General features: G+C 31.6%; 3 protein-coding genes, 2 long non-coding RNA genes, 1 other non-coding gene and 2 pseudogenes across 11 annotated transcripts; 1 reads left to right on the top strand and 7 right to left on the bottom strand.

Annotated features, from left to right (window-relative positions):
- Positions 1-4822: 4822 nt before the first annotated feature.
- On the bottom strand, positions 4823-5888 carry LOC124834594 (receptor-like kinase TMK4 pseudogene; annotated as a pseudogene).
- Positions 5889-20855: 14967 nt separating this feature from the next.
- On the top strand, positions 20856-24383 carry LOC124834417 (uncharacterized). The gene has a single exon (XM_047309134.2). It carries the CDS (start codon positions 20856-20858, stop codon positions 24180-24182), a length of 3327 nt encoding a protein of 1108 aa, XP_047165090.2. The 3' UTR covers positions 24183-24383.
- A 7752-nt stretch (positions 24384-32135) lies between these two features.
- LOC124834673 (kinetochore protein SPC24 homolog) lies at positions 32136-36667 on the bottom strand. 4 transcript variants are annotated; one of them, XM_088108602.1, is made up of 6 exons: positions 36356-36667; positions 35501-35705; positions 34903-35044; positions 34717-34818; positions 32541-32614; positions 32136-32425 (listed from the first exon to the last, which is right to left on the bottom strand). In XM_088108602.1, exons 2-6 carry the CDS (start codon positions 35676-35678, stop codon positions 32319-32321), a joined length of 603 nt encoding a protein of 200 aa, XP_087964728.1. In that variant the 5' UTR covers positions 35679-35705; positions 36356-36667; the 3' UTR covers positions 32136-32318. The 4 variants fall into 4 exon arrangements, with proteins under 4 accessions (XP_087964728.1, XP_087964729.1, XP_087964726.1 ...); XM_088108603.1 differs by having other exon boundaries at positions 35501-35682; positions 36356-36666; XM_088108600.1 differs by having other exon boundaries at positions 35501-35692; positions 36356-36665.
- Positions 36668-39531: 2864 nt separating this feature from the next.
- LOC148202178 (uncharacterized) lies at positions 39532-42142 on the bottom strand. Of its 2 annotated transcripts, XR_015785127.1 has the most exons (3): positions 41763-42064; positions 40414-41112; positions 39532-39641 (listed from the first exon to the last, which is right to left on the bottom strand). It is a non-coding gene; the product is annotated as an uncharacterized LOC148202178 (long non-coding RNA). The 2 variants fall into 2 exon arrangements; XR_015785126.1 differs by lacking the exon at positions 39532-39641 and having other exon boundaries at positions 40207-41112; positions 41763-42142.
- A 7519-nt stretch (positions 42143-49661) lies between these two features.
- On the bottom strand, positions 49662-50570 carry LOC124845006 (uncharacterized). The gene is made up of 2 exons (XM_047322023.2): positions 50015-50570; positions 49662-49885 (listed from the first exon to the last, which is right to left on the bottom strand). Exons 1-2 carry the CDS (start codon positions 50442-50444, stop codon positions 49824-49826), a joined length of 492 nt encoding a protein of 163 aa, XP_047177979.1. The 5' UTR covers positions 50445-50570; the 3' UTR covers positions 49662-49823.
- Positions 50571-51529: 959 nt separating this feature from the next.
- On the bottom strand, positions 51530-59126 carry LOC148202177 (uncharacterized; annotated as a pseudogene). The gene is made up of 2 exons (XR_015784969.1): positions 58653-59126; positions 51530-51754 (listed from the first exon to the last, which is right to left on the bottom strand). The product of XR_015784969.1 is annotated as an uncharacterized LOC148202177 (transcript).
- Positions 59127-60231: 1105 nt separating this feature from the next.
- LOC148202175 (uncharacterized) lies at positions 60232-62603 on the bottom strand. The gene is made up of 4 exons (XR_015784827.1): positions 62067-62603; positions 61660-61769; positions 61386-61565; positions 60232-60721 (listed from the first exon to the last, which is right to left on the bottom strand). It is a non-coding gene; the product is annotated as an uncharacterized LOC148202175 (long non-coding RNA).
- On the bottom strand, positions 62278-62582 carry LOC148202176 (signal recognition particle RNA). Its single transcript, XR_015785361.1, has one exon.
- Positions 62604-72089: the final 9486 nt, after the last annotated feature.

Here is a 72089-nt window from a genome sequence, read left to right as displayed (position 1 = left end):
AATGAAGCAAAAGATGTAGGCTATACTGAGCTTGATCCAAGGGATGACCTCTTAGGAACTGATGTTGCTACAAAGTGTTAACAGTTGAAAATACCGTTATTTGTGATGTAATTTTAATACTGAATACACCCTTTTTCACTTAGAAACTTCCTTGGACTCCTGCTTTTTCATTAAGTTGTGTGAATAAGAGAGTTGAGGTTGAATTTTGTGATTTTATGACTAATTTCCCTTGTTTTAATAGGTAATGAGAGAATGCGGAAAACAAAGATGAAGTGCTAAGGAGTTAGAGCTCAGAAAGACTTGGAAAAGCACCAAAAGGAGGAACCGCACAAAGCTTGGGTGCCCTATCTGGAGGCTTGAGCCTCGAAAAATCGATGTCCACCGCTCGGGCGTCGGAACCCGAAGTCTGGGCGACCAATTGAAGGCTCAAGCCCTACATGAGGATCATCCACCGCCCGGGCGCCCTAAATGGGGAGTCCGAGCGTCGTGCGTCGCAGATCCGGCGCAATTTTTGCTCTGTTTCGACTCTTTTGGACCGGGCCCTGTTTCTACTCTTTTCTGACTTTATTTAAAGGACCCAGACGCTCTAGGTTTTGTATCTCTGGCTGGAACAACACAACAGCACACTCTTCTACTCTCTAAAGGCGGATCTGGAGGCAGGAGCTTCCTCTTCTACTCTTAGGGTTTCACTATCTCATACTTTTCCATTATTCATCTAGTTTCTCCATGTTTATGGGAAACTAAACTCTATTTGTTGTTGGGGGATGATGTAACCTTGTGAACTCTCATGTATTTGAATTGATTCTTAATTTATATGTTTTTTCATTAATTGTTAGGGAATTCATCTGTTTCAATGCTTGCTCTATTTAACTCATTTAGTAGCATGATTTATGAATTGCATGAGTGTCGGGAGGTTCCTTACAATTCAGGTTCTTGTTGAATTCTCCCAAGGGTGATATTTCTCAGGGATGAGGGTATGAGTACTTGGTCGTCTTAAGCTCTTCATCTTCAGACTTAATTTTCAAGGAACGCTAGGAATTGCACAAACTAAGAATTAAGGTAGACTTATTGCGCCGAGGGATCGGGTTCTAAGTAATTTAGTGAGTGACGTTAACATTAATGTAAAAAGAAGAATTCTTATATACATGAGAGTAAACTTGGTGAAATCAAACCCTAAAAACATATTCATCTCATATTAAACAACATCCGCTCATCTTTGTGTTACTCTACTATTGATCAATTTGCATTCATATTTAATTTTATGTCTTTGGATTTGAAACCAACAATCTCGTTTTATTTAAGTCTTAATTAATTAAGTTATCACACAACTGTCTAGTGCCGAGAGTCTTCAGGGATACGATACTTGGTCTTACCATTTTATATTACTTGTGCAATTTGGTACACTTGCCAATCCATCAACAGAAAGGTACAATGTACAATATTTAATGAGGTTGATATCTGACAACTTTCGATAGAGATGCTTTGAAGTTTCATTTCCTCAAATTAAAAATGTTTCAAAATTTTGCTGATGCTGGATTTCATATTTCGTATGTATTATGTAAAGTTATCATGTGTAACATCCCAAAAATACAGTCTAAAACTATATAATAGAATACTCACATTGAATAATATTACAGATCAGTCTTACATTAATAGAGAAGTACGCTTGTGGCCGAACGGCCTTACAGAAAGACTAAAAACTTAAACTGTACAAGATAAGAAATTCTGATGGAACGGTTTACAAAAGTCCACACCGGACGGTCATACAAAAGCAAAGGGAAAAGGTGATCGACGATCACCTTACTATCAAACTAAACTACTGACCGAACAGTTCTACTGTTCGGTCTTAACTTCTACCTCGACTAAGTTTTCTTCTTCCAGTGCTTCTTCCAGTAGCTCGTCTCCTTTTGCTCACATCCACATGGATGATCATTGCAACAGAAAGACAAACGAACGTACAAAACAGACAAGACAGAAAGACATAGGGTAAGCTTATGTAATTTAATTCATATATAAAGGTATATTTCACACAATCAACCAAACAAGATAATTCATCACTCGTTCATGCAAAGCCTAATACTAGACTCTGACTGTCCAGACTGTATGAACTCTGTGTAGCTACGACGTTTGTGCACCTGGGTGATGTAGTAACTGGGATACCCTCAACAGCTGCCACCCGAGGTTAGTCCCATCTGTCCAAATTAACCATAAGAACTAGGACCTCCTACCGTTCCCACACATGACTTACCCTTCTCTACGTGAGAACGAGTAATCACGGAACATCAGGATGAACCTCCAGCTTAGCATGCCCACATTCATACTTTACCAAATTCCAATATCCAATCATGAGATATTTCTCCTCGAAATACTCGTTCAAAATCAAATACATTTCATATACATCATTTTCCATCATCTTCCATTTTTTAACTTCAATTTTAACTAAGATCACTTAAGATACAAAATACTGAACGTAAAATTTTAACCTTTAACGAGACCGAACACTTGGACTGAGACCGAGAGGTTTCCCGTTCCAGAATAGATCAAAACCGAGAGAGAATTACCATCAAAATTTGAAAGAGACCGAGTTCAATAATATTTCTCAAGATTTAAAAGGATCGAACATTATTTACAAGGTGAATCAATTTGATGAACTGACCCATGAGCGTTTAAACTGAACAACTTAAAGCCTAGACCGAGTACTAAGACTCTAGGCTGAGACCAATGGAGACAAACACTACAAGACATTCAAATAACAGTACTTAGAAGACTCATATGAAGAAATCAAACGCTTATAAATACTTAGCTTACTTATAAATTTATTCTCACGAAAACCGAATGCCAGTCAAAGACCGAGCACGGTAAAGGGTGAACCCATTGAGTTTGGACGAATGCTATTTTCATCCAGATAAATTATAGAAAAGAGAATGAGCGCTTGGTGTAAGACCTATCACTAAATAGTATGAACACTTGGTGAAAGACCTAGCTCTAAATCGTACGCGCTTGGAATATAAGATATTATTTAATTAATATTCAAGAACGAACGAACATACTACTTCTTATAGACATACTTAAATTTATAGCAAGTTGCCAAGGAAAGAATATCCTTGGTGGAACTCCTGTATACAAATTGTACTAGACGAAGATGCTCGTCCTCAACATAAACTTCTTCCAAATGAAAGAGTTCAGTCTTAAACGAGTCCCCAAGAAAAACCGAACGGTCAAAGACCATTCAGTAACAAACATACATTATCATAGGGAATTTCATACTTAGAATTATTTATCTTCAAATCTCATACATCCATATCATATTGAATTTCCATACTTCATACAATCAGAACATAGCAACAATCATATTTCATATTAATTCAGCAAACTCAACCAACATGCATGCAATACAAGCAACATACAAATTAAATTAAATAAGCTTCCCTTACCTCTGATGTGAGTGAACGTTCACAAATAGGACCACTGATTCACCTCTAAGAATCCTTCTACCCTCAACGCTCAACAATTTCCAAACTAAAACCAAGTAAAATCAATATACTATCAGAAGCTCTTATTTCAGAATAGTTATTAACATAGGAAACTATAACTTGGTTTGCATGTCCAAGAAAACGCACGGCTAAGTGAAAAGAAGAACTTACCAGTTCAGAACCCAAAACCTATCGGTTCAAACTGAAGCTCTTGACACCGGAGGAGTAGAAACGGTGCCTGAATGGTGATCGGAGGAAGCAAAGGTGAGAATTTCTTAGAGAGAAGATGAAGGAGATGTAGTGAGAAGGAGGAGAAAATGAGATTTTTCAGAATCTGAGGAAGAAGGGTGCATGCAGTGAGTGGCGTGGATTTCTGAAAATCAAAGTTTTCCTTCCAACGTCAAAACGAGCGTTCGCTCATATGCTAACACCTATCTTCCACCAGCTGAGTGTCGAGCCCCTCTCTTGACACGTAAAATCCACTAAAGTGAATCCTGAGTGGATTTTTAATAGCTCTGACATCATGCATTTTATTTCAAGCTCAAATTTGCAGTTAATTTTGAGATGCCAAAAGACAGTGAAATATTTAAAACACATAAGTTCAACCAAAGTATGTTAGTTTAAACAGCAAATGTGTTGCAGATAGTTATCCTTAGAACATCGTGTAGATAAGCAATTTTCCAAATTTTTGTCTTGTCTATAACGTATATGGATAATACAAATCTCAAAATGTATAATTTATATTTATAAAATAAAATTAGGACTAGTTAGACCATTCGGGATGATGACCGTGCTAATTCTTTTCACTATAGCTTTTTAATTCTTAATTAACCTAATCCTCTTTAACTTTTTTGTTATTATTATTTGATTTTAGATTTCCCGTAGTTTTACAAGTGATAATTCTTGTAGGGAATCAGGTTTGAAGCTAGAGGTTTCTGATATTCCCATTTAAAATCTCGTGACAACCAATTTTAATTAGTTATAAACTTCTGTTTTATTGTGTACTATTGCAACACCTTATATTAATATTTTGAGGACTTGCAGGGTAGTGCATCAACTCAAGAGTTCATGCAATAGTTGCCAAATTTTGATCAGGAATTAACAGAGAAATTAAAAGCTGCAGAGAATGTTGGAGAAGTGAGTAACTAGACAATATTTTGGAATCTTGATTAGGATAAAAATAGCCACATTAATGGCTTCACCAACATGATCTATTCAAAATTATTTAAACAAAGTGTAAATTACATTATCTTTAAGATAAAATAAAGCTTTGTTAACCTTTTTTTCTCATATCCACATGATTTCAGCGAATAATGAATCCATTAAACAAATATAAAATTGAAGACATATCAATGGTCGGAGAGGATTTCCGAGATGGACATATCATAATGTCCTTCATAGATCACGTCACAACCTTCTTCTTCATGTTGTTCATGGGTGCAGGCGGGCTTCCATTGCTCCACCAGAGGAACCAAGACATTCACTGCATGCCGCATATCAGGCCTTTTATGGGGTTTAGGAGCAGTGCAATGAGCTGCGAGGTCAACCATTTACATATGCTCTCCATGCTTTCACCGTCAAGGTTTAGACTTTCATGAGTTACCAGTGAGATATTTTCCATGTTATCTATAATCCTACAGAACCATGAAACCAAGTGAGACATTTCTTCCAGCAAACTATTGTCCAATGTCTTTCTACCGCTAATTAGTTCAATCAAAACTACTCCAAATGCATACACTTCCGCTTTCCTCGTCACTCTTCCAGTAGTAGCTGACAACATTACATTAATTAATAAAACCAAATAAAGACAAACATGTACAAAAGCTTTCTATATACCTTTATACTCAGGTTCTAGATATCCAAGTGTTCCCGCCACTCGTGTCCACACAGAATCATTTCCTCCTGGTGCAATAATTTTAACCAAACCAAGATTTGTAACCTTCGCTCTCATGTCATCTCCCCAAAGTATGTTTGAGGGTTTTAAGTATCTATGAATGAAGCTTTGCTGAGCTAGGCGGTGCAAATATTCCACTCCTCGTGCTACGTCCAAAGCTATTGTTACACTTTGTTTCCAAGTCAAAGGAGCACTACCATTTTCACACAAAGAGAACAAATGTTGAGTTAATGTCCCTTGAGGCATATACTCGTACATCAAAAGCTTTTCGTCGCCTTCAATAGAATGTCCTAAAAAACCCACCAAGTGTTTATGCCTGACTTTACTCAGAACTGCAATTTCTGCTTCCAATTCACTCATTCCCTGACTTCCCCTTCTACAGGAATCACATTTCATTCTCTACACAACAATTTTAGTTCCATGATCCAATTCCCCTCTATAAACCACTCCAAATCCCCCCTACCCAAAATGTTTTCTTCACTGAAATTTTTCGTTACTTGTCGAAGAAATTGAATTGACATGGTAACACATTAACCCTCAATTCTCGGAACAACTTTCTTTTCGTTTTCTAGATTCTTAACCTTTCCCAATGTACAATTCCAGTTTTTAGTATGACACACGCAAAAGACAAGCACAACCACCGCGACAAAAAACACACCAATAACCACAAACCCTACAATCCAAGCAGGAGAGAATGAAAAACCACCTGATGCTATATTTGGACTTCCGATTGATACATCACCAGAACCGCTGGACGAAGTAGTTCCACTACCACCACCACCTCCAGAATACCCCTTTAGTATTGAATATCATCTTGGTTGGGAACTTTAAAACATAAGAAAAGATAGATTGTTATTAGACACGTCCAGATACTCAAGTTGAGTCAAACTCATCAAGCCTCTTGGTATTGATCTCCAAATGATTGTCATTGAGATACAAGTTTCTCAAATGAGTTAAATTGGTAAATGCAGGTGAAAATAAAATATTAAAGAAAATGAAAATAGATAAAATGTTTATTTAATCGGAGCCTGCAAATTTTTTTTTGTTTGTTTACATTTATGGTTTTGACAAAGAAATTCAAAAATAAAATTAATCTTTTAAACTTTATAAGAATTAGTGATTTGGTTACTAAATATAATATTATTTTAAAATTTTATTATTTGTTCTAATAATTGTTATAATTTAGATTGAAATAATACTAAATTGCAAAATTAAAACTATATAAGTAGCTAAAAATATAAGTTAATTTTTATTTATTTATTTTTATATTTGTATATTATTTCAGTTACAATATAATTACTAACTTAATGTATACTATATTTCATTCAATAGCCGAATTCCCCCATCTGATTTGCAGCTTCGAAATTGAATTCGATCTCCGGTTATCCAAATTGTAGGTGGATTTTTGAGTTTTTCTTTTATGTGACTAAAGGGAGAAAAAATTGAAAAAGAATACGAAGAAATAAGAAAAAATAGATTTAATTTTTAGGGAAAAGTAAATTAAAATAATTAATTAAAAATGTAGAGATTAAATTTTAATTGATTTGAGAGAGGGAAAAATAAGAAATTTGGTTTTGTAATATTCTAAATTAATCTTTGTATTTTTTGTTTGTTGAAAAAAAAAATATGTATATATAAATTGAATTTTTTAGAATTTTGCATAAAAATACTACTATAATGGTTTTAAAAAAATTATTATTGGTGGTGTAAAAAATTAGAAATGAAGTTAATTAAGTTATGAACTTTTGTTATTATGTGTAGGATGATAAATAATTTTTTGAATGTTGAGAAAAAATTAAGAGACTCATCAAATCTTTGTTATGTATGTGTTATCATTTTATGAATAATTACTTTTTAATTTTGGTTTGATAACTTATTTTGTGTATGTCAGTGTACATTATTTTTACGGAGTAGAGCATCAATATAGAATAATAAAAATATATATCCTTTGGATTGATAAAAATAAATATGAAAGAAATAAAAATGTTTAATACCTTTTTTGGTCCCTAGAAAGGAGACCAATGTTCAATGTGGTCCCACCTTTTTTTAGAAGTTCAATGTGATCCCATCTTTTGTAAAAAGTGTGCAATCAAGTCCTTTTTGGAAACGGCGTTAAGTTTTTAACGGAGCAGCTGACAGGGTGGACTGAAGTTAGCTACGTGGCTTTGTGTGGGTAATACGTGGCAGTGAGAGGGTGATACGTGGCTGTGAGAGGGTAAATCAGAAAATTAGGGTTTGAGTTGCAGAGAAATTGGGATTTATTGTCGTGTTTCTTTAGAAGGATTGTGTAATATTTACCTTCAATCGACTACGCTAAGTGACTGATGTACGTGATCATTGATAAAGAACATGTCTATGGCATTTATGTATATGTGTATGTATATTGTAATTGCTGGTTTGAGAAGCTCTAGCATGATATGGAAACATGGAAACCTGGTTTCACGTGTGGATCTCTGAACTGCTTCTGTTCTGCATCATTAGCGAGAGATTTGATAGAATGCAGCATGATGTTCAAATTGCCGAGCAGCTTCTCATCAAATTTTCTTCGAGGAAAGAAGTCTACATATTGAGGTGAAGGCATCTGTGCATTTCTTTGTGCATATATACCCATCTGTGACACTTTCTTTCTCAAGCAACCATCTTGTTTCTCTCGTTAACATAACAACAACGACAACAACATGGGAGGTCTCGAAGATATCAAGAACGAGGCAGTGGATCTGGAGCGGATTCCTGTGGATGAAGTGTTCCGCGAACTGAATTGTACGGAAGGTCTGACGAATGAAGAAGGCGACAATAAATCCCAATTTCCCTGCAACTCAAACCCTAATTTCTGATTTACCCTCTCACAGCCACGTATCACCCTCTCTCTGCCACGTATTACCCACACAAAGCCACGTAGCTAACTTCAGTCCACCCTGTCAGCTGCTCCGTTAAAAACTTCACGCCGTTTCCAAAAAGGACTTGATTGCACAATTTTTACAAAAGATGGGATCACATTGAACTTCTAAAAAAAGGTAGGACCACATTGAACATTGGCCCCCTTTCTAGGGACCAAAAGAGGTATTAAACCAAATAAAAAAAATCACTTATTTGAATGAGTGAAAACGCTGATTTTTTTAGAAAAGCAATCTATAACTTTTTTCGAATAAAATATGATAAAATATGTAGTTTTTTGCCATAGTAGATTTGTAATAATAAAATATACATCCAAAGTTTAGTTGTTAGTTTTGTAATAATATAATTAATATTTACTTTATGGATTAAAAAAATATTTAATATTTAAAAAAATGATTTTTCACCTCAAAATCATTATTTTATGAATTAAAAATTTATTTAGAGAAAATATACTTTACACACTGTTACACTAATTTCACACATTATTTCTCATTCTATTATTATAAAAATTATAAAATTATGTCATATAAAAATTATGTCAAATAAATAAGTGTGTCAATCTACTGGTTTATTTAATATTTTAACAAATAAAGTTCTACAAAATTTTCTTATTATACTGAATAGTTTCATATTATTTAAAAGTTGAAGTAAAACATGCAATTTAAATTTCCTTTATCTTTTAGAATGAAAATCTTAAGGGAAGAACCGATGATTGTTATAATTATTTTACGGAGTAATAATATATATATATATATATATATATATATATATATATATATATATATATATATATCCCTTGGATTGATAAAAATAAATATGAAAGAAATAAAAAAAATTAACTTATTTCAATGAGTGAAAACAATAAATACATGGCTGATATTTTAGAAAAGCAATCTATAACTTTTCTCAAATAAAATGTGATAAAATATATAGTTTTTGCTATAGTAGATTTATAGCTCCAAAGTTTAGTTGTTAGTTTTGTAATAATAAAATTAATATTTATTTTATGGATTAAAAGCATTTAAATTTAAAAAAAAATCATCTCAAAATCATTATTTTATGAATTAAAAGTTTATTTAGAGAAAATATATTTGACACACTACTAAATTTATTTTACATATTATTTCTTATTTTATTATTATAAAATTATGTCAAACACTTATTTTACATAATATTTTTAATTTTATTATTATAAAATTATGTTCTTTATAAGTGTGTCCGTCCACCATTGTCTGTATATGTAATATTTTAACAAATAAAATTCTATATTAAACCTAATTTATTTTACTACATTTTTTATTAAAAGATCGAGAGAATGCAATTTAAATTTCCTATCCTTAAGAGTGAAAAGCTTAAGGCCGTGTGCGTTTAAGAGATGGATTTGGGGAAGAGACAGTAGAAATTCATTGTTATTTTTTTTGAGTGGATTTGTAAACCAATGAAAGTGGATTTGTAAGTAAAGTTTGTGAAAATAGTTCTAAAAGTAATATAAATGATAATTGTTAATGTTATATATAATTGTAAAAATGTTTATAAGGAGAAAAAGAATTAAAATTAATTTTTAAAATGTAAAAAAAATGGTAATTTAGTAAATTGAAATAATAATAATATATATTGTTATTATTAATAATATTATAATAATAATATTATTATTAATATTATTATTTATATTTTTATTTTTATTATTGTTATTACTATTATTATTATTATTATTAATATTATTATTATTATTACTACTATTGTTACTACTACTACTATTATTAATATTATTATTATTATTATTATTATTATTATTATTATTGTTGTTGTTGTTGTTATTATTATAAAAGACGAGAAAGAGCAAATAAAAAAAGAGAAACACCATTGAAACTTTGTTTCACACTTGAGAATTATCAATTGTAAAGGTAGACATCATAATTTCTCATCATCCTTGCAAATAATACCTCTTATGGGATGATGGAAGAAAACATCAATTCCACATTCACTCGCCCTTCATTCTTCATTAATCAATCGAAACGGACACGACTTTTAATTTTAATTCGTCTTCGCAAGTTTAAGTGAATAGTAGTTTTTTAGAAGTGAACAGACCTTAAAAGACATGACCTTAAAAGACATTGATAATGTTAATTTTTACATTATCTAAGTATCAATTTAGTAGCAAAATTAACTCTTTTCTAGCTTGTAGCTTGCTTAATCATCTTTTTTGTCTCAGTTTTATGAATAATTGTGTTTTGGGATACTTTGATATAATTTCATCTTTAATCTCTTTATTTTGTTGCTAAATTGTACTTGGAAGAACCTCCATCAATGTAGAGAACTGAATCAACAACAGAAGCAAGTAGAGTTGCACAATAATGAGAAAAAGAAGCAGAACAACAAGGTCAAGCCCGGGCACCCCTAGCTCAAGGGCGCTTGAGCTCTAGTGTACCACGACTAACGTGCGCCTGGGCGCCCCTCCTTCTGGGCGCTTGAGCTCCAACTTTGCTGACATGGCATATTTGCCCTATTTTTCTCTATTGGAGCACTTGGAGGCGAGCTAGGAGCTATGGGAACAATCCTTCTTCTTCCTTGGGTCTCTCCCTTCTTCCATTTCACCATTTGTAAGCTTAAGCTCTCCATGACAATGGAGAGCTAATTTCATTATTGTTGGGAATTGATGTAACCACGAATCTCTTATGTATATTACAGTTGATTTGAATGATTATATGTCTCTTTTATTGATTGTTAGTGTTTAATTCCTTCTCTTAATGCTTGTTGTGAAATTGTTATCCATGGGATGATTTTAGGGTTTGCTTGATATTGGGAAATATTGTATGAATTTAGAACTGGATTAAACACCTAAAGAAAATTGTATTTAGGGATAGAACTAGGACCTTTGATTGTCTTGAATCTCTATTCTTAATGCATAAATAATTGTTAGGTTTTCCAAGGGATTGGAGTCTAATAAGGAAGTGTAGGTTCTCTCTACCAAGGGATTGAGTTGGAGTAAATTAGTAGATTGACATTGGCATATTAATGAAGAGGAGTGATTTTCCATGTATAAGAGTGAAGTAGGTGAAATCATACCCCCAACAATACCATTTCTAATATTTTCATTCCTAAGTGTTTGAGTTACCAAAGTTCACTTTTATCATTCTTGTCTTATATTTACTTTAATTGCACTAAAACCCAAATTATGGAATCATTCTTTAGTCTAAATTAGTTAGAAATTATACGATTGTTTGGTGACACGAGTATCTAGGGAAACGATATTCGGTCTTACTGATTTATTACTTGAAACGATTTGGTACACTTGCCAAAGTCTCAATAGGCGTTGAAATGAATTTTGAGATACGTAAGAGGAGCATTATCACTTGGTTTGTTTTACACTAAGACATATAATTATCATCTTAGTGGGTACTCAGACAATGATGGGTGCAGACACACGGATGACCGAAAGAGCACGATAAGCTATGTTTTCCTTATCGAGAACATGACATTCAACTGACTTTTTAAGAAATAAACTATAGTGACATTGTTAACCTGTGAGGCTGAGTATGTTGCAACATCCTGGAGTATATATCATTTAGTGTGGCTTAGAAATCTTCTAAGCAAACTGGAGATGAAACAAGAACGAGGGACCTTGATCCAGATTCACAACAAGTCAGCCATCGAGTTAGTAAAGAATCCGATCAACCATGAGAGAAGCAAACATATTGATGTGCGATTTCATTTCATCCGAGAACAAGAAAAAGAGGGAAGCGTGGAGTTAGAGTACGTAGAAAGTTGAGCATAAGCTATATATATGTTCACAAAACTATTGCCAACTATTTTGTTCGAAAATAACAAAAAAATGATTGGAATGAAGGACAAGAAAAACATTTAAGCTTATGAGGGTGTTTGTGACCATGGTCCCAATTAATTAGTGAGGGTGAGGTTTATCATGTGGGTCACCAAAGTTATTGGGACCACACTGTTTCTCTATCATGATGGTAGCCACGCCTTTTGTACCTTGCAAGACTTTGGTACATCCTTGATGTGATAGTGATACATATTGTTGTGATGCCATGTCAGAGATAAGGGATGTTTTGCTGTTATAAATACCACCATTGTCAAGAGAGTATGTGTGTCGAGAAGAGAGAAAAATAATGTCTATTCTAGCACGGTGAAGAAGTGAAAATAAAGAGGATGTGTTGTGTTGTGAGGTGTATCTGTGTTGTTTTTTATGATATTGAGAGTTTGAGAGTTAGTGTTGTGTTTATGTATTTTTGGTTTTTCAAAAACTTGTTATGTTTTCTATAATAGAGTTATCTTTGATACCAACAAGAGCTAGATTATCCAAGGTTATCGCTTCCTCACCACCATCACATTGTGTCTCCGATTGAAATTCCGACTCGCTGGCAATTATTATCTCCTTCCTATTTTATTTATTTTTAATGTTGGTTGTCTTATGTATGGTGTGTATTCAATGAAAGTGATGGATGAGGTGAACAACACCCAAGAATCGTGTTTTTTGTTTTTTTATGTATGGGTGGATGGAGGTAATGAATTCTTGTTAGAAAATGGTGATTGAAAGAGACGTAGTGATATGGTTCTAGAGAGGTATGATGAGTCCAAAAATGTGACATGAAGATTGAGGGTGTAGTGAATGGGTGAAAGTGATTGGTTGAAATCGAGTGAAGATGAAGACGAGAGAAAGATGACGGAGAAACTAAAATGTGGACAAAAGTAATTGAACTGCACTAAACTGTTAAAAAATGTATTAAGCCAAAAAATAGCTTGTCTGAACTGAATTGAAAATTAGTTTAGATAAACTGAATTAAGCAATTTTTTGTTCTAACAAACTGAACTGAACTATTTATGTAAAATTATTGAAAAAAAAGGAAAAGTTAACTAAGTAAATAGGAAAGATTTGTCTTTACTCAAAAACATAGGTTCTCTTATAAACAACAAAATTAAAAAGTTGAAACAAGTTGGTCGGGCCTAAGATTGAGACAGGTCAAATCGGGCAAAATGTCAAAATAGGTTGAGATCAAAATTTGGTCCCAGGACCGTCATAGTTGAAACTCAATCGAGTAAGCCTTGACCTAAAATTGGTCGAATTAGGCCAAGAAGTCACAGACGATACGTAGTCATGTCAGTTTCAACTTAAATTCGGTCAAGTCAGTCCCAGTAAAAAAATCAACCGAATTAGATTGGAATAACCATGGTCGAAACTCGGTTAACTCGGTCCTAACCTAGTTGAAAATTAGTGAAATTCAGTTGTGACGACCACGAATGGTTTAGACAATCTGGACTGAAAGTCGATGAAATTCAGTCGATTTAGCCCCAACCAAAAATTGGTAAAAAATTTCATTCTAAAAAACTTTTTTAAAAAAACCTTTTTTAAATCATTTTTTTTCAAAATATATTATAAAAAATTTATTTTTATCTCTTTTTATTCAATACCTATTTTTTTACAAATTCCGAAAATAAATCTTATTTACTTACGAAATCAGGTGTTAAGACATATAAATAGATTTATTATTCGTTTATAGAATTTGTATTATCAGAGAGATTAAACCATCCAAGTGTTTTATATAAATTTCACTTTTCAAGAAAACCATATGTATGTAAAACTTTGACCGATCTCATGTATCCAAGTGATTTTACATGTTTAGGTGTCCCAATTACAAGAACAAAATTCTTTCACTTTGTAAGCTAATATAATAAAGATCCTCTCTTTCAAGAATCACAGAATTTTAAACATGAGTTCATCATAAATCATTACTCTTGTCATATACTGGTGCTTAGTCAATAAACAAGCTACTTTTGTCTAATTTAGACTTAAATATATAAATATATTATCAATTTTATTTTGAATATCCTGTAAAAATAAATTATACAAAGGTTTTAAATTTTGAATTATAGTCATTTGTCTTAAAAAATTGAATTGAATTTTTATGTTAGAGAAGTGCCAAATGATCATTTTATTAATTTAAACCTCGATCTTCGTATGGAATCCTCTGTCTGTTTTCCTTATTGCTGCTTAACCGAACTTCCTTTCAACATCAACATCTTCTTTTTCTTCCACCAACCCCGTCCAATTTCCAGCCGAAATTCCATATTTACACCTAACCTTCTATTCAACAATAGTAATATGAAAGCATCCTTAATAACAAAAAACTAAAAGAAAACCTCGTTTATAGAAAAAAAAACACAAAACAAAAGATTATATCCTAAATGTAGAGATTAAGTATGTCTTGAAATGTGCATTTGAGTAAGATGATACATCATACTTTTCAACATTTTCAGACTTCCATTTAGAGAAAGTGTGAGACAGTCATGATTTTATTTTATACTTTTCTTTGTAAAGTCGTCTAATTGAGAGAATGAAATAGCTTTGAATTAGGCACTTATAACCATTATATGTGGTGCGGGCGTTGTGCTTTTGTATGAGTTGAAGTATGATCTTTTGATAGGTACATGTCCAATTTAGGAATTATCAATTATTAAGATTAATTATCGGTTATGATAATATTAGTGAATAAAAAATTCATTGAAAAATAATACTAATGAAACCTAAATTTAATTGATATTAGAAGAGAAATGATCAAAATAAAAACACTTTACAGAAAGTTTTTCAAGAAATCTTCCATATTCTTTCTATTTTAGATGCATCTTTTGTGCTTAATCAATAAATTCTCTTGAACCAAGTTGCATGTACAAGTTCTCTAGGAAAGGGTTCTTTTTGTTTTTACTCTTAAATTCACTCATCAAGTAGTATTTTTTTTAGATCTTTTCTCGTTTTCTAAATTGTTTTTCGCCCTTAGGTTTATAACATGTTCATATAGTAAGTTTTTACACTGGTTATATATTTTCTTCATAGCTTTTTTTTTTTTTCAAAACAAAAACAGTTATCATTGAGTGTTGCATATTGCTTGTGCTGTAGATATGAAATTTAATTAATTTTTAAGAATAATCAAGCAATCTATGTGAGATTAATGGGATGTAAGTTAAGGGATAGTTGAACCTCTGAAAAATATCTTATAGTCTTCTTTTTTTCTTCTTTCCTTCGTCTCTTTTATAGTGTTCTTGTCCTTTTATTAAGCACTTTATTATAAAAGAATTATCAAGACTGTTTCTAAAATTTATCATTAAAAGATCTCTTAAATTAATCCATCCTCTTGTTTGATCTCTTTATTATTATCTTTTTGACACGATCTTGACCATTTTAATTATTAGCTTTTTAATAATAACCTAATTAAATGATTAAATTAAACAAGTAAAAAATTCAAATGATAAAGATGAATACAATAAATAATATATAAAAAGATATATTCACAAATTGATTGTCTTAAACGTCTAACATGAATTTATTTAAAATTCATTTGTCTTGAATCCCTCTAAAATGTCAACAGACTGGAATTTGAATTTGAATCTTTTGATAAGTTTTTGGCATAATCATTCTAATATGTCTTCAAAATCAAAATACTTGATGAACATTGATTTGAATGTTTTAAAATATATCAAAAAAATTATTAATATATTTTTAATGCTCAAAGAAAAAGAAAAAAACAGAAGAAAAGCTGGATTCAAGAAATATTCTCTCACATTCTCCCATCGCGGCTAATTGTTGGTATAATTAATTAGCTTGATTGATAATGTATAAAGAGTTGTATTACATTAATTATAATTTTATGTTTAAAATCCTGTAAACATGAAGAAAACTTTTAAATTAAAAGCTCATAAGAATTCTTAGTTGATTTAATGGTTCATCGTATGATATACGATCCCCTGTCGTTGTTTGTTTTCTGACGTTAATTGTCGTGTTATGTCTGTTTTTATTCTGCAATTCTAATCTCCAACTATTTATATTCTCCTTCTACAATGTTTTAATCTTGTTTGCTTGACTTCAGAGTTTTGGCTTGTTTGACCTCGAAAACCTAAAGTTTCCGCACTATAACATTATTTAACTGGACAATTCTAACCATATAACAGTCACTATAATCTTATAGAAATATTGAGATAGAAAATTTATGCATGATATGCGAGTACGGATGAAGTACATAACTAAAACATGACACATGAATCAGTTCTTTACATGTCTTTACATATGCAGCCCAAAAAAAAAATTTTTTTTAACTTTTTCTTCTATATAAAATATTAGGTGAACAATTTTAATAACTTTATTTTTATTTAATTAAATTAATTAAAATAATAAGATTTATAAATTTATTTTATAAAATAAGTAATATTCACTCACAATTTTATAATAAATTTAATAAAAATAAAAATGACTTTGAATTGGATTAAAAATAATGTGAGAAACATAAATGAGAAACATATGTTTATTTTTAGATGATTGGAGAAAAATTGCCAATTAACAAGTTTACTATGGAAAATATTGACTAATCTCAATTCAAGGGATGATTTTATTAGATATGTTATCATTATAATAATTATTTTTTTATCTAAATCCTCCATCATTCAAACCCCAATTAAATTAAGGTATGATGTACTTTTTAGTTATTATTCTCTTCCGAATCTAGGAAAGAATTCTGAAAAATATTTTTTCTTTTTGAAAAATACATTAGCGGAATAATCAACCTGATATTAGAAGACTCAGGTAATTCTTTTAATATGTTTTCTTTTATAAATCATCATATAATTTTCCTTTCTCTTTCTCTTGTGTAAACCAGACGTTAGGTATACATATGAATTATTCTCCCATAAGAAATTATGTTTAACAAGTTCGTTATGTTATAATGTTTATTCTTTTAATATATTTTGAAAAGGAATATAAATAATTAATTGTTAGTGAATTAAAGTATTGAAAGAGAAAATGAAGTAAGTTCCCCCTTTGAACACGTCAAAATGCACAAACTATTGAAATATTGGAGGTGGTTGACCCAGTCGCCTACGTAAAAATGAAAAACTACATCTCTTTTATATAATATTATATTTTCTTATTTTGTTTTTCTAAATATCCTCACTTTTAATTTCCCTATTTCTTTTTTTAAAAAAACAATTTTATACATCTCTTTTTCTATACTAACCTCTTCTATTATTTGAATACGAAATTTTACCATTCCAAAAAAAAAGATTGGATTTGATTATAAATTCATCAAAATTTAAATATTTTATTTAATTAAGACTATTGAAATATATTAAATTTTAATTAGTTTATTTATATAAAATATTTTAATTATTACTGTAAGAAACATTATTAGTGAATATTACTAATATATATAGAATATTATTATTAATTGTACTATATGAAATATACCGATCGGAGTTAATGGTCATTCATGAGCAATTATCAGGTATTAATAGGTCAGATTACCTTATGCTCTACAAATATACGGTAATTATTGATTATTGGGTTTGATTCCCTACAATTATACTGCACTGATAACTAATCAATGGACGTGGTTGTCACAAGCCTTAACGGATGTCCAGGTATAATCATTTTCTTCTATCCTAATAAAATATAGATCTTTTTATGAAACATATCTGACTTGAACGTCGAAGTGTCTTCTGCAGGTCAACCACCAGTCGGGAAGGATTACTGAGTTGGTCGATCGAAGCATAGCAAAGAAGGACGACCGACCCCAGACAAATGTAACCGAAACACTAATATATATATATATATATATATATATATATATATATATATATATATATATATATATATATATTAGGTTGATGAAAATAATACATCTTGAAAAGTCTCATATCATATAAAATAAGCAAATGAGTAAATATTAGTGATTATATAATAGACTCTAAGTTAATAGTTTTAGTCATCCCAAGTCAAGAACACTTTAAGTTTGTATTTAACTTTATGTATACTTTTCACTAGTGCAAAATAAATATAATATATCAGTTCTAGATGATATATTAGATCGGTTCTACAACTGATCTAATGAGCCGATCTAATGAGCCGATATAATAAAATACTACATCGGTTTTGGAACAACTGATCTAATACCTTTAATTAAAAATACATTTTCGAATGTGGTTTCTACATACTTGTTGCATTGTTGGCAAATCTACTACTGCAATGGTTTGTAGTGGCTAACAATGATGGTCACATCTACTCCAATGATGGCTGGAGATGACAAGATGCTGGTTTGTTGCATTTTGGCTCCAGGCTCGTTGTTGGCGAGGTGGCTTTCAAATGATGTTGTAGTGGCTCATTGCAGATCTGGTTCACAAGTTGCGCTTTTTGATGAGGTAGTGATGACGCATGGGGCTCCAACGATGTTCAATGATTGCTTCATAGACCTAAACAAAAATATCAAGGGTTATCAATTCTATGATCCCAAATTAAAGATATCTTTTGAGACAGGAATCACCACATTTTTTGAGGATATTGAGTTTGGAGGGAAGAATAAGGTTAGAGGAAGAATTGGTGAAAGTGATTCAATTCATACATCTTTTAAATTATTCTTATATGATTATAGGTTTTCATTATTAATTTTATTTTCATTATTCAAATTTAAAAGATTAATTAATTAAAATTCAATAATAATTATTAGGTATAATTGAATACATTATAGTTTTATGTACTTCATCAACAATAGATAACTAAAAATACACATCTGATGTGGATACAACTAGGTAGAAGAAGATTGAGTTGACATAGGGTGGGGGTGCAACTGTTGCACTCAGGGAATATGAATAAGGTAAAATTAGGGTTTGGAAAATAAATTAAAAATTTGTGGTAAAAGTAAAAAAAGTTTTAACCTTTGAGGAGGTATAGGAGCATGTCGTGGTGGTGGAGGGAGCAACGCTCATTCACTTATTAGCGAGCCCAAAAAATTCATCCAGCCTAGCCTACCATGGGTTGGTAGATTAAACGGATTGGTTCACTTCATTACAATTTTTTGGGTGTTGCTCCCTCCACCACCCCAAGTACTTCTGCACCTCCTCACTATTTTCTTTTATTCCAAAAATACTATACATCTCTCAACTATTTTCTTTTTCAAAAATACCCTACACCTCCCCACTATCCTCAACAATTTTTCTCTTTCTCTCTCTGCATTAATGGAGCATTATCTTTCTCTCTCTACATTAATGGAGCATTTATATGGCTTAGATTTAAACTTGTGATATATTGCAAAATATAAAATTGAGAGGAAACTTCAATATTAGTGTTTCTACCACTTCCATTTTATAAACTTAAAGGTTATATGCAAATACAAAATAATAAACATAATAATATTAATAGTAAATAATATATTATTATTATTATTATATACTAACTTTATAATGACGAAAGAACTAAATAAATACCAAATCTTTAACAAATAACTTTTCTTTTATATTTTAAGTATTTAATAATATTTTTATATTATTTATCTAATAAAGTAAATACTTAATTCAAGTTATTTGAGTCAAACATGTCGGTAAGTTAAAACATAATATAATGTTAAAAGTTATAGATATTAAATGTAAAAAAACACACACACATATATAAACATTTTTCTAAAAATTTAGACAAATTTTTACCATTTATTAAGTGATTTGAAGAAAAAAAAATATATTGAACAGTGAAAATAAGATTGAATCAAGCTTATCACAAGTTTAAATATGAACCTTGTGAATGCTCCATTAATGTAGAGAGAGAAAGAGAATGATTATTGAATATAGTGGAGAGATGTAGGGTAATTTTGGAATAAAAGAAAATAGTGTGGAGGTGTAGAGTATTTTTGAAATAAAAGAAAATAGTGGGGAGGTGCAGGAGCACTTTGGGGTGGTGGAGGGAGCAACACCCCAATTTTTTTTCTTCAATCCCCAAAAAATTTATCATTTTTTTCTAATTGAAATCTAAATAAAATTCATTAAACTCCAAATATAATAAAAAATAACAAAAATGCAATACAATCCAAATACATTTAGATATAAAAACATATTTAGAGTTTTCATTTTTTTAATATAATTTAATATTTAAAATTTATGGGTGTGTTAGTAAGTCAACCTGAGTTGACTAAGTTAAACCCTTGGTGAGTTAGATTTTTAGTTAACCTGATTCATTTTTATTATGAACCAAAATTAAAAAAAAAAAATTACCTCAATCTAACTCCATTTTGTGATAGACTGAATTAGATCGCGAATTTTAACCCGTAAAAAGTAGAGTAATATCAACCAAAGGATAACCCTTTATCATTATTGACTAAAAATATCCTTAGCGATAAAATTAGTCCTATTGGCAGAGAAAATTTTAATTAATGTTTGGAGAAATACTATTTCCGTTTTTCGATTTTATATTACATGCTTGTTAACTTGTATCACCCGCCAATAATAGCCAAAGCCACGCATTATTCTGTCCTTGTTTAAAACTTATTGAAATTCATTCATAATTGATACATCCTGTTAATAATCCTTATAATATACTTTTTCTTTGGACAAAAAATAGTCATTCTTTAATTTTATGAGTGTATCAATCACGTAAATCATAGAAATTAAAAGAATAATAATGGTAAGTTAAGAACTTTCACTCTGGTGCAATGCTTATGTAATACATAATATAGTCAACAATGAGTGAGTTTCAGTGTCTATAAATGGAGTATGTGTTTTCAAACTTCAAACACCAAATCTATACCATCTGGTTCTAATACTCATCTTCAATGAGAATCCATCAAATCTTCTTCAATATCTTCATACCCTTTTGCCTGATATGCTTGAATTTCAACACCCACATAGTAACATGCCACTGTCTACACCATGACCAATTCTTGTTACTCCAATTAAAGCAAAATCTTGTATTCAACCCAAACACTTCCAACAAATTGGTTCACTGGAACCAAAGTAGTGATTGCTGTCAATGGAATGGAGTAACATGCAGCATGGGCCATGTAACTGGTCTTGACTTGAGTGGGGAGTCTATTTCTGGAAAACTACATAATTCCACTCTATTTCACTTGCAATATTTGCTGCAATTGAATCTAGCTTACAATGATTTCAACTCTTCTATTCCTTTCAAGTTTGACAAGCTCAAGAATTTGAGGTCTTTGAATTTGTCAAATGCTGGATTTCATGGACAGATTCCTTCCCAGATTTCTCAACTGACAAATTTGACGACACTTGACTTGTCTACATCACTTGTCTCGCAACGTTTTTTCAAACTGCAGAAGCCAAATATCAGCATGTTCTTGCAGAATCTTACCAAACTCTCAGAACTATATCTTGATGGTGTAAGGGTATCTGCTGTGGGAAAGGAGTGGTGTCATGCTTTGTCTTCTCTTCAAATGCTTAAAGTGTTGAGCATGTCATCATGTGGTATCACAGGGCCAATTGATTCTTCATTGGCAACTCTTAAGGGACTCACTGTCATTAGACTGAATCAAAACAGTGTCTCAAGCTCTGTGCCAGAATTTTTTGCAAATTTCTCCAATTTGAATGTTTTGGAGCTTAGCAGTTGCAGGTTGAGTGGCCATTTTCCAAAGGGTATCTTACAAATACAAACTCTTAATGTTCTTGATATATCAAATAACAAGGATCTTCATGGAGCTTTGCCAAACTTCCAAGAAGATGCAGTTCTTCTTCACACCATGAATCTCAGTAATACAAATTTCTCAGGGAAATTACCAAGTTCTATTTCCAATCTAAAGCAGCTGTCTGTGTTAGATCTATCTAACTGCCAATTCATTGAAACACTGCCAATTTCAATGTCAGAACTCACTCAACTTGTTTACTTGGACTTGTCTTTTAACAAGTTTACCGGTTCACTCCCCTCTTTCACGATGGTGAAGAATCTCAGATATTTATCTCTCTCTCACAATAGATTGAATGGAACCATTTCAACTCATTTTGAGGGACTTGAAAATCTCCTCGTCATCAATTTAGGAGATAATTCTCTCAAGGGAAAAATTCCTGTGTCACTTTTTACACTTCCATCTTTACAAGAACTCACCCTTTCTCATAATGGATTTAACGGTCCATTGGATGAATTCTCAAATGTTTCTTCCTCTAAATTACAGTTGATTGACTTGAGCAGCAACAGCTTGCAGGGCCCTTTTCCTGTATCTCTGTTTCATCTTGAAGGACTTCGTTTCCTACAACTTTCTGCAAATGAATTCAGTGGCACCATAGCACTTGATAGGATCCAGAGACTACAAACTTTACATACTTTAGGTCTTTCACACAACAACTTGTCAGTTGATATAACTTTAATTGATGAACATGACATTTCATCCTTTCCTAACATGAAATATTTATTGTTGGGATCTTGCAATCTGAGAAAAATTCCAGGATTCTTGAGAAATCACCCTCAATTGCATGCTTTAGACCTATCCAACAACCAGATTCATGGAATAATACCTAACTGGATTTGGAGATTTGACTCTCTGGTTTATCTAAATCTTTCCAACAATTTTCTCACAACTATGGAAGGACCCTTCGATGATCTGCATTCCAAGCTATACATTCTTGATCTTCATTCCAATCAACTTCTTGGATCAATTCCTACTTTCACAGAATATGCTGTCCATTTGGACTACTCAAGCAATAATTTCAGCACTTCCCCACTTGACTTGGAAAACTACATCCCTTTTGTTCACTTTCTCTCCCTTTCAAACAACAACTTTCAAGGTAAAATCCATGAAGCCTTTTGTAATTTTTCATATCTCCGCTTGCTTGATCTTTCCTACAACAGCTTCAACGGCTTCATTCCCAAGTGTTTGATGACAAGGAACAGTACCCTCAGAGTACTAAATCTTGCACGAAACAAACTCCAGGGTTTTCTTTCTGATACCATTTCAAGTTCATGTAATCTAAGGTTCCTTAACCTCAATGAAAATCTCTTGGGTGGTGCTATCCCAAATTCTCTAGCCAACTGTCAGAGTTTACAAGTCTTAAATCTTGGAAACAATCTCTTCAGCGACAGATTTCCATGCTTCTTAAGGAACATTTCCACCCTACGAGTGCTAATCTTGAGGTCAAATAAACTCAATGGTTCCATTTCATGCCCACATAGCACTACCAATTGGGAGATGCTTCATATAGTGGATCTATCCTACAATAACTTCACAGGTACACTACCAGGAGCATTATTGAGAAGCTGGACAAAAATGATTGGTAATCAAACAGAATCCCAGGAAGAGCAGGGGACATTATATTTTGACATGTTTGATAATCATGACAACATGCGTTACAATAATTTGTTCTCTGTTATCAGCCAGTTTCTGGTAATAAAATTATACAAACTGTTGTCAACTGAACCTTACACTGTGGCTGACCACATATTTGCTTACTATGTTACTTCTAACCAATTTGGTGGTCGCTATTTGGATTCAGTTACAATTGTGTCAAGAGCACAACAAATGCAGTGGACCAAAATTCCTTCAGCCTTGACTTCCTTGGATCTCTCATGGAACCATTTTCAAGGTCCAATACCTCAAGAACTTTCTTGTTTGACAGCACTGTATGCTCTTAACTTGTCCCATAATGGTTTCTCAAGCAATATTCCCTCATCAATTGGAAATTTGAGGAATCTTGAATCCATGGACTTGTCAAATAACAGACTGGGTGGAGAAATCCCAGTTGAGCTTCTGAACTTGAATTTTCTAGCATGCTTGAATCTCTCGTTTAATCATTTGAGGGGTAGAATCCCAAGTGGTGGTCAAATGTACACATTTGAAGCGAGTTCTTTTAAGGGCAATGAAGGATTATGTGGGCCACCCCTGAAAGATTGCAGCAATGGTAGAGTGGGAGATCCACTTCCAACACCAGTATATGAAATGCATGGATCAATTGAGATAAATTTCTTGAGTGTGGAGTTGGGATTCATTTTTGGCTTTGGAATCTTCATCCTTCCCCTTATGTTGTTGAAGAGTTGGAGGCTTTTGTATTGGCAAACAGTGGATAATTTCCTTCAAAGGGTTGTGCCTCAACTTGATTTTGTCTATGATCACTACGAAGGAAAAAGGTACAAGTCTCTAAGATGGATGGGGTAGCTGGTCTCATGATGCTGAATCAAACATATGCTGCATTTTCTTTCTCGTTTGTGTTTTCATGTTTTCTGCTTGTTTTAGTCTGTGCAATGATGTTTTATTAAGACCATGTTTGAAAGAGTTTTTGTTTTCCTTAAATTTAGCTACTTTGGAAAACTAATGTTTTTAAAATAAATACGATTGTTTAACCTTCCATAAATCTTCTGTTAGGATTAGCCTTAATATATGATTCTAATAATCATTATTCTAATAAAAAGTAGATTTTAAATTTAATTTATCATTACAATAAGATTATAAAATAAGATTTAAATTCACTTATGCATAATGAAATCGTCTTATTTTAGTATATAATATATATAAAACTTTGACAACATTAATTAACTTTTTTAATTTTCTTTTGAGCTTTATACTTCTTATGTAAAAGCTTGTTCCCAATTATTAAATATCTCATGTCCAAAATTAATGAATGAAAATGTGTAAGTAGTTTACTATTCTAAGCGTAACAAGAGATTCCAAAAGGAGTGTTATGTTGTGGAGAAAAAACTCATTCTTATGCTTTGAATGGACAAAAATTGCTTCAGCCATATATTGTATAACATATCACCACTAAAAATACCTTTTCACATCAAGATTTTAAATCGGTTATATAATAATAAAATCGGTGACACTTTTTGCAAGTTACGAAACTTATAAATCGGTTGTTAATAATCTATTTAATATAAATACTAAATTGAAAAAAGTCAATGTAAATTAAATATTTTTAGATATCGTTATACTGAAAACCGCGTGATTAAAATTGTGTATACATTTGGGTAGGGTTCCCATCCCAACTTTTAAAATTTTTTATACATTAGGAATTAAACTAGAAGAGTTTTTATATTTCGTTATATCATTTTAATTTTAATAAATAATAAAATAAAATTAAATGTAATTGAGACTTTTGTCTTATTTTCTATTCTTTCGTTAGAGATGTCAAAACGGGTAACTACGCTCAACTCGGCCTAACTCACTACGGGCTGGTTATTTTGTGAGTCAATTCAACCCAACTTACTTATTAACAAACTGAACAAGTTTGAACTCAGCCTGACCAACCACAGGTTGGTAGGTTAAACAAGTTGGCTCAGTAGCTCATTTAATTAATATAATTTTTTTAATTCAAATCTAAATAAATTTCACTTTAAAATGATGTTAAACTCCAATTCAAAATAAAAAAAGATCTTATGAGAATATTTTTAAGATTTAAAGAATTAATGTTATAAATTGAATATTAATTTTTTGGAACATGATTCAATAAAAGATCTTCAATGAGAATATTTAATAAGTCAAAGAGATGAAATTAGAGTTTATTTAAAGTAGGATTCAAATTAAATACAACTTCAAAATTATCATTTTCAAAAGAGAAACATAAAATGAGATTTCAATCTACTTGGTTTAATATGTTTTCCTTTTTTACTAAAGTATTTCCTAACTAGTGATGAAGCTGATTATTTGTAGTGCTATGAATTTAATTCAAAATCAGTTGGTTGTCATGGATTATATGTGTTTACTAGACAAAGATTTAGATCATGGAAATGCAAGAAAGAATTGTCCATATATCAATCACATTGGAGATAGTCCTTCCTCACTCATAACACTGCAATGAAAGAGTGTAAAGACTAGTTGAATTAATTTATGCACATCAATAACATTATAAATATTCAAATTTGAGAGCAAGTTTGCAAGAATCGTTTATGGCTCAAAACCTCTGTTGGAAAAATTGTTAGCTGGCATTTCTAGCCTGTGCATATAAAGACCACGAGGAAACACCAAAGTCAAGTAATAGAGGTAACTTTCTTGAGATGATTCTAGCATCATATGTGACAAAGTTGTGTTAGAAAATGTTCCATTTAAGGAAAAATAAACTTTTCACATTAAAAAAGAAATCTTACATTTTTTTTTCTAGAAAAGTTAGAAGTCATATTTGGTAACAAATTGAAGATTCTACATTCCGCAAAATTGTTAAGCACATGATACATCTAGAAAAGAACAAATGGTTAATTTTTTTATATTTTTAGATAATATATGGTGTTAGTAATACAAAGAGAGAATGGAAGCATTGCATGTATTATTCCTTATGATAATTTAAATGATGTTCTACATTGATATAATTTTTATGTCCGTAAAAAATATGACGTACAACATAAATATATTTAAAATCGAAATATCAATGTAATAGTGTTCACAAAAGAATATCACATCTTTCAAAAAAAATTGTCCATCATCATCTCTTATTAAAAGCACCATAAGCATCACCCTATTGAGAAAAAGTTAATTCATCAACAATAAGTTTTTGGAGAAGCAAATAAGATGAATTATATACCTTCATCACACTACAAATTAAATGAAAGTGTGAGATCCAATGAATATAACCAAGTCATTACAAAGTGCATGTTTGGTCTTTACCAATTTCAAGTTTACATATTTTTAACAATTGAGTTACTTAACTATGTGTAACTCATCATAATGTTTACTAAAGGAAAACACAATATTTACAATAAAAATAAACTAGAATAATTTCTTTTAAAGAAACAAACAAAAAAATGGTCATTCTCGACATAAAAAGATTATGTAATTGTAAAACATCATTTCAAAGTTGTTTCAATAATTGAATAATTGATATACATATAGTCATTCTCAACGTACAATGATATAAAACAATACACAAGATCAACATAAAGATTATCATTAAGAAATAAGACATACAATCCATTTCATTCTCCTTCATATTACCACCATTACAGAAGATGTGGTAATTGTCATATTCTTAATATGCACAATATCCAAAAATCATTCTTTTATAATTTTGACATTATTTACAAATTTACAAATCTCAAAACAATAGTCATTTATTCTTTTCTAGATCTATTATGTGCTTCACCAACAATTATGCAAAATTTAGAATCTCTAATTTTATGTCGAATATGACTACTACTTACTTTTCTAGAAATATATAAGACTTCTTTTTTAATGTGATGAGAAGTATATTTTGCATTATATGAAAAATTTTCTAATACAACTCGTGTCACTTTTATTAGAATCGCACAACATAGTAATCGCATTTGGAGAATATCAAAAGGGAGTGAATTGATTTCTTTAATAAAGAGTATATGCAAAGAAAGATTTGCACAAGTAATTTTATATTGATTATGACCAAAAGACCATATATTTCGTTGTTAATCTTTCTAAAGAGAAATTAATCAATCACTAAAATAACTACAACTTACAATCACAAATATTAAAGTTTAGGTTTAGAAAACACCTCTCTTGAATACACAAGAGATGAAAGACACCTCCCTTGAAATCCACAAGGAATGAACATGTCATTTGAATTACACAAAGGAAAAACAAGTTTTTCTAGCAATAGCAGCAACACTTAATCACCCAAGAACCCACTTGGTGAAAGTTATCACTCTACCCACACTAGGTTTTTCAAAGCCTTTTTCACAAACACACAGAGTTTCTCTAGCAGTCACAACTCCAAACCTCTGAGTAAAAATTTGTTTTAAAAACTATGTTTAGCCAAAATATAAAAACTCTTACTTTTAAAAATTAGGTCAAAAAACTAAAGAATTTGGTCGTAACTATCGTTGATAATCAATTATCACTCAATTATCTAAAGTGATAATTGATTATCGCAGAAACTTTTCAATCAATGTAATAGTCGATTACCAGAAGGTAATAATCAATTATCACTAAAACTTTTCTAAAAATTGTTTTCTCTATGTGATAATCAATTTCTAGAAGTGATAATCAATTATCATAGAAACTTTTCCAAAACATCTTAATTAATTTGAGTAATTAATTATCACTATAGTTAATCGATTATCATAGAGGATTTTTGAAACATTTAAAACTTTTTTGAGTGATTTTGTGCATGCTGGTTTGTAACTCTCTAAACTAAGTCCTTCAAACATTTTGTTCATAATAAGACTTATTACAAAAGGTCTAATTTTCAAACATTCTAAACTACAAGTCTACTAATATATTTTGCATGTTTGAGTTCTTGGACATGCTTTTTCATCATCAAAATATTTTGATTTTCATCATCTTCTCTTTTGCCAACAACTTTATCATTATATGATAATAGAAGTTTAATAATCTCAAGAAAGTTACTTCCATTATTTGACTTTAGTATTTTCTCATGGCCTCTAAATGCACTTTGAAATGTTAACCAATGAATTATATCAATAAAGGTTTTTAACCGTAAATGATTCTTGTAAACTTTTTATAAACTTTGAATATCTATAATGTTATTGATGTGCATAGATTGTTTCAACTAGTCTTTGCAACCTTTCATTGCATAGTTATGTTATGAGTAAAGACTATCTCTTATGTGACTAAGAAATGAACAATTATTTATTGCATTAACCTTTTTTTATAATTTAAATCCTTGTCTAGTAAACATGTAGATAAGATGACCAACTAGTTTTTAAGTAAATAGATAACATGACAAACAATAAGCTTCATCACTAGTTGGATGTTTCTCCTTAGAAGATAAACAATTTAAACCAAGTACATTGATATCTTCTTAGATGTTTCTCCTTAGAAGATAGTTTTGAAGTTGTATTTGTTATGGACCAATTTTAAACAACCTTTTCCAACTTTATCTCTTTGACTCATTAAATATTCTAATATTTGAGGATGTTTTTTCAGAAAAATTAAATAAAATTCATCGTTAGTAATTATTTGAATCATTAAAATGGGTTCTTCTAACTTTGTAATTGGATCACTAGTATCATGTTTTATAATATTGGACAAGATATTGAATTGTGTTGTTTTCATTTTCACAATTCACCTTCCTTTTATCCCTTAAAAAAGAATTTATTTTTACCGAAAAATATAGTGGGTCCTTCGAGGTGACATAGAGAGATTGGATCGTTGATATGTGAATGAAACCATAGGAAGATCCACCTACAGAAGAATATCCAATGCTATATTCAGTAAAAGTATAAGAAAATATGGATATAGAAGAATATATGAGGCTGAGAGTGAGTACTCGAGAATGTGTCGTATTTACATACATATGTAAATCATTACGGTAATTAATTGTTAATATCATTGGTTAGCATATTATACTCTAATTAATGTATTACTTCTATATATGTATTGGGCACCAAATATTCTTACTGGGAAGAGAGTGTAAGTCCCTTGAAGTGATGTGGAGAGATTTGATTGTTGATATGTGAATAAAACCAAAGAAACTGCAAAAGATTCATAAACGCTTAAGTCGAGCATAAGAAAATAAATGAGTATAAAACATATATGAGATTGAGAGTGAGTACTTATTGGAAGAATGATTTGTATTTACATGTGAATGGTTAATATACTTAATTGGTAATATCATTTATTAACACCATTTAACTTAAAATTTCTATATATCTATATCAATTATAAGATTTAATGAAATTTGTGACGTGCTTATAATTGTATTTACTAATGTAATATTTTGTGACACACTATAATTGTATTTATTAGAAAAAAAATTACATATTGCAAGATATTATGAAAATAATTATATTAATTTAATATAATTTTCTAGCTTGGATGAAAGTACTATTTCCCATCTTATAACAATAAATACTTATGCATGTAATTAATTGCTAAAATGATATAATTTCATCTATACGAATTATAGATTATTGGCTTAATTTCACCCCAATGTCCATCTTTTCTTAAAAAAGAAAAAAAAAACTTCAGTGATGGAAGGCTAAATAGTGTTTTGTTAGTATAAAACAGGAATCTAGTTGTAATATTTGACACTGTGAATTGTGATATATATATATATATATATATATATATATATATATATATATATATATTAAAATATATATATATATTTTTTAATATTAAAATTATATTTGAAACTTTCAAAGAGCTGACAATGTAAATTATTTACGTTAGCTAAGCATGCAAATTATTAATTAACCTCGTATAAAATAATAAAAGTTTGTTCTAGACGATACTTATAAATTTTAGGTTTAATCTCACCAAAAATTTCTATTTTCATCTGAAATTTTAAATAAGTTCATTCTATTTTTATCTGAAATCTTAAATAGGTTTATTTTCTTTTTGGTGTATCAATTGGTTCTTATTATTGTAAATTTGAGTCAGTTAAGATATGCTGTCATTGGGAAAAAAATTGGGAAAATCGTGTTCTTTGTTAGACAAAAATTACTCTCAAACAGCTAGGCCTTTCCACGGTCGGGAGAAGACCCCACAAGGTCTCCAATGGTGTCGCCGGCGCCGGTGCCGGGGGATTACGCAGTTTCGTCATTTTCTCCCTCCTCATCTTCCAAGGTTTCCACACAGTTTCCTGCTAGTAAACGTGCACAAAATTTAAATTTAGGTAATGTTTATCACAGTTCACATATGATTGAATTTGAAGACTCTCCACATTCGTGCCACGTTGGTTCTTTTTCCGCTTCTATTTCGCCGAGTAACTGTTCGACGAAATGTCCCAACCATGCACTTCCTCACTACACCGTTACCTTCGCTGCTCTCTCCCCTTTTGACCCCTTCCTTCCCCCACCCTCATTCTACTTCTCCTGGTCGACCGGTTGGGTGCTCCGATTCGCAGTTCTAAAAATGGTGTAAAATGGTTTATCTACAATCTCCATTACTCTATCTCTTTCAATGAAACTTGATTGGACTCGTTGGTTACTTTTAAAAGCTATTTGACTTACAGAAGAACAGATAACCCTTTGAAAGTCTCCAGATTTCGTACCATTTGCTTTTTCTCACTAGAAGCTACATGTTGGCTTGAGATATTATCATTCTGGATCAGAATGGGGTAAAAATCAGAAATTGAATCCAAGCGAAAAGCCAAACAGGGTGGGGCTTTTCTGGGACTTGGACAATAAACCACCCAATGCAATCCAACCTTTTGATGTTGCCAATAAGCTGAGAATAGCTGCATCTTCCATTGGGATTGTTCGTTACATGGTGGCTTATTCAAACAACCCTAATAATAACAACCCTAACAAAGAACGCAATGCCTCCCAAATTTTTTCCCCAATTAAAGGTCTTTAAAATTTTTTTAAAACAAAGCTCAATTTTAATAATTTTAATGCCACGTCATTCAACTGAGCATGTCATTAAACCTAAATTTTAAGGCATCCTTGCAGTTAAAGATAAAATCATTTATGTCGCAAGTTTAGGTCTTCTCTCTCCGGCAATATTTTAGACAATTGGAAGTATAAACATTTAAAATGAAACTTTAGAACATCATATCCATTGCATTTTATTAAAAACCAGAATTTATAAAACCAGAATATGTATATACATACATATACATATCTATATCCATATATCTATCTATAAAAAGTTCAGCAGATAAAAGTAGAAAAATATAGTATCAACTAGGCCACAAAATCTGCTAACTAGAGTGAAAACTGAAGCAGCTGGAAAAAGCAGAGTCTTTTCATACATGCTTCAGTGTACCGCATACTAGTTGATATGCAAGTAGCGAACTACTTAGCATGTGTTAATAAATGCAGGGTCTATTACATATGTGCCGACCCATACACCAAATCATATTAAACCATCTTATCTAAAATGAAACTGATCCATACAGAATAGATCTAATTGGTCAACCGATTAAGCTAAACATATTAGTAATCCAGTTTAACAAAATTAGACTATGATTAAGTCAATCCTAATCAAATATTTATAAAAAACCTATACAAGTCAAAAGTATGGTTATTAAAACTTTTGTGACATATCTTATAGTATTAATTGGTAAATCATTCTGATAACGAATTAATTTAAATATCAAAGTACCTAGCAAGTACACTGAATCAGTTACAGCACACAGGCAACAAGAAAAAAGATTAAAAAGTGAAAGAGATTACTTGAAGTGAACATTTGACCCCATGCACCCAAAACACAGACATGTTTTTGAGACGAAGAACCAACAGATGAAAATGAGTATTACAAGTTATATTACCTTTCTCTGAGTAGTTAATATCAACATGGCAAATTCATAATAAATTAAGACAGAACTCTTACACCAATGAGTGAATTGTAGGACTGCTAAGATTCCACTCAAAATAGAGAAAATAATACATCGTTGCAAGTATCAACCTATGTGGTTGACATGCATCACTCACTAATTATTTTCCAAACACCATTACATATATCAAAAGCAGTCATCTTAGAGGTATCATATTCAAACTTCTCAACTGCGTCTTTATGCTTATCCACAATATCTGCCAATGAGGATTAAGGAGCAACCAATTTTAAGAAAAGAATCAACAGATAATATCAGAATACCAGAAAAAACAGATGAAAGGGCAGAGAATAGTAAATTCCTCAAAAGGATACAGCCTGAGATTTTGGACTGTTCACCCAGGTCAGGCACAATATTTGTCACAGAAGCATACATTGACAGTATCATCCTGAAAATGAAAAGAAGAAATGTTAAGTCCCTAATTTGTCATGTTTTTCATTTTTTGGTTTTAATCCATTTTCAGTTTTCTTATAAAAAATAGAGATTTTAGGAAAATGTTCTAATTTTGTGTTTTTAAGTAGCTTTTCTAGTTTAGTTTTTCATAGTAATTTCCTAAGTAGAATAGTTGAAGTCTCTAGCTTTACTTTTCTGTTTTCATGTGCAGCATAATTTTCCAGGTTAAGTTTTGGTGCTTAAATTGATTTTTACCTTAGTACATTTAACTTGAGAGAACTCCTTGTTTTAGGTGCTGTGAAGGAAAAGGAAGACAAGTAAAGGCAGCCTAGTGACCAGTTGAGGAAATAAATGAGAAGTCAATCAATGAGTGGAAGGCAGAGGCTGGTTGCAAGCTGTGAAAGACAAGCAGTTGCACCTGCTGTGAGAGGTTACTCAAGGTTTTAGAGCTGGAAAAGACAAAGAAACCCACACCTGTCGCTTTGAGATGAAGAGACAGCTGGACAGAGGAGCTGAACCTTGTCCAAGACTGGCTGTGACGTTGAAGCAACCTATGACAGCCAGTTGGAAGTTGACTAGACATTTGCTGCACAACATGTTGACCTGCCTTAGCCAGTCCAATTTAGAAGAAGCTGGAAAAGTTGACCTGCTGTTTAGGTTTCCTAGGACTAGAGTTAGAAACCTGTTTTGTTCATTTGTTTTCCAGTTTTAGCTCTTTGCTTCAGCCTATATAAAGGCTTGACTGGTCATTAGAAACCTGTGTAAATAGTGCTTCCTTAGTAGCGTTGTTGTAGTAGTAGCTTAGGTTAGTTTCTCAAAAACCTTTTTCTCTGGTTCTGTACATTCCAAGTGATATTCTCAAGGGCTGTTTCAGGTTCCACTAATGCAATTCTGTTTTTCGTTTGATTTTACTTTCCTGAGATGCTTTCTATTTCATCTTATGATTCCTGTTCTTCTTTTGCTGCTTCTCTATTGATTCTAGTTTCAAACTCATGCATTACGTTAGTTAATTTATTCCTTCTTTATCAGAAATTCAAGTTCAATTAATGAACACTTGGTTCTCATTCTCGCATTTTATCTAGACTCAATTTTTGGATTAAAGATTGAGTTTTAAGGAGTACAAAGTGAGCACTTACACACAAGAAATCAGAATTGACCCTTGACTAGCAAGAATGAAGCGTAGTAGGCAGTTTTCATTTTTTTGCTTAGTTCTCCTTTGCTGCTTTATACATATATTGCTGCTTTGAACTTCTTTTTGCTGATTTCATCTTTGATTGCTTTGTTTTGAGTCATATTGAGTCATTTGCTGTTTCTAGAGATTAGGAAAGGTGCAGTACTGCCATTTTGAGTTTTATTCTCTTTTTTGAACTTTCTTTGCTGTTTTGAACCAATTCTTTTCTTTTTTTGCTGCTTTTGTAGGTTAACCTATAATGCTTTACTGTTTTGAGATTAGTAGTAGTTGTTTTTATTAGTTTCATTTGTTGTTTTGAGATTTTGTTTACTAACTAGTTTTAACTAAACAAACCTGTTTTTGTTTATCTTTGCTGATTTGAATTCACTAACATGTTTCTTTTCTGTTTTGAGTTTTCCTTTTCTGATTTAGATAGTTCTTTGCTGTTTTGAGTGTGTTGAAGTATCATTTTCAGTTTTCTAAAACTTTTGCTGTTACAGCAGTTTTATATACACTCTGTACACTGTTTTTAGTTTCATGCACCATATCCATCCCATTCTTTAGACTAATAGTTGTTGTATCCATATTGTTTTACAGTTCCATATTGTAAATATCCCCCAATTTTGTGACAATCACCATGGTTAAGGTCTCACAAACTAGCTACTAAAATCAGAGTTCCTAGCATTGACACTCAGGTTTCCTCTGTACTACATTGAAAGGGGAATTTGATTTTTGACTAGAGGTCTATGCGACTATGGGCTCTATCAAGAACACATTTATATTCCCCTTTATGTAGAATATGCTAAAATCAAACACCATCACAAGCAATCGAGAGATTACAACATGAAAGAAAACATGAATAACAAATCAATCATATGTACGAGGCATCTTTACTATCTTCGATTCAAGTTTTGTAATTTACTTACTGTGCCCTTAGCTTAGTCTTCTCAATTTTCTGCAAGGTCTTCTTTTGCTCTTGGACAGAAATCCACTGCTGTTCTAGATCATTAAACTCATCGCCAATGGCTGTGCTGATGAGAAACAGATGGTAAGACACATTATGCTATAAAGCTACGCAATTCTAAAGACAAAAAGCACAATTAGAGACATATCTAAACTCTTCTTTCAACAAACGTTCTTTTTCAAGTTCTTCCTCCAGTTCTCTCTGCAGAAGGTCCAGTTCCGCGTCAGCAACAGTCTCAGATCTAGCTTCCTCTATTTTCTGTTTGCAAGCATCTACTTTTTTCTCACAATCTGATTCATACAAAAACACATTTAAAAGCACAATACAATGAAGAAGATTCACTCGTAGCAGAAAACATTGATAAGAACTACTCCATGTAAGTAATATAATTTCTAGCAAAATTCTAACACCACAATCTCGGCTGCAAAGTTATGGTTTTAACGAGTCAGCGACCACAATTGTGGCTACATTTGTCCACAACTTCTCACAATATCAAGGAATAGAATGAAACCAAACTACAATTTTAAACCCTTTGTAATAGTTAGCAATTAGCATACAAAGAATCCACTTCTACACATATGACCAGAAACTCTATCAAATCCAACAGCTTTTTTGTATGAGAGAGTTTAAAAAAGACTCGTTTGTAATCGGGAATATAGCTAGAAAAAGTTTAACAGTAAATTTGCAACATCTGACATAGAAAGGTAACGACAATTGGTGATGAAAAAAAGGGTATTGGCACAAACCTTGGAGGGAGGAGCGAACGTCTTGGTGGTGGGAATGGGAAGAGGAAGAGAGAGAGAGGTTTTGTTGGTGACAATATGAGAGGTTGTTGAGGTCACGCGGTTCAACCAATACCTTAACGAGATCGTCGGTATAGGAGATCAGCTTCTCCACCTCCATGTTTCTTGAAGGTTCCGCCATCACTCTGCAAAACCCTATCCCCTTTCTCTTCAGAGACAAAATTGAAAATTGAAAATTGGTTGTTTGGGATTAAAACATGAGCACGGTGCACAAAGACATCACTCTGTTGGAATACAAAATTAAGGAAGTCACACGAGAAATTACAGAGTAAGTCAACCTTTGGTGAAGTAAAAAGAGTTGGCAATTACTTACCTGTTAATTTTGTCTCCAGACTTTAAGATACACAGAAAATTGCTACAAGCTTAATTACCTTATTTCTACGTTGCTATTTTATACAACTTTCTTCCATGCATCTATCAAAAGTGCACAACCTATACCATCTACTGATATAACTTCAATGCATATCTGTCACATTAAAACTTATGCCCATGTTTTTTGGTTTTTTTCTCATCTTTGTCAAACTTCTTCTAAGTCTTGCTTGTTATTTTATGTCAATTTCTTCCTAAAACAACACTGAGGGTTGCAAACACCATTATGCTTTTTATATCTATGAAAACTATGTACAGCATAACTACTATCAACTCAATAAAACATATTCGGGTCAAACATAAACCAAACACTTAATTCCAATATTGAACACCCAGACTCAATAAAGCACATTCCGTCCAAACCCAACAGTCAAACTCAATAAGAAATATTACACACAGTCGGGTCACATACAAATGCAGTGCACTTACCCTTCTTCACAGTGCAAGAACAAATTCTCCCCAATTCACGAACCAAATCGAACACATACAGCAGCTGTCTTTCTTCCCAGTGCACCAGCAAAACCCTAATCACTGCACGAGAAAAGTCACAAATGCAGTGCACTTCCTCTTCAAGTACCTCTCTAGAACCTTCAAAATGTAAAGTCAAATGGCAAAAACCCTGAACCCAATTCGATAGAAAAATAGAATTCCCCTTTTCCTAAAAGCCTAAATGGCAAATCAAATCTTCCCGCTCTCTGTTTTTCAGTTCAATCTTCTCTTCCCATATTACCCTTTCAATTTAATTTCCGCCATTACCCTCTAACCTCGCACAGCCTATGGGACCTACAAATGCCAGCTTTGTTATTTGAATGTAAATTGAAAACCCGAGTAAAGTATCATTTCTGAACATTTTATTAGTCATGCTTTCTTTAAACATTTTATTATTATTATTTTAAATAAAAATGAGACCTATAAATTACATCTAAAATTTACATTTTATATTTTCAAATTGATAACTTTTTCTTCTAGCACTTTTTTTAATGGGTAAGTTTATCTCGTTTTTCTAAATAAAAGTTTATATTTTTAATTTAATTCCTCAGATCGAAGTGATGAGCATATAGAATTTGTTTTTATTGTTAAACAAAGGCTTAAATGTTTTCTAAGAGGTGAATTTCTGTTTAGTATCCAGTTTTAGAAATGAAAACATTGAGTGTTATGAAAAATATATGAATAAGATTCACAAAGAAAGAACAAGTTCAACAAATTATTAAAGAAAAAACTTAACAAGAGAGAAAAAAAAAACTGGACTGCAAAAGAGATAAGAGAAAAAGTACGGCTATATGAGCATGGACTTAACGTGTCATTGTTGTGAACCTAATGGACAAGACCTTATTTATACACTATTCATAACATAAGAACTCAATGTCTTCATTTTTAAAACTAGATACTAAACAAAAATTCACCTCTTTTAACATAAGACGAAATAAACATATTTAAGCCTTAAACAAAATATCAAAATATAATCCAGAAGCAAATCCTCTCATCTTGTTAGTGTGTTCATCCCCTCTTTTTAATTAAGGCGAGAGTATATATATATATATATATATATATATATATATATATATATATATATATATATATATATATATATATATATATATATATATATATATATATATATATATATATATTAGAAATACGGCATATAAAAAAAATATGTACGAAAAAATTATAATAGAAAAATATACTTTATTCTACATAAATTTTTTACATATTATTTTTTTATTTTGTACTTTTTAAAAATAATACAAAAATTTACTCATATGAACATTTTACTTTTATAAATATATCATATTACCCTTCCTTCTTATAATAACTACTAAAATCTGATGTCAGTGGATTTAGTTTTTCCAAACTGAAAATCTTAACAGTTGAGTTCCTTTGTACTCTAAAACCGGTTTCTTATAATAACTACTAAAATCATGAGACTTCTCTTTCCTCCCAACACTTTTCTGATTTCCATCAAAATACCTTTTCACATCAAGATTTTAAATCGGTTATTGAAAATTGAGTGTAATAATTAAATCGGTGACACTTTTTGTAAGTTACAAGACACATAAATCAGTTGTTAATAACCTATTTAATATAAATACTAAATTGATTAAACTAAAACTCAATGTAAATTAAATATTTTTAAATATTGTTACAATGAAAACCGTGTGATTAGGGGTAGGGTTCTCATCCCATCTTTTAAAATTATGTATACATTGGGAATTAAACCAGAAGAGTTTTTATTTTTCGTTATCATTATTTAATTTTAATAAATAATAAAAGATAATAGTTTAATAAATGATAAAACACAAAATTAAATGTAATTGAGAGGATTGTCTTATTTTCTATCCTGTCGTCATTTATTGTTTATGTTCATTCTCACTTTCACTTGTATGTTACATTTCTGAAGAAAGTAAACAAACATAAATTCATTTATTTTTCACGTGTTATGTTTTTAAAGGTAACATAATAAAATATTAGTTTCATAGTAGTGAACTATTTCTGATCTCGTAAGCTTTTTAAATGAAAATTCTTTTTTGTAACGTAACATGAAATGTTAATTGATATATGTTTGTTTATAATTGATTTTATCTATCATTTTTTAATTATATTTTAATAGTTTTTTATTTTAATTTTAACCTTATTTCATTTTTTAAAAATATGTTTAAACTTAAAAAAATAATAGATTGCCTTTTCTAAAAGCAATGAACTTGTAACGAAAATAACACAAATTTAACTTCTTCAGATGTAAAATACTAATAATTTCATTATTTCACTAGTAAGCCATTTTCAATATTTAAATAATTATATGTAATGATTTTATATTAATTTTTTAGAACCTGACTCAATAAAACATCTTCAAATATGAAAATATTCAATGAATCAAAGAGATGAAATTAGAATTTATTTAAAATACAATTTCAAAACAATATGTAATGAGATTTCAAAACTATCATTTTTCAAAACTGTCATTTTTCAAAGGAAAAATGTAATGAGATTTGAATCTACTTGATTTAATATGTTTTCCTTTTTGATTAAAATATTTCCAAACTAGTTATGGAGCTTATTGTTTGTAATGCTACCAATTTAATTCAAAATCAGTTGGTTATCATGGGACATATATGTTTACTTCACAAGGATTTAATCATGGAAAAAGGTTAATTAGAAAATAATTGTGCACTTATAACCACATTGGAGAGTACTCCTTGCTCAGCCATAACATTGTAAAGACTTGTTGAATCAATCTACTCAAATCAACAACATTATAAATATTCAAAGTTGTGAACAAGTTTGCAAGAATAACTTATAGCTAGGGTGGGCAAAGTGCACTATAAAAATTTATAATTAATTATAAAACAATTTAAGAAAACTGAATTGAACTAAAAATAAGTTCAGAGTAACTGAACTGAACTATTTTTTAGTTCATTTTTTAGTTCAGTTATAATACAGTGCAGTTTAGTAAATTATTTTTCAGTTTACTATAGTTTAGTTTAGTTACTTATAGTTTAGTTTAATGCAAAGCAAATCCAGTTACAAATGCATCTTGCTTTCAAAATCCTTAGTTCAAAGGTGGTGCAAAAGCAACTAAAATCTGTCCAAAAAAAGTACAACAATGATATAAATAAGGATTAAATAAAATATTTATACAAGCTTCTTTCAAACTAGTAAGTTATGATATGATCTCATACATACCCAGATGTAGAATAAACACATTTTCCATAGCCTGAAGAGAAAAGAAAAACAGAAGTTCAGGATGATTTCTCTTTCAACATCAGTATGAACAACATTATCAACATACACTAATATTAAAATTCCGCTCATTTGAAAATTATTAATGTTTCAACATTCAAATATTCTACACTTAATTTCCCAAAAGCATTCTGTAAAGCATTATGTAAATACTGCGTAACATGTACTCATTATGATGACATCAGGAATATAATCCAAAGTATGAAGCTACTTTACTCTATATATATATATATATATATATATACCAACTCAGCATAATTGGTTATTCAAAAGTAAGTGTTCTGGTATCTTCTAAAAGAATATCACATCTCATAGTTACAAAAACCTGTAGCAGTTTTTCAAAGAAAACAAACTAATTTGATCTTAAAGTTTAAAGGAACTAGAATAATGCAAATGCATAAAAAGAAAGCACCCATACAAAAAGTAAATGGTTTGATTGGATGGAATTGCAGTTGCTTAAGTTAAGCACATGTCTTTTCAACACCTCACAACATTCTCAGGCAAAAAGCTCCATAAATGTTTGACATTATTCATCAGCATATGTAAATGTATTCATATTTATATATTTATATTCATCAATCACACAAGCATTGTTATTCATTATTACATTCTAAATCATTATGGTACCAAAAGTGAAAGGATGCTACATAGATAATTAACTTGGAACATAATTAACCTAGAACACTCTAAATCACTCTCAGAACACTTAACATAATTAACCTAACGAGATAAACATTTTGACTTACTAGGGTCACGTTTGGTCAAAGTAGCAATGCCTCAAAAATTGTATGCAATATCGGAATTCTCATTTATCTGATAGTAGCTATTGAAAGCATAGGAAGCATGAGAAACAAGTGTGTCTGGTTCAAAACATGGTCCACCTTGCTTAGATATGAATTTGCAGCTGAGTAAAATCTTACAATTGGATCAAACTTACAAAGACTGCTTTCAAATTGTGCATATACTGCTTAGGATTCTCAACTTCACCACACCTCCATCTCTCATAAAACATGTAGAACATCACTACTTCATGGCTAGGACCAAGAACTTTCCCGCTGGACATGCAATCTCCAATACCTCTTGAAGACACATTCTTTCAATTGGCTTGAGAGAAGTCACTGATGGCTTGCAGATTGTTAGCTGCACATCTTTCAGTTGCATGAATTATTTGGGGATTGCTCCTTGCATTTTCTGTATACAAATGAAGCAATTCTTCCTATGCATTGTTGACCTTCAAATTCAGGAAATGAAATATCATTTTTCACAGTACAATCACATTTGTAGATAATACAAATAGTAGAATCACCGCAAACAAGAGTGTTGTGTGGTCCAAGTCCATCAACATTTAGTTTTTCAAGTAGAAAAGCAAGTGCCCTTCCTTTTCCAGCAGCTTGGGCTAATACATCCAAAGCAATACCATTGCTATAAATTATTTTCACATCTAACTGGAAAAGAGAAAAAATTAATATAAATATATAATGAAATTGTAGCATGTCAATAAAATATCAGATCAAGACAAATCCAATCAATTAGGTATCTATGTATACTTATCAGTTGTTTGTTTTTACAGATGAGAAAGGATGGCAGAGGGTCTTACCCGCCTATAAAAAAAATTCCCAGGCAAAGCTTTCAAATGAAGTAGACAAATTTCTGCTATTAAGTTTATTATGAACTATAATCTCATCATTTCATTTTTAATTTGCATGAACGCCATGAATCCTAGACTGTATGAGATGCTAATCAACAAATCTGAACACTAGAAGCTACTCATAACTCGAACAGAGAAGTTTTGGGTTGTCTCCTCTACCTCAATAATTTCTCAAAGTCTTAAATAGGCTGTTGTGGACTCAGAAGAACATTTTATATCTTATAGATTACTTTCATATCAAAGTTCTTACTTATCTGTCGTCAACCTCTCTCTATAGGTTAGAGAATCTACCCTTAGGGCAAATAAAATCAAATCTCCTAAACAATTAAAACTCCCACAAAATCCAAAAGAAAATCAATTGTTACCCCTTCATTCCAGATGAATATGTGCATAGCTTTCCAATTTTATTTATCCCTTTTGAAAGGGGAAGGAAAAAAAAATGTGTACCTTTGTTTGCAGAGTGATATGCCTTTGCTTCTAGCTAAAGGAAGAGTGTTATCAGAACCTTCAACGATGGTGGTAGAGCCTTCGATAGTTCGGCGACGGCAGAGTGCGGCATAGCCTTCGACAACGAGCCTTCGACAGCAACGAGCCTTCAACGGCGGCGAGCCTTCGCGAACCTTCCACAGCGACGAGCCTTAAGAGCGATGAGTCTTCAACCGGAGCAGAACCTTTAAAGGGATGTAACGAGACAGGGAAAAAATTTAGATCGCAAATATACCTAAACCACAGTATAGTACAGTTAATTGTATTAAAAATAAAATAAGTTCAATATATTTAAACTGAAATATTAAACAGTTAATTAGGTTTCAGTAAAAATATTTTAAGTTTTGTTAAGTACAAAAGAATATAGATAAACTATAGTTTACAGTTTTTAAATAAACTGTGCCCAGCCCTACTTATAGCTCAAAGTTGGCTAACTTTTATAGCTTGTGCATACAGAGACTATGAGCAAACACCAAAGTCAAGTAATAAAGGTAAATTTCTTAATATTATTCAATTTCTAGTATCATATAACGATAAGGTGACATACACTAGTGCAGAAAAGGCTTTAGACATAAGTTATTTTGGGCTTTTAACGTCAGATTCTGATCCGACGTCTTTATGGGTGACGTTAATGGGACGTCGAACTCTACAGATCTGACGTCTTTATAGACGTCGGACATGGCATTAACCGACGTTTAAGGACTCTATAGACGTCGGACATGGCATTAACCGACGTCTACTATAACTCGTGTCTTTGGGTAGCGTAGTAGCACCTTCTTCCTTTGCTAGTTTCGTCATAAGAAAATGTTGCGTCTTTTGGACCTCTTATGACATTTCAACCGAAAACCGAATCTGGGTCATTGCCTAGTTCCATTCCAACCAGCAATGAAAATGAATACGGTGACATGAGAACTAAGCAAGGACCTAGGTTCAGTTTTGGGTTGAAATGGTATAAGACATCCAAAAGGCGCAAGTTTTCCTTACGAGGAAACTAGCAAAGGGAGAATGTGCTACTGCGCTACCCAAAGACACGAGAAAAATTGCACCAAAACACAATGGAAACTCATTTTAATCAGTTCAAATATAAGATAATCAATCAAAGACTAATTCAATCAGAGTAAAAGTAAGTTTAAACGATTCAAAAGAGACAAAATGCACCAGGAAATGCAATGTCGCGGAGAGAAAAGGCGAGAAGGAAGACGATGAAGTGCGCGTAACCGCGGGTTCGATTTCTGATTTAACATGAACCAAGACGTCGGACATAAAGGGCACCGACGTCTATTCGCGCCTAGACGTCGGGGCCCTCACTAATATGACATCCAAAACAACTTTTCACCTACCCTGTCAGGCCATTTAGACGTCGGATGACAGGATCAGATGTCTATATGGCGAAAAAAACAATTTTTCACCTACCTGTAAAGCATATAGACATCTGTGACAGGGGGGGCCGACGTCTATAATCGTATATAGACGTCGGGATGGCAAGAACAAACGTCTATATGGCGGAAAAAAAGAACTTTTCATCTACCTGTCAGACATATACACGTCTGTTAGGAGGGGACCGACGTCTATAATGTTATAAACGTCAGTGCCCCCTTAACAGACGTCTATGTGTCCAACTTATTTATGAAAATGCCACCGGTCAATAATTTACGTTGGTTATTTTGTGGTCCGACGTCTATGGGGTGATGTTAAAAGCCAATTTTGCACTAGTGATAAGTTTTGTTAGAAAATGCTCCCTATAATGAAAAATAAACTTCTCATATTAAAAAAAGAAATTTTACATTTTTCTTAAGAAAAGAAGTCATATTTTGGTAAGAAATTGAAGATTCTAAATTTTTCATAATTATTGGCAAAGCATATGATACATCTAGAAAAGAACAAATGGATATTGTTTTTATATTTTTAGATAATGTTGGTGTTTCGGTAACTAACACTATAAAAATCTACATTTTTACCGGGGGTTATTTTTTCCATTTCCGGCGGTTTTAATCCTCGAAAAATATGTTACCCACGGTTAACAAAACCATTGAGAAAGTAATTACCGACGGTTTGTCAAGAAACCGCCGGTACTAGCGGGGGTTTTGTCAAAACCACCAGTACTAGCAGGGTTTTTGTCAAAATTGTGGGTACTAGTTGGAGTTTTGTCAAAACCACATGTACTAACAGGTTTTGTCAAAATCGCCGGAAATGTTTTTTTAGTTTTTTATTGTAATAAAATGAGATTATGATAAAATTAGTTTTATTAACCAAACAGACAATGAAATAATATGAACTAAAACTAAATATTATATATAAAATAAACTACATTGTTCAACATATTAATATGTTCATGGAACCAATATATATTAAAAAGAAAGATGTTCAATACTAAATTAAAATACTAAAAGTATGACTAAGATTACATTACTAAAAAAGAAACAATGTCTTAAAGATGAGCTCCTCATATGCTGCAACATTCAATTCTTGAAGATGGACTCCTTTAAAAAACTTGGGAAGGAAATATTGATGTACTGGGATAAGAAGCAAAGAAACAAGTAAGCTGTGTAGAATAATGTAAACATGGCCACCGCTTTGAAATTTGGTGGGCTAACGGAGTCTGCATTTAATCATATGATTCTTGCATACTTTGGTATAGTTGATTCAAGTTCATATTTTTCAGCATGCTTTTTCGTGCGACAGATACAATATTTTTACGCAACAGCTGCTCCAAACAAAACAAGTAACAATGATAGCCACAAACAAGCAAAAATTAGCAACATGGACTATACAAGTTTGTCAGTACATAGAAAAATTAGTGAAACAATGACAGACAAAATACTACAAGAGGAGGTAATGAAAGGGTAAAAGTTTTAGTTTCAGAATGAAACTGATATAGTTTTCACTAGAAACATGCATTAGATTTCCAAGACAATTACTAAAAATATGAAGTAATGAAATGGTTAGATTGTGGCGATTCTGCCTGAAAAAACTATTTGTCCACCAAAATGAATGAAGAAGTTTGTAGAAAAAAACGATTCACGATTAACAATTAAGTTGTATAATTATCGAAGGTAAGAAAATTATATTGTCTGATGATTTAGAGTAGCTAAGCTTTTAGTATGCATGGGAGATTGAGGAATCACATCGTTGGATAGAGGGATTCCAATAAGCCCACACAAAATTGTCAACCTCCGTTGCAGCTTTCTTACTATTCACCCATGCTGAAATTGATGAAATGTTTTTGTAAGCCCTGCTCATCAAATTCATATAAATTAGTTAAAAGAACTCGTTAAATGACTTCAAAGAACTACATGTAATGATAAGATAATATGAACATTTGGTGTTAACTAACAACCTAGTTTGGCAAAACAAATAATTAGAACTTCATATTCACATATCTGTTTTAAACTTCACAACTATAGTATTGTTTTCCAATGCCAAGTGTAGTACCAAAAACAACCAAAGATCATACTAGTTACAATTTCTATTTGAGCTGAAAAGGAAAATAACAATATCTTATGCAAGTTCTTACTTGTTCTCTGCTTTTGACTTTTCACTTTCTTCCCATGCTTTGATCAATGACAACCTCTTCTCCCTTGCAACTCTCGCAAGGACAACATTTGAATAAGAAACAGAAGGCGTAGGAATTAGGATGTAAATATGAAATGCATAACAAGAAATAAAGTATCACAATGCAAACAAACTCACCTCGGTTCACAGATCCCTCAATTGGTTTCTCTACAGCAACTTCACTAGTCTTTGACAAAAACCAAATTAACAACACAACATAATAATTATTATTGTTTGAGCCTTTACAACAATTATAATGATCATTAAATAGACGTATATATGTGTGTGCGTGTGTATATATATGTTATGAGCTCAAGTAAGAAAAAATAGATCTTTACTTGACGGAAAGAATCATATTATCATTCAGTTGGTAACCCATAAATTTGGTTTCAGCATATAACTCTTTCCAATATACCTACGACAGGGAAATTTTAGCAGAAGAATCACCTATTAAGAAAAATCGTGAGTGTGGTTTTCTATTATTTTCAAACAGAAAGCAACGAATATAAGGAAGAGATAAGAGAGAAGAAAGTCCTGAACTGGAAAAGGTAAAATTAAATAAGGAGGTTTTGAGAGTCCTGAATCACATACTTTTATGTATAGTTAACATCCATGTTTATCCTTTATTATATAATACAATACACTCTCAAACATACTTCACAAACCCAACCACACCCATCATAGTACAACACAAGATGATAGAAAAAGATAGTAAACTAAACTCAACTTTCGCACAACGCACCCCATTCGCATAGCGAGACCAAGAATTTCTCGCACAGCAACACAACTCGTTATGCGAATTAACTCGCAGAGGTACCATACCTCAAACCCCTCGCATAGCGCACCTAAGTCGCTATGCGAATGCTCAAACAGAAACCAACCTTCCCAACCACTCGCTATACGCCCCTTTCGCTATTCAAATAAAATTAGAAATAACTCCAGACCCCAACCAGTCGCATAGCGCCCCGAATCACTATGCAGATCATCAAACAGAGAGCAACCCTCTCAAACCATTCGCACAACGAGCCCATTCGTTGTGCGAATGCCCTGGCAGATAGCATCTCGCCAAGGTGACTCACTATTCGAATCCATTCGCATAGCGAGTCTGCATAATCTGCAGAACGAAATTTTGCAAAATTATGCAACTCAAATAGCCATTACCAATTCTAACCATTATTCCCAACTTCTAACACCTTTGGATTGTTGTATATACCTAATTAGACCTGACTAAGTGATTCTAAACCTTCACAACATCAATCTTAAGTGATTATGAATCAAATTCTATTAAAAAACTACAAATCTCTCAACCTAGAGACTCAAATCCAATTCTACCACTTTACACAATTTCTTAAACCACTTAGGGACTCAAATAAGTCCCAAATGACTTGTCTAAGCTATCCTAACTGACCAATACCACTTCCAACTACTAATTCACAAATTCACTACTCCACTTCCTCAAAAATGACCTTTTTACAAGTATAATTCACTTCACATTCTATCTAAGCACTACCATAACAGATTACTCCCATAAAGTACCTCTAACATATTCATTCACAATAGTTAATTCATCCAAAACAGTTCATCATCATCATCATATTGCAGTTTCACAGATTAAACCTTTCAAAACATACAATTCACTTTACTTTAAAAAAACCCAAATTGTGCTTCAATAGCAAAATAACACCACACTCAGCATATATACAGTTTGTACCATAAATTAAAATAGTAACTACCTTCCCTTACCTCAGCTCAAGTTTTACACCGATTACAGAACCCCGACTAAAGCTTGCACCACAAGGAAACTCAACAGAAACCTATAACTCACCAATTTGTGATAGGAAAACAACCTTAGAACCTAATTTGAGTTAGAAATTGAAGAAGACAACAACTCAACACATGCAACCAGAACTCTTTGCATGATTAAAGTTAAAGACGTACGAGAAAAGAGGGGAAACAACTTACCGACTCAGAACAAGAAATCGATCGGTCAAGATTGTTGCCCTTGACGCCAGGATCGTCTAGGCACTTCCTGATCGTCGAACAAATAACTCAGTAGAGAGAAAATCTAGAGAGAAGGCAGAGAACCCTAGGTAAATAGTGTTCTAGAGAGATAGAAGTGTTTTAGATAATGAACCAAACTTTAAAAAGTTCTACTTATATTCTAGGATTATTTTAAAGTAACTTGCTCGTATCATTATTTTAATACACTTATCTATTTTAATACTCTATTTTTTGGGTTCTTATATCACATGCTATCATTAAATTCATTGAACTTTTATTTCAACTGTAATTCAATGAATAAAACTTATATTTGTCTTAGAAAGAAAAATCCTTCTCCTTGCTCATTTCAATAAAATAAAAGCTAAATAATAAATTAACTCTGAAATCAATTATCTGGATCACTATTAACAAAAGTCAAAATTTAATTTCGTGATAACCAAATTCAAACTTACCATTTTGTAAAATTCACTCAAAACAAATTTACCAAAAAACGAATTACAATAAACATTTTCACAAAAATATAATAAAAATAAACTTAGAATTCAATTTCCTGAAAACTGAATTCCAAAATATTTTTCAAATAATTCTTAGAAAATAGTCAGAATTTGGTTTTTCAAAACCTATGTTCATAAAACAAAATTCAAATATAAGTAAGAATTCGGTTACCTGAAAACCAAATTTTAATTTATTTTTCGTAAAAATATTTAGAAAATAAAAGTTAGAAATTGAGTTTTCGTAAATCAAGTTCTATTCTAATGTTTATACAAAGAGATTAATATAAGTCAGAATTTAGTTTTCCAAAAATCAAATTTTAATTTAAAATTTTGTGAAAAATAATGTATAACAAATTTAGAAAAACGATGAATTAAGCAAAGTCCTGCCATTTATGTAAATTCAAGGCACATTATGTTAGTTGATAATTTCAAATCTAACATGTGCTATGTAGAAAAAAAGGTCATGAAAGATAAAGTTGAAGATATAAATCCTAATTTAGGTTTCCATTCTCAAAAACTTTTTATTTTCTTTAATTATATATTTTATGTAATCTACTTTGAATGTCTGACGTCGACTTTTTATTCTTTTTTAAATATATATTCTATGTAATCTTATCTGAATATATCACGTTGTTAAATCTATTATATATTTGACACGTCACCTGAAAAAGTTAATTAGTTAACTCAATTTAAAAACAGAGAATCAATTATTTTAATTTTTTACTTTTAGATCCAACTAAAGAAAGATTTATTTGAGAATGTCTAATAGAAATATAGAAATATAAACTACAAAAATAGTTTAACCAAAAAAGTATATAAAATTGAAATAAAATACTTTTAATAAGAATACATCATATAAGAGTGAATGCTCTATATGGAAATAAATTATATTTATAAATCAGATATTTAATTAATAATATCATTGAATAACATTATTTAATATATTATTTATATATATCTATATCAATTATTAGATTTAATCAAATTTGTAACATTTTCATAATTATATTTACTAGTGTAATATTTTGTAACATACTATAATTTTATTTATTACGAATAATTCTATTAATTTAATATAATTTTCTAGTTGGGATGAAAAAATATGCATATTGGAGGGAAGGAAAGTACAATATTCATTCTTTTATTCTTGATGAATATACCTATTTTTAAATATAAATAAAAGAAATGAAATAAAATTAAAACTAAACAATAAATTATAAAAATATAACCAAGTGTTGAAAGACGTAATTAAAAAATATATATTTATAATAAATAGTTATAATCAATTAATAAATTAAAATCTAAATTAATCACTATCCATTATAAATCAAATGATGTACTTCAATATTCAAACATATAGATGATAAAATAAAAAATCTAAAAAAAATACAGAAAAAAAAAGCTAAAAAGAAAATTAGAGAGATAATAATTCTTATATAATAAAACTCGATTAATAAAAAAATTTATTTATGGTTCCACTTTTTAAATAATAAAACCATTGAGTGTGAACCACAAGTAGTGATTTTTTGTTATTACTCTTTACAATGATTTATTCCAACCTTATTCTAATAAAATGTTCTGAACCATGGAAGATGCCCCTTGTTGTACTACGAAGAACTTTACTTTTTTTTAAGCGATAACAAATGTCTAAACATGTCTACAAGAAGGTTTTAATAAGGTTATGCTACTCCATGGTCATGTCTTTCTTTTATTGTAATGCTAAGTTTTAATTTAACAAAAGAAACTAAAATAGAATTACGTGTCCACTGAAACAAATTATTTTTAAGATTAAAAAGCGAAATTTATCCAAAGGTGAGTGATAAAAAATACTGGTAAATAAAAGGACCAAATTGTGATTATTAATAATCCATATCTGCAATTTCGAATCATTCACACTAACAAGAACTACAAGTGGCACCATAAACCAACCAAAATAAAAATCCCAGAAAAAAAAAACACCGAAGAACTTCTCTGGTTAGTCACGAACAAGAGAGTTAATTAAGAAAGTGGCCTCATCTGCCGTGGGAACTGCATCATCTGCTTAAAAAAAAATATTCAGTTTTCGTTGCTGTTTCTTAATATATCTTGAAGATTTTTCATGGGAGGAAAAAAAAAACATGAAAACTATTGAACACAAAACCTAGTACATAGTTTTTGTTTGTTTACCTGGTACTGGAGCAGGTAGACGAGAAGCAATGTTATGAATGATGCCTCCATTTTCTGTCTTGAAGCGTTTGACTTTTTCATCAGCCATGGTTTCTTCTTCCTCCTTCTCCTCTTCTCTTACCACCACCCCTTCTTCACCTTCACTTTGATGGAAGAAACTCGAAACCATTTTTCTGATAACCCCTCCCTTTTCTCCATCGTCGTCATCGGCAGCAGCAGGAGCAACACTTTCATCATTGTGAGAGGGTTTTGGACTCAGTGGTGTGATGAAAGCAATGAAGTTGTTGATAATACCACCACTATCCTTCTCTTCTTTTCCAACATCATCTTCTTTCGCCTTCTCAACTTCTTCTTCTTCTCTTTCAGATCCATCTTCTGAGTTCAGACTTGGAGGAACCAAGCTCTCGACGTTTGTTCCACCTTCTTCCATTTGATACTTTGGTCAGTGAATTTTTCTCTTTATCTTCCTTCAAGTGTAAGGAAATAGAAATGAGGACCTTAAAAGCAGTGCCACATAAATGACACGTACTTTGCAGTTCTTAACTCTGCAAATGAAGTCGGTTGCATAAATGAGTCCTTGGATTTTGTAGCCACCCTCATCGTGTTCCTAGACACCTTTTATTTAACTCTGCAATATAAGAATAAATATTCGTGTGTCTATCAGAAAATAATAACTTAGTTCTTTTCGTTTATTTTATGTTTTAATTAATTAAATTCTTTTACTTATAATATGAAAACTTATAGATTCAATTAAAATTGTGGATTTTCTAATCCACGATGGATTAAAAAAAAATAAGAAAATGAAAATCGTAGAAAATGAATTGGTTAAATAGTAAAAGTATAATTTAGCTTTGATTATGCGTTGTTTGTTGTAATCAAAATCAGATTTTGTTTAAAATAGTTTTCAGATAATTAATTTTATTCGGATGAAAAAATATTTTTTTACAAACTTAACGTTTTGAAATCCAGGTGGAAGACAGAGACGGTTTTACCCCTGTGGGGGACTTTGGATTTGGAGACTCATTTTTTAATTTAAAATTTTTCAATACGTTTCGCATTTTTAATTACTCGGTGGGGTTAGGGCTGTTATTATTTTTTAGGTTTTTAATAAAATAATATATAATTTTTACACCAAATATATATATATATATATATATATATATATATATATATATATATATATATATTATGATATATAATCAAGAACCGAACAGTTAACATCTAAGATTATTCGGTCTATCTATTATAACAACATTCATCAACCAGGTCAAACCAGGTTAAAAGATATTGGGCTACAATTGGGTCAGCACTTAAAGTTATTGAGCTAATAATCCAGCAGAGGATAAAATAATCAAAAATATGTGATGGAATATATTCATAAAGCTGTTTATGAGCAACCGACAGGATTTTAAGGTAAATATGTTTAAGGTAAGTCTGTTTATATTTTATTAGGCTTGTGATAACCTATAAATACAGGGTCAAGGCTAAAAGCCAGGTACATCATACGGACACTCAAAAATACTCCAATGATAACAAAATTACTTTCTTGAGAGCAAAGGCTTCATAACCTACGCCTAACTTAAGCGTCGGAGTACCTTTTGCAGGTACCTCCCCTCTGTTAAGAAGGAGACCAAGCGGTTCACGCCATTACCGAATGGCCAACAGCAAGAGGCTGAGTGGTCATAAAGAAGTAAGCGGCCCAGACTGAAGGAAGATAGGCGATTCAGGCGTTCCAAGCAGCTAAAGACAAGGAAGACACGTCAGAAAAGGTTAATCTCTTGGTCCTACAAATCCCTACCGAAACACACACATACATACATACATACATACATACATATATATATATATATATATATATATATATATATATATATATATATATATATATATATATATATATATATATATATATATATATATAAAACTTGTGTATGCTCTTTTCTTCAATTGGTACATTTTAGCAATGTGTATTGGGTTTTAGTAGACAAAAATATCATCATATATTATGGATTCTAAGTTTTAAGGTCAAGAGTATTTGAATAATTTTCATTCTCAAAACTAAAAAAAAACAAGAAACCCCCAAACCCTTACTCACCTCTCTCATTCCTTTCAACCCTTTCTCTTCATCTCTTTCACTCTAAAATTTTCTTCGTCATCCCTACTGTAGCCCTAACTGAAAAAAATAAGAAACACTCATTGTTAAACAATTTGCCTTTGTAAAGAGTTGAGTCATTGTCATATTCACCTTCAAGCAAAGGTTCATTCAAGATCTCTTCAATTTCATCATCTTCACTAACCTCTCTAATCTCATCATCTGCGGATTTTGAATCATTATATCTAAAAAACCCTCCAGGCCAATTACCAATTCCTTTTAATATCATTATACTTGTAAAAATTAGATAAAATTAGATAAGACAAATTATAAAATGATAACTCATTACAAAATCATTTTTTGTAAGAAATTGTTTAACAACGAGTATTTCTGATTTTTTCCAAGCCAATTACCAATTCTTTTAAATGTCATTATGCTTGTGAAAATTAGATAAAATTAGATAAGACAAAAATTATAAAATGAAAACTCATTATAAAATTGTTTTTTGTAAGAAATTGTTTTAACAGCGAGTGTTTTTTATTTTTTCAGTTGGAGCTACCATATGGATGACAAAGAAAATGTTGGAGTGAGAGAGATGAAAGAGAAAAGGTTGAGTGGAATGAAAGAGATGAAAGAGAAAAGGTTGAGTGGAATGAGGGAGGTGAGTAAGGGTTTGCGGGTTTCTTATGTTTTTTAGTTTTGAGAATGAAAATTATTCAAATACCCTTGACTTTAAAACTTATAATCTATAATATATGAGAGTATTTTTGTCTACTAAAATCCAGTACACATTACTAAAATGCACCAATTGAAAAAAGAGCGTACGTAATTTACCCATCCATATATATATATATATATATATATAAAAATAAAACTCACGCTTAGATATCTTTTTTATATATCTCAAGCTAAGTTGATACTTGAAAAGAGATCTATCACTTATTAATGACATAAAAAAATCTTATTCAAAAAAACACAAAATACAAATATCAAACCAAACTAGTAAAATAATCACTAAATCAACTTCTAAAATAGTTAAATAACTTTAAAAACACAGAAAGTTTATATCTTATTAAAAAGAAAAAAAAAACTTGTTGAGATTGTTGATAGGGGGCACTGGTTTAGCTGAACCCACAATCTCAATGATAACTGTGTTTTTAGTGATGACAACACATAATTAATAATGACACACGTGTGTATTATGTTATACATGTCATATGCTTATGCTGACTTTGTTATATCTGTAAAAGCATATATGTGAACTTTATTGTGTTGATTATAGCATACCACTGTGATTGATATGTGATTTTATCTGTGTATGCATAACATATGTTTTCGGAAATGAGAAAATCACAAGCACTATTGTTGAACTTTAAAGTGTGGCAAAACAACAATTTTAAGTCGATTATATTATTGTTCAAATCGATTAAAAGTCGTGGGTTTGCAAAATTTTTTTTCAAGTGTGCTATGATGAATTTTGTGAAGAAAAGTTTAAAAAAATGAGCAAAGTTTTCTACTTAATTGATTGCATGCAACTTGTATTTGACTAAGTTTGTTGTTGATTTGAAAACTTTTAAATGCTTGGCATAACTGTCACAACGGTCATATTATTAAATATGTTGGCCAAGCATTTATGACAAATCAATTATATTAATTGCGCATTTAATTAAGAAGAAACAAGAAGAAGAGAATTGATTTTCTACATTTTCATATCTTTTAGTGTACTCTGTGTGATCTTACATAAGAGAGAAAAAGCTCCAAGAACCAAGAACGACCGTGGTGATCGAAGTCTTGAAGGTTTCTTGTCTAGCAAGGTTGATATGCTTTGGAAACGTCTGATCTTTCTGCACTTAAAGGTGTTTTGTATGTGATCAAGAAAGCATTGGGAAACGCTTAGAATTGTTGGAGTTCCCTGTGGTGTATACAGGAAGAAGTACTATGTTCTTGACTTTGAGAGTGTCTCAAAAGGTTTGACAGCAAAAGAAGGTGTTCTTGTTGCGTGTCTTGTTGTTGTACTACCTATATTTAGATTAGTGGGTTAGAGAGGTGTTTTACATTTTGACGTGAGGTCGTTGTAAAAACCTTGTTGTAAAAACCTAGATCTTTATAGTGCATTGGCTTCCAACTCAAGTTGATTGGAAGGACATTGGATGTAGGCTTGGCCGAACCAGTATAAAAAGCAACGTTTGATTTCTCTGATCCCTATCACTGCATATAATCGATTAATCTGTCATTGCATTCGTTTAAGCTTACTGTTGCATTACTTACAAACTTGCTCGCGTTTCAAGAAAAGTTCAAAGACATCCTTCTTTGCGAAAAAGATTTTGAAAGCAAACATTTTCATGCATCACCAATTCACCCTCCCTCTTGGTGTGAGAAGCTAAGCACTCCTTTTTTAATAATTGGCACCAGAGCTGGTTTTCAGAAGATATTTGAAAAACAAATTGATTTAGATTTTTGTCTAATCGATTCGATCCTGAAAAATGACTTTTGTTTCTCAAACCTTTGGTGAACCTGCATCAACAAATAGACCACCTCTATTTGCTGGTGTGATAACGGTTGAAAAACCGTTATTTTTATACTTAATTTTGATATTAAAAACAACCTTTATGACTTAGAAACTAGCTTGAAATCATGCTTTTGCTTAAGTTTTGGAAATAAGAGAGTTGGATGGGTTTTATGCTTGGTTTTCCTTATTTTGGCAGGAATTAAGATGAATTAGATGAAAGAAGTTGAAGTACTAAGGAGCTGGACTCAGGAAAGGAAGTAAAAGTGCACAAAAGAAGAGCCGCAGTCACCGCTGAGCGGCATTCTGAAGCACCACAATTATCGCTGAGGGCTAAAACTGCAGCTGAACGCCATTTAGAAGAACCGCACTTACCGCTGAGCGCCAAAAGTGCTGTTGAGATCCATTTAATTGGGCTTGGGCATATTTTCTGTAATTTTTAATAAACTATATAAGGGTTTAGTCGACCTAGGGTTGGGATCTTTGGACAGAAAGAGGCGAAATCACACTTTCTTCACCCCTTGGAGGAGGATTTTGGATGCGGAAGCTCTTTTCTTCAACTTTTAGGGTTCTATCTTTCATTCTTTCATTGTTTTTCATCTAGTTTCACCATGACCATGGTGAACTAAACCTCCATTGTTGTTGGGGAACTGATGTAATCCTTTGAAACTCTCATGTATTGAATTGATTCTTGATTTTATATGCTTTACTTCATTAATTGTTAGGGTTTTTCCTCTTTACTCTATGCATGCTTTGTTTAACTCATTCAATTGCATGATCATTGATGTCATCTATATGGACACATATAGGTAAATCTAGAACTGGAGAAATTCTCCCGGAAGCAATATTACCTAGACATAGGAATTGGATGATCGGTTGCCTTTAAGCTTTTGTGCGAATGTAATGCATGAATAATTGTTAGGGAGACAAGACATTGTAAACTAGTGATTAGGAGTAGGCTTTCTTCACCGAGACATCGGGTTAAGGTAAATTAGAAAGTGACATTAACATTAATGAATAAAGATGAATTCTTGAATACATGAGAATGGATAGGATGAGTCGGAAACCCCAACAACATAATCATTCATATTTTACATCAATCTCTTTTGTTTCTTTCGATCCAATTGATCAAAACTTGCATTCATGTTTATTTTCCGCAATTCAAACACAATGATTTTGTTTACAAGCCTAATTTAATCAAGAAATCACATAATTGTTTAGGCCGTGAGTTCTTTGGGAAACGATACTTGGTCTTACCATTTTATTATTACTTGATACGATTCGGTACACTTTCCGAGTGTTAACAGTCAAAACTATGCATTTTGGAAAATTAGGATGCAAATTTTTCTTGAATCCGTGGAAAAAGGGTATATGGGATGCTACACTCAATGGTCCATTTGAACCCACTCATGTTGTAAATGGAAAAACTGTTTTGAATTTTTTTTTTGATTGGACTCAAAATGAGAACCGAAGAGCACAATATGATGTGAAAGCTAGAAATGTAATTGCCTTTGCTTTAACAATGGATGAATTTTTCAAGGTCTCTCAATTCAAAACAATAAAAGAAATGTGGGACGTCCTTGAAGTTACAGATGAAGGAACAGATGAGGTAAAGCGTGCCATAAAGAATTCCTTGATGCTCCTCCATTTTTGCCCACATCCAAGCTCCAAAACCTCCCTTTTGGTTCTATTTTCACTTCTAATCACCACATTTTCATTCCTCTTCCATATCTCCACCACTTCCACCGATTGAAATTTCTTCAAAATGGCTAAATCTTCAAAGAGGCAAAGGGTTAGGGAGTCCTCTTCTTCTACTGTGGGACATCAATGACGTGAACCCTCACCGATTGAAAGTTCACCCTTTCTACCACCCTCACCAAATAAATCATTCCCCAATCTTCTATTTTCCACCCATGCACAATTAGAGAGGTATTTTTCACACTTTTGTGACCGTGAAGTCATTGAGCCGAAACACCTAGACGAAGAATATTTTTGATGAGGAAAATTTTGAGTTTTACCATATGTTGACAAAAATGAATTTAGGTGATTTTGTTTGTCATTATTCGTACTACTACCCTGACTTAGTCGGAGTATTTTATAGTAACCTCTGTATTTCTGACAATGGCACAATTCATAGTGAGGTCAAAAATGTCAAAATGGTCATTAGAGCAAACCTATTTTCTTCCATTACTAACCTCTCATCTGTAAGCTTGGATTTTGATGGTCATATACTTGAAGAATGGACATATGAGTATAATATCCTAGAAGCTAGATAGATGATATCAAACCCTACTGCATCTCCTTCGGGTAGAATACTAACCGGGTCTATGCAAGTCGAGACTCGAATACTACATTATGTCATCTATTGTATTTTTCTTCCTCGTGTATCTAATGTTGCATAGGCTACCGAGAAAGGTCTCCTTCTAATGTGGATCATCTTGACAACAAAGTAGATCAACTGCGATCATCTCATCCGACATAGGATGAAGAATGCTTTGAGGGGCGACACTCCTCTACCATATCTACTTTTGGTCACCCTTTTCATGGAACATTTTGAAATTCCATTGGATGATGGGAAACTTGCCTTAGAGAAGAAGAAGTTCACAATTGAGGCTGACATAATCTTTTCCTTTGGATTTCATAAAAATAGAGATGGTCAGTGGGTTCACAAAGATGCTCCTACTCATCGCCAACGTCCTCTACCTCCTCAACAGCAACCACCTACCCTTCAACAAGATACAGACTCACTTGATGACATAATGAACGGGATATGTGATCTACGAGCATTTATTGATGGCGAAATGGCCAGCTCGAGCTAAACATGGGTGACATATTCGATACCATTGATGCTCGAGTTAGACATCTTGAGCAAGACATGGAGTATCTTCGTTGTCATTTTGGCCCACTATAAGGATAATCTTAGATTTTTATTTTATTGTATTATCTTTTATTTTTATTTTTAAGTTCTTGTACTAAATTTATGATTTTAATTTATGACTTTGTTTTATGCTTTTAATTTATGGAGTTTCTATTTTCTTTATGTCCTTGTTTTATTCTTTTAATTTCTATGAACCCTAAAACAATGATTCATAGTCAACAAAACACATGTCAATGTCATCAACAATGTCTATAGAATAAATTCAGAAAATATACATGTGAATGTCATTAACAACCACAAACAACATACATGTCAACAATCACATTAAAATAATTAAAGAATGACAACATAGACATGGTCAATAAGTATGTCAATGTCATCAAGAACCATAAGTTAGATAGATGATCAAGAAGCTAAAATGATCTTTCTTTTAACATTAAAAACCTCTGGTAATCGATTACCACATGCTTTTTGCTATTACTAAAGGCTTGTAAGCAATTACCAGAGAGTTTATCTTGATTTACACTTTTGGTAATCGATTACAACCCTGCTATAATCAATTACCAGATAGTTTTTTCCTATATACACTTTCTACAATCGATTACAGCAAGGGTGTAATTGATTACAAGTGAACTCGTGCTCTCCTACACAACTTTGACACGTGTAATCCATTACAAGATCTGATAATCGATTACAAGAGCCTAAAAATGTTTTGGGGTGCACGACTTCACCTTTGACTCGTGTGTCAAGGTGAAGTTGTACAAGGGAACACGACTTTTCCATATAAAGTCTAAGCCCTCCACGACTTGCCTATACGTAATAAAAAAAAAAATTTCCTATTTACGAAAATAACTAATCGCTTTTGCCTATATACTTAAGGAAAACCTAGAACTTGATACAAATTACTCAAACTCACCGCCCCTAAATCGACTTTAGAGGTACTTTTTGACACTGTTTTTGAATTAAAAGTAGTGTTTTAGCTCTTTAACACTAACAATTTATGTTAATACTTACTACCCAGATGAAACTATAATTTTGATTTAAAAAGAACATCAGATGTATATAAAATATTTCATGTAAACAGAAAAATTGGGTGAAAATGGTTTTGAATGATATATATATTAATGTTTCATGTGAGAAAAAAAAAAGGTTTAGAACTCACTATCTGAGACTGTTATGCAAATTTTGCCATCATTCTCCACGTACTCAGTGAGTGATGACTTGCTACCAATGGAATGTGGTGATGGTCCACCAGTAGTTGAATGCCTAAAGGAAGTTGATGGAGAGGAAAAGTTCAATGTTTCCTTTGTGTCAATGTTTTGTTTGGGAAGATGAGAAGAAGGGGTTAAATCGGTGGTAGTAGTTTTCAAGAAAGGAGCTTGAGAATTTGGTTTGAATCTCTTGTGGCCATGGTCATGGTGATCACCAAATTTAGCTTCGTGTGATTCAGGGTCGTCTTCCAATGGCGGAGAAAAAGGAAGAAACTTGGCGAAAGCATTGCTGTCACTGCTTCTTTTTCTTTCGTTGGGATGGCCACCACTTATGGAATCCTCCATCATTTCTCCCAAACTTCAGCCAAAAGAACAAATGGATTTTGAAAGTTCTTTGCTTGTTTATGAGGCAATAGAGTCCAATTACAATAAATAAATAAATAAATAAATAAATATATATATATATATATATATATATATATATATATATATATATATATATATTCTTTTAAGAAATGTGTAATAACTGTATCATCTCCTTCAGTAGTTTATAAACATGATATTTCTTTTATTAAAATTATATATTATTTCTTAGTCTTATAAGTCTTATTATATATACATCATTATCTAATATTTTTTTATACAAAGGTTTTACGTTTTTTATATTGTTGTTTAGCATATGATTAAATCATAATTCATAATTGTAATTCTAATGATTATCATAAATTTAGTGAGACGAATCCAGTGAGAATATTTATAAACTTAATCACAATAATAATTAATAAATAAGATGTTTAATTGTTAGCTTAATAAATAATTAAAAAAATATTAAAATCATGACGACAATTAAACGTGAAGACATTCGGCTTGAGATGGAATTTGTCGGTCATCTACATCTCCAAAGATCCATTGCCTCAAACTTTCGCAGCTCCACACAGCCTTTCATCAATGTATTATAAGTTACGACATTAGGTTTCATCGCTATCATTTCCACGACACTAAAAGCATCATCCACCTGATCCTCCTTCTTCCTCAACATATGATCAAACAGTTCCCTCCCCCTCTAGACATCATCATTGCCACAAAAGAAACTTATTAGAGAACTATACAGAAACACATCAGATTTCAAACCCTCCTTCTCCATCTCCTTCAACAAAATCAACCCCTCACAAACTTCACCATTCTTACAGAATAAATCTTTTACTAAAATGATTCTTGAGATTATTATTTTCAAAAATAATACTTGTATTATATATAATAACTTATTATTGCATCATAACATTTTAATTTATTAATACATATATTATTTAGTTTAGTTAATTTTATAAATTCTGGTAACAAAAAGCACATATATCGCGTATTGAAGGAATAAGAAGTTTTTTAAAAAACAAGTATGCATTAATGTGCCTTGGTTGTTATTGGAAATTGAAGTATTTTAGGTTGAGTTTATTTAATGAGATAGAATTTCCAACTTTTCAGCATAATCCTTCAACTAGGTGCACAAAATGTCAAGTTTGGCCGGCTTCATAATTAATTTCAAATGATTTGTCCATTGTATAAAATCAAAATAACTATCTTGGACGTATATATGCATCACATATATCTTTGGTACATATGCATCACGTTTGTCCATTATATATGCATCCTTGTAGATAGATGAAGATACACATTGGTTTATCAACAGAGAAAAACAGATGGAAAAGATAGGGAGTATTATACTGTACCAAAAACCTCTGTATAAGTCATCAGCATCATCTTCTTTGTCATCTTTAATAGCATCCTCATCATCCTTCTCCTCACTCTATAAATCACGCAGTTTGTTGGGGTTGATGAAAGAAGGAAGCACATCCATGAGGGGATTATTTGACATGGAGCATACACCAGTTTGGCAACCCATTTTGATTTCTACAGTGGGTCGCCAATAACCAAGCCAATATCTTTGTGGGATAGTGATTCTGAGCGTGATTTCCAAGATCCTTGGACCCTGATCAAGAGGTTGAATCCACTTGTTGTTCTGGAACTGACAGAGAAAGTGAGTTAGCTTCAAAGGGTAGTAATGCGGATTGGCTCCCACAATAGAAATCTCAACACTGGCAACAGAAAATTGACCAGGAAAAAGTCTTTTAGGAGGTTGCCAAGATTTGGTTTGTGGAGATGTGGAAGATATAGATTCCCTTAGAGATTTAGACGGCTTAAAGTTAGAATATGGGGTACACTATTCAGATAGAGCTATTAAATTTGCATTGAACTTTAAGCATCACTGAAAATTTGGAATGATCAAGTGGATTAACTGTTGTCTTCAAATAGCGATCCTTTAAAACTTGCGAAGCTATGGGATTTACATCGAGTGCTCCTATTCAATGAGAAGAGTAATGCAAAAGATTGGTTATCTATAGAAACTTAAAACTGTGTGGGTGCAACCTTCACAAGATCATAACTGCCATCTCAGGAGTTTCAACATGATGGTTGCAAGAAGGAATACTATTTTTCAGTAGGCAAAATCAATCATTAAAGCATATACAATTTAAGAGTAACTTGACAGGTTAATTTACTAAAATGTTAAAAATGTGGTTACAAAGATTATTTCAATTCTTTCCTTAACAAATTTGAAATGAAAATCCAGTTGAATATTTGCCCACAGGTAAAGTTGTCGATACTATTAGCAAATGGAGAAAGGATTAAACCTTTAAAATCATAAGGAGAAACACCTTTCAGAAAATCTGAAACTTTGCATATGCTCTATGATACTACATAGTTATCACAAAATATAGTTTAGCCGTCTTCCCCATTGCTCCCCCCTGACTCAGTTGCCCTTAGTTCTTCAGCCAGCATCCTCTTTTCTGTGCTTTGCTTTCTATACAGGTCTAGACAATTTGTAGTTATGAAAAGAAGATTGTAATTGAACAAAGTTTCAATGAAAAAAGAAATAGCAGAAACCCAAGGGTTCAAAATACTTACTGACAGCACTTCCAATAGCACAAGCTCAAAGAATAGTTGTGATGGACCACTTGTCTCCAATTACTCCTCTGGTTCCCATGGTATATGTAGAATAGGCTAGAAACTTTGCTCTGCAAAAAGGATACAAGCTTAGCAAAACAAAAGAATCTAACAATTTGTTGAATTGGCAATTAAGTATCTATTTCATCTCCCCAAAAGTCCAACATTTAATACAACAGATCGTACACTCCACCAAACACAAAAGCTAGATTAGTATATGTCGTAGGACACAGACAAAGGACCAATGCAAAAGCCCCCTCGAGATGGGAGTTTCTAAAAAAAAACGAATGAATGAATGAAATGTACAAATCATATAGCAGCAACAGAAATGAATGAGAAGATACAACACAATAAAGAACGAAACAAACCTTATAACAGCAACCCTGGGTGGGAGTTGAATATTCAACAGTGGGAATGAGGGAGACACAACAACCAGTACAGCAGGGGGCACCACCTGCGCAAACAAAATCGAACAGAAAAAGGAACGGAAGGAGTAATGGAGAAACATATAACATAGGTTCATATTAGCAATTAGATTTATATAAAGAAAGAAAAGGGAAGAGGATTTAGGGTTGTAAAAATGGTGGCGGTCTAGGTAAACTGGGCTCCCTGGGCATACTGGACTATGATTGCAGCGGCCTGTTATCCCTCCACTGTCAGGAGAGGGAGGTTTTCGCTGCTCTGTGAAACCAGCCTCACGCTGTGTCCTCCACTTTAGGACTCCAGAGACCCAAGCCTTCGCTCAGGACCCATGAGTCAGCTCTCAACTTGGAATGGACAGGCCAGCATTTTGCCATACACAGCCCAACCCAGAGAAGCCACAGTATTATCCCACCACCATAATGCCCTCACTTGAGTCACAAGTTGACGCTACCCAACTCGGCGAGCTGTCATCCTTGTCAGAACATTTATAAAGACTTGGTTGGTTTGTGATTTGGTCAATGTGGGACTTGTGAAGATCGAGTCCGAACACCTTCTGAGGTTACATCCTTTTCTCTGGCAAGCTACTAAAGTAATTGAAATGATTAAAAGAAAAGGATTGTAAGTAATTCGTACTTGGTGTTGTGGCATAAGAATCTCTCATTGAGAACACCTAGTTTCTGAAGTCTTGGATTTTCACAATTAGTTGAGCATGGTAAGCAGGTAGGACATGTTACGTATATACCCGTCACTAAATGTAGCACTATACACATAATGACTAAGATAGATTGAGGAACATGAACCTCAAATAGCACCTCAAACAAGCATGATCTTCAGCATTTGGAGGTTATCGAATCTTACTTGAAGCTTTATATAAAGACAATTAAATATCAAGAAATGATATTAAACATAGAAAAAAAAAGCATAAAAAAAATAGAGAAGATGAACTAGTTGAGAAAAATTAAAAGCTTATTAGTATAAAGTTTGACCAGATTCATTACTAAAATAACTTTTAATCACAAGTACATTGATATAATATTATTAAAATTAATCGTCATATGTGATATATTATCATAATTTTATACATGTGAAAAGGATAAATATATTTAAATAATCCTTCGTCCTAACTTTTAGCAATATAAAACTATTAAATATATCACAAACTGAGGTTCAGAGGACACAAGATTTCAATTCTAAAACCATTTTTATAACATGAGAGTTTCCTCATACAATGTTACACAACGTTTATCTGTATATGTACACTTATGTTACGTAAAATAATCATGAAACTTTACTTGTTTAAATTAAAACTAGAGTGGAGAATAAAATTGTTTCGGTAGGGATATGTGTAGGGTTGAGAGATGTACCTTTCTAATGTAAGCTTCCTGCCTTTCGAAGTTTGGGTCATCTGTGCCGCTCGGTTACACTCTTGACACCGCTCGGTTATACTCTTGACCGGAAGAGGTATCTGCAAAAGGCACTCCGACGCTCAAGTTAGGCGTGGTTTAGTGAATTGTTTATCACAATTGAGTATTTGAGTTCTGATCGAACGTACCTGGCTTTTGGCCTTGACCTTATATTTATAAGTTATCTCATGGGTCTTAAACTAGAACAAATCCAATAAAATAAAACTAAACTTACCTTTAGATTTGGTTAGTTACTTATAAACGGCTTATCAATATCTTTGATCGGATATCACCTACCGGATTATATCATTAGCGCTATCCTGCTATATTTGGCCCAATAACTTAAACGCAAGTCCAATTATGGTCCAACATTGTTGATGTAGCGGATAGATCGAACGGTCATGGGTGTTAATCGTTCGGTCTATACTATATACCATAAAAAGATAAAGAAAGAGAAATTGAAGTTAATTGTTACTGAATGAAAAATGTAATGAAAATTTATAGTAGATTTGATTACATATTAATATATTTAAAAAATATTTTTTTAAATAATTTAAGGTAAAACACTTTGAAAATGGAAAATGTGATTACTCATAAAATGGAGTATTAGAATGGATAGGTGTTTTAAAATAATGAAACCAAGTATTTTAATGTTTAAGTAATTCAATAATATAAATAAAATTTCATAAATATGTCTCATTACTTAAAACATGTATCATTTCTCTAGAACTCCTTTTCTAGATTTCCTCTCCCTTTTCTCTAAACTTTCTAACTTTTGAGTAATCTCTTTGACGATCAAAAAGTGTCCAAGAGAGCATGGCGGTGATATCTACAAGCTTATCTGATCAGTTTTCTAAAAGAGTAAGTTAGTTTAAAGGTTGAGATTTTTGAAAATACGTTTCCGCGCTATAAGAAAGTTTTGAAAATTACCGATTTTTGTAATAACCCATGACATCAATTCAAAACAATAAAAGAAATGTGAGAGGTCCTTGAAGTTACACATGAAGGAATAGACGAGGTAAAGCGTGCCATAAAGAATTCCTTGATACAAGAATATGAGCTATTTAGGATGAAGGCTGGGGAGAGCATCTATGATGTATAGAAGAGGTTTACACACATTGTCAACCATCTAATGACTCTCGAGAAATCTTTTGAGAAAGAAGAGATTAAAATCAAAATCCTGAAGAGTTTAAACAGAAGCTGACTGTAACATCCCAATATCTCACATTGGATAATTCATATTATTACATTTACGGTAACATCCCGTAATCTCACACTTAAAAATTCACAGTTGATATACATATTTTAAACTCAGATTTCAACTATAAACTCCTAAGTATAACTTGAATCCTTCTAACTTATCTTCGATCTCTTTCTTCATTGGTATTGCTTCAGACGACATTCCTTCATCTGCTCCCGTATAATATCACGCATTATACGATCATCGCATTCACATGCACACACATGTAAGGGTGAGCTAACAATTCAATACAATAAACGTACCTCGATACCAAACCATACTATGCTTACTTTACCAGATCAAATTACATAAACAAATATGAGTTATACACTAAACCACATTGCATGCATCAATATATATCAAACACCAAATCAGAATGCATACACCAATATGCATCATGCATACACCAATATGCATCATGCATACACCAATATGCATCATGCATACACCAATATGCATCAAACACCAAATCAGAATGCATACACCAATATGCATCACGTCCATCCATCCCAAAAGTCATACAAATTGACTATATCGCATACATTCACATACTCTCCACATAAATCACATCATTATAATTCACAATCATATTCAGATGCATAAATTCAAATCTAATAAAGTCCAATTATTTCAGAAATCATACAAACTGAATATATTCCAACAAGATATATTACACAATAATTTAACAGTACATAATCTGTTCAATAGGATTTAAGTTAAAAACTCGTCGAGTATACTTCCAGGAAAGAGAGGTGCGTCACAATGGACAACTTAAGTACCAAATCTTTCCTTAGCCAAAGCGTTCCTCAACTAGTTTTTAACAAATTTCTTATTTACAGATTTAAAACAATAGCATATAATATTAACACCAAAAGTTAATATAGATATCAAAAAATAGAAATTAAGCAATATTGAGATCCCTGAGAAGATACGAAATTAATATCTATAAATCTGTAACTCCGATTTCAAATCTGAATGGTCACAATAATTCACTATTTGTTATAAATTACATATTAAAATTTCAGGTTGATCCAACGGTTAACTAGATAGATATTGAGGTTTTACCGAGGTAATTCAGGTGCAGAATTTTAAGTGGTTTTTGGTTATACTCAAAATGCGGAACTAATTTCCCTAATCACAGACATTTAATTTCAAATCTGAACGGTCAAAATGACTTAATATGTCTTATGAATTACATACTAAATTTTGGGCTCAATCTAACGGTAAATAAAATATATATGAAATGTTTACCATAATAACTTAAGAACGGAAATATAGTGTTCATCAGATTTTTCAAAACTTAAAAATTATTTTCTCCAAACATAGACTTTCAATTTATAATCCGATCGGTCAAAGTGTATTAATATATCTTAGGAATCATATATAAAATTTTCAAGTTGATCTAACGGTCAAATAAGTCGTAATATATATTTTACCGAGATGACTCAGTAATAGATCTACAGGGGTAATTAATTTACTCAAACATGCAGGATTTATTTCTCTAAGTACAGACTTCTAATTACAAATCCCAACGGTCAAAGTGAAGAAATAGGTCTTAAGATTCATATATTAAAATTTTAGCTAAATCCAACGGTCAAAATAATTAAAAGAAAATTTTTACCATACTAACTTGAAAATAAGAAAATTATAATCATGAAAACTAAATTTATATAAGTGAATAGATAACTACCATTACCAAAATTTTAACATACTCATAACTCATATTCATTATCATAACATGGATAAAAATCATATACAAGAAAGATTAGCTCCCCTTACCTCTATTCCAGACTTAATCTCCTGCTCCGAATTTGTTTCCCCGAAACCCTTCAGAACCTCTACTCTTCTTGCAACTAAAAATTTCTCCCTAACTCTTTCTTCTCTATTTCTCAAGCTCTCACTTGATTCCTCTTTTCTTAGTGCAAAATACCCTTCCCTCCCATGGCTATTTATAGTAAAAAAAAATTTACTATTCATTAATATTTTAATATTATTTATTATTTTAATATTATTTAAAAATAATATTTCAATCATTTTCTCACCAAATCTGATCCTAATTTCTACCTACTACTTTCTTCCATGCTAAGGAATCTTAATGCTGAAAATTTATTTTTACTATTTACTTTTTACTATTTACTATTTACTTTTTACTATTCCATTAAAAAAATTTTACTAAATAAGTTACCAAAAATTTGAACCTCTCCTTCTAAAATTACTATAATTTTATATCCAAAATTTACAATTTTATATCCATTAAAATTATTATTACTAATAAAATGCTAAAATTTACTACTATATATATATATATATATATATATATTTTTATTTTTATGGGTCTTACATTCTCCCCAACAACAAAAATTTTCGTCCTCGAAAATTGGACATAAAATAAGGTTATGATTATTTCACCTTATCTTCTAATTTCCTTGTAAATTCATTTACTCTTCTTTCCCAAACTACTTTGACTAAGTAGATGATCTTTCCTCTAAGTCATTCTATTCGATGGTTTTCTATACTTAGGGGTTGCCCTCTTAATGAGACATCTTTTTTTTTTGTAGTCGCATCTACTTCTAAAATGTGAGAAAGATCTAACACACACTTTCTTAGTTAAGTAGCATTAAAACTAAATGAATGTTGACTGATGTGCTTAAGAGAAATTTCCTCGTGTGAAGAGCTTCTCCCACACTCGTGGTTGAACTTACTAATAAGAAGATATTACTCTAACGGTTTTCTCCTAAAATCAACATACGACTTCTACCTACTGAGATTCCTAAGTCATAATTGACTTAATAATAGACCCAAAATCTCCTCCTTTTACAAAAACCTTTTAATTTAAAATCTCATCACCTAAAACAAAAATAATCTACCATTAACTTCCATACCAGATTTATGTAACCTAACCACTCATAGTAATAACTTATGCCAAATCATCACTTATAGCTCAAAACTTTCAACTTCCAACTTTTTACTCTAACCTATAATGAACTACTCTTGGTTTTAGATTAGATTTTCCCCTTAACTTCAGGATTTTGTTTTTGTCTTTAGTTGACAATTGGCAGCCCCTGAATTCTTAAAATCCCTTGGATGTATGAAAATAGGTGGGGCTCTCTCCAAATTGCTTGTCCGTTTCTTCACTTGTGCCAAGATCACTCATAAACTATAATCACAAGATTCGAGAAAACTTTTCATTCCTACTATAACTAGAAAGTGATTCTCCTTATAGATCCTTATTTAAGACTTCCATGACCATGTAAAACTCTAAGAATCGTTCTTTTTCCGTAACAATTTTCCATTATATTTTCTCAACACAGTTTCTACTCCTAGAAATTGTACGCCTCCAAAAGCCACTTATGTTTACCAAAAATTTTACTAGATTGCTCCACCTTACCCTATACTTCTATTTTCCGTAAAATTTCTAATTACTCTGATGATTACACGGAGTCCAAAACACTATTACTAAATAATTCATCCTTATGTTTTCTTTTCTATACCCACTTAACAAGAACTTGTCCAAAACTAATACCTATATTGAGTATGCTTTATAACATTCATAGGAACCCTTCCACACTTAATATCATGCATCATTTCCTTCACTCGTCCTTGATGGACTTATCTGATTCTTGGTAATATTGCCTTCACCCTTAACTACACTTAATGTTCAACAATCAACTCACAATTCTTTAAGACCATAAACTTCTAAAAACATATTGAAACATGACCAAACCATCCTTTCGATCATACTCTAGACTACAATATCTATCCTTCACTTGCATTGGTCAGATATCCCTAAAATACTTGTCCTCATCCTTTATTTAACTCACACTAAATGTTGAACCACTATTTTCTTCACCTGATAAACACTTCTGAAATACTTAACAAAACTAGAATAATCAAGCTTCTTTCAAGATTATACTCCAAATTACCTGAACCTTTATTTAATTATTTTCCTAGCAACCATTACTAGCCTAAGTTAAAACATTCTTCAAGAATTAACTTATAAACTCTAAATCTTAGGAATATAAATTGTGTCCTCAAAATACCTTCCCACATCCTAACCTAATATGAATCCACAAACTTAATGTTATCCGTAACCCAGTACCTAACAACTGCGTATCTTTGATAAGACTCAACAGATCACTCAATCAACAATGTTATAATTTATGAAACCACTTATATCAATAAGGCCGAATTTAAAACTAACTAGCTTCCTTATCAGTACTGCACCTACCCATTTAAATAAACTACGTATGCCACATAAGTTAAATCCATCCTATAACATTAAAATATAGCTTAATGGTTACACTAATTAATCCTCTAATACTTGAAATAACTCCCATAGATATAAAGAATTAATGGGTCATCAAAAGATGTCATAGCACAAAACCATTGTGCCAAGTATCCCTTCCTACCACTCTATTCAAGAACTTTTTCAGGCAAGTACACCTTCCCAACCATTTAACCACCATGTTACTTCCTACCACTCGTCTATAGAGATTATCAGGCAATCAACCACAACGCAACCTCAATTATAATGTGCTCCCCGAGATCAAAACCATATCCCAAGGATATTTAGTGTTAACCAAATCTCAAATTTTTATCTTATGCGAACTAAAAGTAAGTATAAACAAGTTCACTCATACACATCACTGGATAGAGATCAAGGTGCGACATATAAATCTTTACCCATCCTTTACATCACTATTGAGGTTTGAATACTACCATATAACTATACCTGATGAAATTTCTCCAATCACAACCTACAACTTCTTAATTATTCCAAATTCCCTAATCACATTGCAACCCTCCTTTTTATCTATTTCCAAACTCTTCTTCTTCCTTATCTTGTCATGTTCATAATAATATCAATTCAACCTACACTACCTCTACTAACTTTAATATTCCAAAATCAATAAAATTTACAACCATAAATCATGACATTTTAATCCTATCATAAAAATACCAAATATTTGCATAAGTCGAAAGCCAAAATTTTCGTACCTGGATTTTCTCCACTACTCCTCATACCACAATCACATACTCTCAAATCTTATCTCTAATACATTTACTAAAAAAATCTAACCATCTCCTTTTAATCATCCATTTAGCTTAAAATCCTTCCAATAAAAGATCTCGTGTCCTCTTAACTTATAAATTTCTCCTCCTATTAAACTTTCTCTCAATCCTCTTTATTCCTTATATAACTTCTCATCTACTCTTCTTCGTCTAATATTTGATTTATTCTTAATCTACTTCAGTATTCCTATCCTTTTTTTTTTTTTTTTTTTTTTTTAAACTTTCTCTTCAAATCTTCCACCATTTTCTTTCTTCAGATTCCAATCATCACTGATACATCAATCCATGTTACCAATCTCACACAATGTCATTCCGTTTCTCATCAACACTTCCTTCTCTTCTGACTTTTAACGTTATTGATATACTAAACCAAACTGATTTCTCAAACCTTGCTACATTCATGCTTATCCAAAGCTTCTCTAAATCTAGCCTTTGAACTCAACTCCTTTTTGTGAAACGTAAGATATCTGATCTATTAATTTTTGTTCTAGAAACTTCTAAAAATTTTACTTCTAAACACCAACATCTTCACTCATCCTTTGAAACTTAAACTCTAGTATTATATTTCCCTATCAAGGCTTTAACTAATTCTAATATCTTTCCTCAAACCCTCAATATTAAGAAAGGAAAATCATCTATGGTAAAAGTCATGAGTAGTTAGACACAATACTTTACTACCTAGATTTGGAGGAAATGGTAAATTATACCATTTAGACTCAATTCTTCACAGAGAAGACACGGAAGACCCACAACACAGAGGTCATCCTAAGGACGAACTGCTCTGATACCATTAATGTAACATCCCAATATCTCACATTGGATAATTCATATTATTACATTTACGGTAACATCCCGTAATCTCACACTTAAAAATTCACAGTTGATATACATATTTTAAACTCAGATTTCAACTATAAACTCCTAAGTATAACTTGAATCCTTCTAACTTATCTTCGATCTCTTTCTTCATTGGTATTGCTTCAGACGACATTCCTTCATCTGCTCCCGTATAATATCACGCATTATACGATCATCGCATTCACATGCACACACATGTAAGGGTGAGCTAACAATTCAATACAATAAACGTACCTCGATACCAAACCATACTATGCTTACTTTACCAGATCAAATTACATAAACAAATATGAGTTATACACTAAACCACATTGCATGCATCAATATATATCAAACACCAAATCAGAATGCATACACCAATATGCATCATGCATACACCAATATGCATCATGCATACACCAATATGCATCATGCATACACCAATATGCATCAAACACCAAATCAGAATGCATACACCAATATGCATCACGTCCATCCATCCCAAAAGTCATACAAATTGACTATATCGCATACATTCACATACTCTCCACATAAATCACATCATTATAATTCACAATCATATTCAGATGCATAAATTCAAATCTAATAAAGTCCAATTATTTCAGAAATCATACAAACTGAATATATTCCAACAAGATATATTACACAATAATTTAACAGTACATAATCTGTTCAATAGGATTTAAGTTAAAAACTCGTCGAGTATACTTCCAGGAAAGAGAGGTGCGTCACAATGGACAACTTAAGTACCAAATCTTTCCTTAGCCAAAGCGTTCCTCAACTAGTTTTTAACAAATTTCTTATTTACAGATTTAAAACAATAGCATATAATATTAACACCAAAAGTTAATATAGATATCAAAAAATAGAAATTAAGCAATATTGAGATCCCTGAGAAGATACGAAATTAATATCTATAAATCTGTAACTCCGATTTCAAATCTGAATGGTCACAATAATTCACTATTTGTTATAAATTACATATTAAAATTTCAGGTTGATCCAACGGTTAACTAGATAGATATTGAGGTTTTACCGAGGTAATTCAGGTGCAGAATTTTAAGTGGTTTTTGGTTATACTCAAAATGCGGAACTAATTTCCCTAATCACAGACATTTAATTTCAAATCTGAACGGTCAAAATGACTTAATATGTCTTATGAATTACATACTAAATTTTGGGCTCAATCTAACGGTAAATAAAATATATATGGAATGTTTACCATAATAACTTAAGAACGGAAATATAGTGTTCATCAGATTTTTCAAAACTTAAAAATTATTTTCTCCAAACATAGACTTTCAATTTATAATCCGATCGGTCAAAGTGTATTAATATATCTTAGGAATCATATATAAAATTTTCAAGTTGATCTAACGGTCAAATAAGTCGTA

Source organism: Vigna umbellata, chromosome 3 (assembly GCF_029865625.1).
Source record: "Vigna umbellata cultivar VRB3 chromosome 3, Vumbellata_1.0, whole genome shotgun sequence".
In the NCBI taxonomy this organism is placed as follows: domain Eukaryota; kingdom Viridiplantae; phylum Streptophyta; class Magnoliopsida; order Fabales; family Fabaceae; genus Vigna; species Vigna umbellata.
Note: the sequence above shows the minus strand (reverse complement) of the source record. Positions and strands in the feature narration are given on the sequence as shown.

What these genes read in the sequence shown, in the direction of transcription:
- LOC124834417 (XM_047309134.2), top strand. Translation starts at nt 20,856, where the DNA reads ATGAGAATCCATCAAATCTTCTTCAATATCTTCATACCCTTTTGCCTG.
- LOC124834673 (XM_088108602.1), bottom strand. Translation starts at nt 35,678, where the DNA reads ATGGCGGAACCTTCAAGAAACATGGAGGTGGAGAAGCTGATCTCCTAT. An exon ending in TTGTTGAAAGAAGAGTTTAG is followed by an intron (nt 34,819 to 34,902) that starts ATATGTCTCTAA and finishes TCTCATCAGCAC; the next exon opens with AGCCATTGGCGATGAGTTTA. An exon ending in AAGACTAAGCTAAGGGCACA is followed by an intron (nt 32,615 to 34,716) that starts GTAAGTAAATTA and finishes TTTCATTTTCAG; the next exon opens with GATGATACTGTCAATGTATG.
- LOC124845006 (XM_047322023.2), bottom strand. Translation starts at nt 50,444, where the DNA reads ATGGAAGAAGGTGGAACAAACGTCGAGAGCTTGGTTCCTCCAAGTCTG. An exon ending in TCTACCTGCTCCAGTACCAG is followed by an intron (nt 49,886 to 50,014) that starts GTAAACAAACAA and finishes TTTTTTAAGCAG; the next exon opens with ATGATGCAGTTCCCACGGCA.